Consider the following 60,948-nt stretch of genomic DNA (forward strand, 5'->3'; position numbering starts at 1 on the left):
AACAAGCCGGAAGACGCGAGGATGCCGCAGCCTTCATTAACAGGCTGTCAGGACGTTTCCTTTCCAGGCGCGACTGTAAGGACACGCCGGGGTTCGCCGAGGCGCTGAAAGGAAAAAAAAAAAAAAAAAAGGAATGAAAATGAGATTAACCTTAACAGGATCAGCAATGTATGTAAATATTCATCATGTTATAGGCTAATTGTACGGCTCCTTGATGGACGGCTGAATGTGTGTGTGTGTGTGTGTGTGTGTGGAGAGAGGCCTTTCATTCGGTGAAAGGAGTGTGGGCACAATGGGGGCAGTTGCTGGCATGTTTCCAGAGAGAGAGTGTGCGAGGAGCACAACACAATGAGGCGGCAGCACAGAGGTCTGCATGTGTGTTCATGTGCACACACACACATACAGTATATATATATATATTTATATATATGCATGCACAAAATATGAAAAGAAAAAAATACATAATCTGTCTTTACACATGCAAAATACTGACGCCGGTGTCAGCGAGTCAGGGTAGTGACATGACATGACATAACAGCACTGACATATAATGGATTCCTCCTCTGGGAATGGAGGGGTGGTGGTGGGGTGGGGGGGTGTAGGCACTGTCCTGCAGCAGCAGCAACACCACTGCTGCTGCTGGCTTCTTTATCTGCAGCCGTGCACACACCTGCACAAGGATACACACTCATTCATGTGTCGCCGCACGCCCACAAACCGAAGCACACACAACCGCACACGGGTTCAAATGCGACACAAAGTACAAAGGAGCTCATTTTCCGGAGGTATTTTTCAGTCAGACGGCGACTGAGAACAAATACAGCACTTCTTCTTCATCTTCTCTTGATTTACATCTCATGAGCACCCCCCCACCCCCACTAATAGAAAAATAAAGCTCAAGAAAACCGACTCAAACTCCACAGGTCTAAAAAGTTCCTACACTGCAAACTGAAGGCGTATTAATTAAGTACGCATAAATAAAAGGCAATTAAAGTGTTCACAGTTGAAACACACAGAAAGGAAAAGGAAAATTAAAATCTAACCGAGATAAAGATAGACTGGTAACCTCTGTCTCCGCCTTAATTAAAAGGAATTTGGAGCGCCGCAACACACACATGCGCGCCGCACACCTTTGGAAGTGTCTTAATTGGGAAGTGATTAAACTCCTCTTTTATTCCCTGTTTATTCTTTAGTTGACAATTAGCAGCTCATAATCTGCAGCGTCGAGGACTGGTACGTCTGGTACGTCTGGTACGACTGCCTCGTGTGGCAGCGCTCGCACGGTTTTACTTCCAGGGAGTAAAGGCGCCTTTAGAGCGCCGCGGGACGGAGACGCCGTAACCTACGTACGTAGCCTACGACGGTGTGAGTCATTTATACTTGTGCTTTGTCAGTCTGGCTCGCGCTGTAAAAGCTCCCAAACGTTAGTCGGCGCAGTGTCCTTTTGTGCCAGTCCGGTTAATTGTTGTTTCTACTTCCTGCTTCGCTTTCAACAATCGCTACTGAAACTTTTGCTGAAATTTTGCCGAAATAAAACTGAAAAGCTATCGTTTAGACGCCGTAACCTACGTATGTAACCCACGTATGTAGCCTACGCTGGTGTGAGTCAGTTATACTTGTGCGCTCGTCAGTCTGTCTCGCTCTGTAACGACGCCACCCAAACACTAGTCGGCGCTGTGTCTTTTTTGCCAGTCGGGTTAATTTCTGTTTCCACTTCCTGCTTCACTTTCAACAATGGCGACTGAAACTTAAGATTTCACAGAAAATTTCAGCAAAGACGAGTCGTACAAATGTTTGTAGATGTGCTTGAGACTATGGCCCAGGCCGTAGTAACGCTGAGGTCACGAGAAACGCAAGAGGATCCGAAAGCTGTGAACTGACCAAGGAGAAGATGTTAATGGCAGCGTCAACGTCACTCATACTCTCTCAATTCATGCATTAAATGTGTAGTCTGGGGGAAAAAAATTAAGAAAATAGTGCATTTAGATCTTTTATTTAATAAATTAAAGTAGAAATAAGAACTGCAATAAGAACAGTACTATTATTATACTGTTGCTGGCCTCCCCCACAAATCCCTCCATAAGCTCCAAATGGTCCAGAACTCAGCCGCTCGCATCATCACCAAAACCCCCTCATTTCACCACATTACCCCTGTGCTTCAGCATCTCCACTGGCTCCCAGTCAAATCCCGCATCAACTTCAAGATCCTTCTCCACACCTTCAAGGCCATCCATAACCTCGCCCCCCCTTATCTCTCGGATCTCCTCCATATTGTCACCCCCTCCCGCTCCCTCAGATCCTCCTCCTCTATCCACCTCTCTGTCCCCTCGGCCCACCTCAGTACCATGGGGAGCAGAGCCTTCAGCTGCTCATCAGAAACATTGACTCCTTCCCTCTCTTTAAATCCAGACTCAAAACCCACCTGTTCCAGATAGCCTATCCACCTTGATTGCACTGTTCCATTTGTTTATTCTGTCTTGTTTTGTGTCTTTATGTTTTGTACAGTGACCTTGCGAGTCTTGAAAGGCGCTTATAAATAAAATGTATTTAATGTAAAACTTAAGCTACATATAAAAGCAGTGCTAAGTATATTTACTCAAGTACTGTACTTAGTGTAAGTACAATTTAAAGGTAAAGGAGAATGGGGAATAACTCAAGAGACTATTAGATGTAAGAAACATAAACAGATTAGCCACAACATTAAAAGCACTGACAGGAGAACTAAATAACATTGACCATCTTGTGACAATTCAATGTTCTGCTGGGAAACTTCTGGACCTGGCATTCATTGGTGTGGATGTTACTTAGACATGTAGCACCCACCTAGACCAGACCAGGCACCCCCACCCCATAGCAATGACACTCCTTGATGGCAGCAGCCATCCCCAGCAGGATGCAGCCTGACACAGACACACACACAAAAACACTTTGGGAACAACTAAAAAAAAAACACATGAAGAACAGCACAAGGTGTTGACCTGGCCTCCAAATTCACTAGATCCCAAACTGATCAACTATCTGTGGGATGATCCACAGAGGAGGCCCCTCCCCTCAAAGGCCCCCCCACTAACATTCTGTTGCCAGACACCACAGGACACCCTCAGAAGGCCCATGTCCATTCTCTGATGAGTCACCACAAGGGAGACCTGCACAATATTAGGAAGGTGGTCATAATGTTATGCATGATCGGTGTATGTCCACTTTTTTGTTTTGCGTAAAGCTGATCTGGAGTCTCTCCGTTGGGAACTGACTACGCTGCAGCAGATATCTCCTCGGCCAATCAAATCGTTAGGTCGTATTCTGATAAGGATTGAGTTTGGCCAGCACAACATGTGACCTTTGCAGCAAGATCTAAAAAAGTGTTGCAATTAAAACATTCCACTAATGTTTTGAGCATTCTTACCTTTCGGCCTCCAGTGGACTCGAGACCAATGACATTTTGTCAAAACATTAAAAAGTGACGACTCCAACAATTAGATTTCGCTCCTTATAATAATCCTGTTGACGAGCGCCGCCTGACTATTTAATGAAACTGTCAGTTTGTGTGAAATTAATTCCGTTTCCACTTTTCTAAAGGGATAGAAGAAGCATCTTTCACTCAAGTAAAAGGTTAAAGTCAAAAGTCCTACATCCAAAACTTAAATATAAATGTCTGCCAAATATACGTTAAGTATAAAAGTGACAACATTTACACTCAGAACTGTCTGTGTCAGTGTTATATTTTTCTATGTTGTGCCGATGGATCTTTATCACCGATGCATTAACGAGCACGCAGCAATTAAATATTGTAGTTGACGAGGTAGAGCTGATGTTACACCTCCCTGTATACTGCCAGGTGGCTTAATTAATTTACCGTATAGCAACGTAATAATTATTTCACGTCATTCATTATGTCATGATGGATTTTTAAAGGCCTGATCGGCTGTAAAGCAAAGCTTTAGGAACAATTTTTAGTTGTTCCTAAAGTGTTTTTGTGTGTGTGTCTGTGTCAGGCTGCATCCTGCTGGGAATGGCTGCTGCCATCAAGGAGTGTCATTGCTATGGGGTGGGGGTGCCTGGTCTGGTCTAGGTGGGTGCTACATGTCTGAGTAACATCCACACCAATGAATGCCAGGTCCAGAAGTTTCCCAGCAGAACATTGAATCGTCACAAGATGGTCAATGTTATTCACGTCTCCTGTCCGTGGTCATAATGTTGTGGCTGATTGGTTTCTGAAACAGTCTGCAGAGTCACCCGATTAATTAACAAACATGCAACACCTTATATATCCTTAACAAGATCAGCCTGTTGACACGGCTCAGGGACACATCTCTCTACAGTAAGACTGAACTAAACAATTAATCTAGAACACAACAGCTGTGCAGAGTGTCTCTACTTTTGTGTGTGTGTGTGTGTGTGTGTGTGTGTAACCTCACAGCCTGCCACACAATAGGGGTCCAAGTGAGTGTGAACCCTCTTCGTTCCCACAGCTGCCATTAACAGACGGAACAAACAGCCTCTTGCTAATAAAGTGAATAAATAAATAAAGCTTAAGAGGCCTTGTTTACCTCCTCGGTCTCTGTCGATTAGTGCTACTTAACAAAAACCAAGGCTTCTCTATGTGTGTGTGTGTGTGTGTGTGTGTGTGTGTGTGTGTGTGTGTGCGTGAGGATTAACTCCACAGTTAGGGTTCATACGTTTACCTTGGTAATCTGACAGTCATGATTAGCTCTGGTACTGTATCTGTACTGGAGAAATGAAGATCACAGAGACTGTATCTGCAGAAAGTTGCATGCATAAGCACATTTTTTTTGTAATATTTTATTGGTAGTAAAACTACCAATAGAATATGACCAGAGTAGCGTCTTAATTTACTGGAATAAGCTAATACTTTTTCAGTATATTAACAAAGCATAACATTTTCAGTCGGACACCACATTTGAACGACTCCATGAGAGTTCCCTCGTCTCCATTTAAAGACGTCTCAGGAAACATGATGAGCAGATTAAAGAGCAAGAGAGTGTTTGTCTTTAATAAGACATACGTAATACTGCACATGTTGAGATGAATCATGCCTAAACAGTGCTAACGCCCGATGAATGTCAACTCCCCGTACCTATATACAAATATACGAACATCTGGAACAGCTTTGCATGCTGCGTTTACTGCGTTTAAAACCGCAAGGACTCTTCGAATCACAAATAAAAATGAAAACTAAACTATAGTTCGCAACTGAAACGGATTCCTCAAGTTCAGTTAACTTTACTCACATGGTTTGAATAATAATAAATTAGCTCTTCTGCAGGACGTAGATGCCGTAACCTTCATACGTAGCCTACGTCAGTGTGAGTATAAATGGCTCACATTGGCATACGTAGCCTACGTATGCCAATGTGAGCCATTTATACTTGTGGCGCTATGTCTTTTTTGCCAGTCGGATTCTTTTTTGTTTCTACTTCCTGCTTCACTTTCAAAAAATGGCGACTGAAACTTTGGCCGAAATTTCGCCAAAATCGAGTCGTACAAATGTTCCGAATCTTCCGAACCTCCTCAGTTAATAATAAATTAATTCCTCTGCAGGACATAGATGCTGTAACCTACATACGTAGCCTGCGTCAGTGTGAGTAGAAATGGCTCACATTGGCATACGTAGGCCATACATAGCCTACGTATGCCAATGTGAGCCATTTATACTTGCGGCGCTGTGTCTTTTTTGCCAGTCGGATTCTTTTTTGTTTCTACATCCTGCTTCACTTTCAAAAATGGCGACTGATACTTTGGCTGAAATTTCGCCAAAATCGAGTCGTACAAATGTTCCGAATCTTCCGAACCTCCTCAGTTAACCTTTCTTCCATGTGTTCCATCTAAATTTATCCGAAACAATCAATTAAAAAATTGCAGAGATGGAGAAGCAGCTGGAAATACTAAAGCGGCAACACGCTGCTACCAAGCGGACCAATCACAGCTCTTCTGCGTCACCGCAACGCATAGTCACATTTCTGGGGAGGTGCACGTCCGGCTATGGCGTTAGGCGGTTTATACTTCTACGTTAAGTTGACGATAATGTCGTAGCTGGACATCCACCTCCCCAGAAATGTAACTATGCACCGTGGCGACGCAGCGCATAAGAGCTGTGATTGGTCCGCTTGGTAGTAGCATCTTTCCACTGTAGTATTTCCGGCTGCTTCTCCATCTCTGCAATTTTCAAATTGCTTGTTTTGGATCAACAGAGAAACAGTAAGGTTAACTGAGGAGGTTTGGAGATACAGACATTTCGCCGAAAGTTTCAGCCTCTATTGTTGAAAGTGAAGCGGGAAGTAGAAACAAACAGCCGACATACCCGACTGGCAAAAAAGACACAACGCCAACTAGTGTTTGCGTGGCGTTTCATGGCATGGCTTGCACCAACGTAGGCTACGTACGTAGGTCACGGCGTCTACGTCCTTGTGAGGGAGCTGTACTCACTCCCTCACTTGTCAGGTCAGCCCTTTCTTTTTGCATATTTACTTTTATTTAGTATGTCTTTATTTGGTTGATATTTGTTGGCTAGATATGGAGATGTTTGGTGCATTGACTTGGTTGCTGTATTTTCTCCAGGGTTTGTTGTATTGGTGTTGGTGTTTTTTCTTGACCATTTTCTCTTTTGGAGGTGTTCCGGTCGAGGTGCTGTTCAGGAAGTGCACTTGAACGCCACACAGACACCAGGTGCCTTCAATACAGACCGGACCATCTAGGATTAAGAGGGGGAGAAACTGGGGTTGCTCTCTTTTGTATTTTCTTTGTTAAGTCCAATATTAATTTAAGATTAAAATATTTGTTTTGAAGTTAATGTATTTTAAAAGGGTTTAATTTAAAAACTAGTTTACATTTGTAGTTTCTAGGTTGGTTGTTTTCATTTTTACCTTTGTTCTTTTTTTAAAATGGTTTAGTCTACACTTAAGAGGGGGGTTTAAGTTAGCCGGGGTTTTTCTTGGGGGGCTGGGCCTGGAACTGGATGGCTTCTGCTGCCAGGTTATATTTTTTTGTATTTGTTTGTTAATAAAGGGTTCAGAGCTCTGAGTTCGGTGGCTTGGTCATCATTTTGGAACACTTTATGCTTCTTCTGAAGGCTCCTCTCATTCTGGGTGGGGGGGTGAAAATATCAATCCCCAACAGTCCTGCAGTACTATATAAGCACCTTTAGGGTCTGTGTACAGTCTGTAACTACTCAAACTGACGCTGAAGTATAAACCGGTTCAGTTAAGTCCCATTTTAAGGAAGAAAGTTTCTGAGTTGAATTTTGCAACAGAGATCTTTAAGACAGATTTCCACCGAACCACAGAGGAACATATTTTCTAGCTTAGTAGCCACGCGGGCCTTTTTTGTGCTCGTGTTAACCTTCACCAAGAGTCAACCCTTCATCCAAAACAATGGCGCTGTGGTTTTGCTTGTTTGTGCTCATGTTCAGGGCCGGAGCGCCGATCGACAACACCGAGGCCGCCGTCCTTGGATTCTTCTTCTGGGGATTTTCAGGGGGGTTTCAGTGCCGCCCTCCTCCCACCAAAGTTTATATTCACCGCGGATGAAACTCTGAATTCTTCCTTTTAGAGCGCATTTCATACGATGGCGCTCAAGGTCCACTTACTACCAGTTATGAAGCTGCAGTTTGTTCCATTGTGTTCTGAATACGGGACTCAGTATGGACTCTACTAATTACTCTACTTACAGAGGAAATAAAGACAAAGCTATTTCACTGAATGTATTTAAGCCTTTTAGGCACTGTCTGTGATCACTCATGACCTCAGCTTTGTTGCAGTACCTGCTATTACACACCGACCAGCCACAACATTATGTCCACTGACTGGAGAAGTTAATAACGTTGACCATCTTGTGACGATTCAATGTTCTGTTGGGAAACTTTTGGAACTGGCATTCATTGGTGTGGATGTTGCTTAGACATGTAGCACCCACCTAGACCAGACCAGGCACCCCCACCCCATAGCAATGACACTCCTTGATGGCAGCAGCTTCACAAACACAAAACACTTTAGGAACAACTCAAAAAAACATGAAGAACAGCACAAGGTGTTGACCTGGCCTCCAAATTCACTAGATCCCAAACTGATCAAGTATCTGTGGGATGCACTGGAACAAGCCTGATCCATAGGACACCCTCAGAAGGCCCATGTCCATACCCTGATGAACTGTTTTGGAGGCACAAGGGAGACCTGCGCAATATTAAGGGATTCAAGGATTCAAGGATTCTTTATTGTCATTTCAACACATGTTGGTACATGGGATGGAACAAAATTAGTTTCTCTGGTCCCAATTCAAGCCATAGCAGAAATAATAAAAAGTATAAATATATAATAAAATTAGCTAAGTATGGTACAAAAACAGCAAGAAGTGTATAAGTATAGGCAGTAAAAAATGGAAAAAACTGGAAATTAACTGCTATGAATGACACAGTAATATCCAGTCCTGTACCACTGAGATAGTGTGCAAGTGGAGATAAAGTGACGTTGTGCAAAAACAACTGCAATCTGTGCAGATGTGTCTATGGGTGGTTGTTTTGGGGGGGGGGGGCTACAGAGGTCCTCCAGCGTTCAACAGTCTCACAGCCTCCAGGAAGAAGCTGTTCCTCAGTCTGGTGGTCTGGTGGTTAGGAAGGTGGTCATAATCTTATGCCTGATCAGTGTAGCTTACAGCATTAAATGATCATGCCTTGACTAGTCTGTCTGAATAATCCAACAGTCCCTACAGAGAACTAAACCGGTTTAAGGTTATTTGTGGACGGTGCAGCTGCACAACTTTTAATTCCACTTGGAGCAGAAGTCTCAGGAGATGGAGCCAAAAAACACTAGCATGGCTTGATTCCACTAAAGGTAAGTGGGGGGGGGGAAAGAAAAAAAAAATATAGGTTGTTTTGAAAGTGGTGCGAGCCGAGCCTCGAGCGTTAACGCTAATACTGCTTTCGGAGGAAATGGCAAACAAGGGCTAAAGTGACGTTTAACGGTCGTCAAGTGCTGATCCGGCTACGAGAGGAAAACGGTGATGGAGGAGGAGGAGGAGGAGGAGGAGGAGGAGGAGGATCAGCGGGGAAACCGTTCAGCTGGTGGTTCAAAGACTTCAGCGCGGACGGAGATAGAGACGGGAGGATGGAGGATGGATGGATGGAGGGAGGGAGGGAGGGGGGGCGGAGGGAAAGGCGGTGGGAGGGTGCAACAAGATGGAGAGAGACTGCCTGCACATACTGTCAGGGCAGTTAATATAAGGCGTGGAGATAAGGCCCCACAGACAAACATTGACCAAATCAGGCATTTCAGCAGCGCAGCCCCAACTGTCAGTCAGCCTGAGAGACAGACCAACAATCAGCACTCTACCTCTGATAAGGGCTCTACTGGGCGCGTGCAGGAAATAGCCAATCTGCAGCCGGGCCTGGCAAGGAGGGTGACGGCGGGGGGAGTTAGAGGATGGAGGGAGGGAGGGATGATGGAGAGTGAAGGGGTTAGAGGAGGAGGTGAATGTAGAGAGACAACAAGTGAGAGAAAGTGGCCTATAAATTTAGACAGAAACGTGGAGCAGGAAGGAGTTCACAGGAGAAGGGATGATACCCGAAGAGAAGGAGGGAAAGGAGGAGGTAGGAGAGGAGGATGATGTTCCTCCACACCCCACCCAGATGCTCAAGGAGAGGAAGAAGAATCAGGAGGGAATAGAAGTGATGGGGGTAAAGGGAAAAAAGAGAGAGAGAAAGGGAGGTGTGATGTCGGCTCTTAAAATAGTATCTCCCCCCCTCCAGTTTTTTTGTCACCTGGGAACAGCTCGCACGGAGAGAGTGTGAGAACTTGGTTTAGACCAACACCTTACATTAATGATTTGCCAACAGCTTTGACTGGCTCATTCTTCAACGCGCCGCTCGCCTTGCCTCGCGCACAATAGCATCGTTTCATCCTCTCTATTGATTAATGGCGCATGTAGTGTGCACAACTTCACATGCATGAGCGTGTGTGTGTGTGTGCAGCGCCGGGCGCCTGAGTGAGGGATAACACTTCCCGGTTAATGGAAGACTCTGCGCCCGGCTATGAAATTCCCTCATAAGAAAATAAACACATCCAAAAAATAAAAATAAAAAAAACAACTGGGATGGGATGCCTATGGAAATCCGAGGTGGCGGAAGCTTGGATCCACACTGGCCCCTGTGGGTCACGTCGGGGACTGCGGCCCCCGCCGGCGAGTTTGGAGAGATAAATTCCCAGCCGTTTACCTTTGTCAAACACATTTAGGTTCCTCCAAGCAAAACAGCGGAGAGCACCAACAGCTGGCGCGTGTTTATTTTCGGAAGCGGAGTCAGAGGGGTGTCTGAGCTTCCTTGATCATGAACCAAGCCGCCATTACCATGACCACTGATAACAGTAGGAATCGTAAACAAAGCTAATCACCGAGGGCCCTATTTGTATTCTCATTTGTGTTTGCATGCACCGGTTGTGCTGTGCTGTGCTGTGCTGTGCGGGGCGGGGAGAGGCGGGGGGAAGCGGAAAACAGGCGAGGGCGGCAGGGGAGGGCCACGGAAAGGGTTAAGTTCCCTCCCTGGTTGCATGCTGCTTTCCCTTGCTCTGTCAAGCCCCATTAAACCTGCTACACCACAGCAATATGGTGCCATCAATTACAGGCACGCTGCCATCAATGCAGAGCGCAGAGGAGAGAGGAGAGGAGAGGCAGGAACACATAAACAGGACAAACGGCCACATAAAAGACCTGCAGCCACATAAAGCCCAGCAGCAGCAGCAGCAGCAGCAGCAGCAGCAGCAGCAGCAGCAGCAGCAGCATCTCTCATCTCTGCCTCCTCCCTGCAGCTCTCACCTCGGAGGCATCGTTGCCGTTTGTGAATGAGTGGATGTTTACTTCAAATACGCACGGGAGGAAAATACAAAACGCACGCATTTCACATTCACTTTCATTCATGAGAGCAGGCCGACTCATGGAAAGGCTGTGACAAAAAAATAAATAAAAATAAATATGTGTGTATGCAAGCTGGGTGACGACGGTGATAGCTGTGTGCTTATATTGCCCCCATGTGGCGGGTGTGAAACCGTCCTGAACGACTACAGAGACAAGATTCAAATGCAAACTTTTTAAAGGTACCTACACCGATCAGGCATAACATTATGACCACCTTCCTAAACCACCTAAAGCGTTTCTGTGTTGGGATGTCTGCTGTCATCAAGGGGTGTCATTGCTATGGGGTGGGGGTGCCTGGTCTGGTCTAGGTGGGTGCTACATGTCTAAGTAACATCCACACCAATGAATGCCAGGTCCTAAAGTTTCCCCAGCAGAACACTGAATTGTCCCAATTTGGTTTAAATGTTATTCACTTCTCCTGTCAGTGGTTTTAATGTTGTGGCTGATCTGCACTCCTCCTCACTGTCTCAAGACGGAAAACCAATTACACTGAGATGTGCAGGAGGCCGTCGTCAGCTGCCTTCGTCATAAAACAACAGAAAATCTAACTTTGTTTCATAAGCAGATGGAACTGCAGCGTCCCGTCTTTCTCTTTACTCACCATAAATCTATTTAACGCACAATCTTTGTGGCGCAAACACTTTGGAAGAGCAGTATTCAACTTTAGATTTCCCCTGTGTAACAGCAAAAACAAATAAACTTTTAATTTAAGATTTTAAGATTTTAAGATTCTAAGATTTTAAGATTTTAAAGTCTCTTTTAAGGTTTAAAAGAGACTTTTAAGGTAAAAATAGTTTATAAGATTAATGAAAATGTGTGCTGAAAGAAGAGAGAGCAAATATGTTAGGTATATTCTGACTGAATTTATTAACGATAAATCATAATAATATAAAGATGAATGGCATTTAAATTGAGAAGAAGTAGAAAATATTTTTTTATTTTTTATATATTGTTAGCACTTTAAAGGGACCGGCTCGTCTAAATTATATATATAAAAAAACAAAATGTACTTTCTCACTTAACATCAGTGGAATCTATCCAGTTATTTCATTTTCTAAGACTATATTTATGAATCAGGTGAAGCCAGTCCTTTCAAAAACAGTCAAACAAAGACATAAATAAAGTGTAAAGGAAGCTACATATTTACAGACGGTGTCTCATTGGACCTGAGTCTTATGTGGAGTTTATCTGCGATGAAGAGCTACTGCTGCCGGAGCTCTTGGCCTTCTGCCCTCTAGTGGCGCTGGGCTGCCTCTGCACTCTCTGGCTGGAGGCCTCCCTGCTCTTCTCGGAGTGGCCCGCCGAAGCTTTACTGCGAACTGTTGAAAGAAAACAAAGAAACACAGCGATCAGGGAGGAGACGGATGTGATAGATTCACACGTTCCGGTGCAAGATGATGCTTTCAAACGAGGAAACGACGGATGACGACGACCAGGGACAGGGAATGAATGAGATACAGAGGAGCGCGTGTTTCTTACATCAACACTGCACACGTGACCTGGAAGCAATAAAGTGGCAAGAAAGCAGCTATGAAATGTGACACAGTTCAGCTCTAGTTGTGCCTTCAGTGACAAAAAACTAAATGCACCGTTATCAGGGGGTTTCGCTACTAGCTGCACCCCAACTTCTACAGCATTTAGCTTATTGTAGCTACTTGCTAATGTTAGCTATTGCTACATGCCTGTGCTACGGCTAGATTATATTTTGCACATATAATAACACTAAATAACACTAAAATAACCAAAATCAAACCCACCCACCATAGCCACTATCTATAGCGTCACTTCTGCAGCCTTTAGCTTGTGGGGGCTATGAGCTAATGTTAGCAAGCTATAGCTACAGACCCGCTTTATGACTGTTCTCTGCTTATACTACTGTTACACTATATTTTTGCACAGTAACCATTAACCTCTAGCTGTGTCTTAATAGAAAAAACACGCTTATATTCAGTACTTTGAGCAGTTTGGCTACTAGCTATAGTCTGACTTGGTCTCACATTGTGGTTAATATTAGCTGGTGTTTAGTTATTGCAGAATACTTGATGTTAAACTGAGAAGACAGATTATTTTCCACTGTATTTTATAAACTAGTATGAAAGTAGTTGTCAAACACTGCAAACTGCTTTAGCCATTTTAAGATCTTTGCTGTGTTCTGTTAGCACAGCATTTATAGTTTAAAGGGACACCGTAACATTGGTGCATGAGAAATTATTGTTTGAATTTCAAAGGGGATTCATAATCTGAAGTCCAAACCTGAACATGTTTTAAGGTTTGTTACCAGCAACACATGTCTGGGCCTAAAAGTTGCACCTGAACACACCACAAAGACTTGAGACAACCGACAGTCAGCCTTCCCACCAGCAGGTGGCAGTAGTCTTTGTTCAGGAAACAGGAAGAGGTTCTATTATTACATCTACTACTATTATATCTACATCTCATTTTGAGATTTAACCTGCAGAATCGGCTAAAAACTGGGCCATCAGAGACATCACTGACAGCTGATCACATGATTGGTGTGTAACGATGCTTAGGATTCAGTTTTGAACTTTCTAGCCACTTTAAAAACAAACCAAATTTGAGCAGTGAGTATGACCACGTAAAAGAGAAAACGTTTCTAGTCTACATGCACCTACACACACACATGCATACACACACACACACACAATTCCACCTACATGTCACTGTGTAAATGATTCAATTAATTTGCAGCGCTCATTAATTCTCTGCACACACATGCTTTTATGAGTCTGACAAGTCGACATGTCAGCTGTGGAAGGGGCCGATGGGTGACTGGAGGAAGGCGTGTAGTTATTACTGAGATTCTGGATCATCTCAAACATAAACAACACTTATATCGATTTAAAAAATAAAACAAAAGGCAAACAAGTGGACAGATGGAGGCGCAGGACACATAGCAGCAGAAGGGGACCTTGAGAGTGAGGAGAGCTAGCGTCTTGGGGGCCGTAGACCACAATCTTAGTGTTGACCCTTGTGGCCCTGGGGCCTGACGCTGAGGGGGGAGCTGCAGGAGGCTTGGGGCTCTTTCCAGAGACCAAAGAGTCCTCTTCTTCAGGAAACAGAAAGAATTCATAGGGGGATAGAAAAGAAATTAGAAAGCACCGTGACATGCACACAGTGAAGATCAACTTCTTTTTTTTTTTTTTTACGACTATCCTTGGTCTTCAGTTCACCTCTACTTAAGTGGAAAACCTCAGTATGGGGTGAAGTGAAGAGGGACTTTAGATAGAAAGAGGGATTAGTCAGAGTGCAGTACAGGAGGCGAGCCTCTTCAACAGTGTGTACAGACGCTAAGTGGAGGAATGTGAATAGTTGTCATGCTTGAAGGGAGGCGTGAGGAACAAAGGAAGAAGAGAGGAGGCCGACAGAAGAAAGCATCAAATATTTCTGACTTGATATGGTGATACATTCTAAACGTTTGTTGAAAAAAATCTGGGTGCAGAAGGTCAGGTCTGTTTTAAACAGCTTATGACTCAGTTTTAGTTTTTTGTTTTGCTCAGATCTTTTAAAAAGTGAGACACCGCCTTAAAAACATACTTAATCTCTGGTTTATTTTCTACAGCGGCGTCTTTGACTTGAAAAGTTCCACAAGGCTCCATCCTTGGACCCTTCTTCTTCTTCTCAATTTACATGTTTTCATTTCAGAAATCAAGAGTTATGGGTCCTGAAATGTCCTAAAGTGAATTAAAAATTCCAGCATAATTCTGTTTCACAGAACAAAACCGCCTCCATCTACAAACAAACCAAAAGCCAGGGTTGATATCAGTTCAGTCTTTGTGTGCAGATCAGTCTGGGGTAAAAGATTGAGATTGAGGATGAGGCAAGGGATGGGCCGTAGCCTCAACCAGAACAGGAGCGATGTGACTGTTTAGAAAGAGCTGTGTCACACACTTCTGAGGTTATAGCTTCTAGAAAGGTATGGGTGAGTGGGTTACAGGTTGGTAAGCTTGGAATGTGGACCATCTGCTTCTTGTGCTGCATTTCTGTTTCTCCATAACTCAAACACTAAAGGTGCAACGTGTTAGTTTAGGGGATTTGGAGCTGCGTAAAAGCACCTCAGACAGAGCCAAGTAGTAACACATTACACCTGAAATGTGCTTCCAGTGAACGGGTTTTCAAGTAAATTTCACCAACAATGTTAAAACACAGTTAAAAAAGTGGATAGTGTGGATTAGTAATACAGCTATTTTTAAAAGTAGCTGCGTTAAAAGTGCAAAACACAGTAAATAAGAATTGATTTCAGTTAGTTTTGCCACTTCTTGGAAACTGCTATTGTGCTTATCATCAGGAAACGTTGTCTGGACCGTGCAATCATTTACGTTATCAGTTCCCTTCTGCTCTGACAAGTGAAAATGTCCATTGCAGAAAAGATGTTCACAGACGTATAGAGTTTAATGACATTCAAATACATCCAGGGGCCTCTGTTTTCTGTTTCAACGGAAACATGGCAGAGAACTTCTGCAGCAGTTCGTATATCCCTACTGATGTTTTCACCTATTTTGCACGATTAGCTAAAATGCAATTTTAGCTATCTGCTGTAAGTGAGGAAGAAGACTATGGTCTTTACTTTGTTCCAGAATAAACCATAGCTCCATGAGAAAATGATTTCACAATTAAAGATGGCTAAAAAATGTTTGTTTTTCATCATTCAACCTTTTATAAATGAGCAGATCCATCAATACCACGTCCAAATCCTGGGAAATATTCATGCATGACTGTGCTACGTGGTTTCCTGTTTCCCCCCCAAGCATAAAGTCCACCCACCTTGAACCTGAGCTGAGGTCTAATCAGCTGCAGTAAGTGTAAAGCCCTGTGGCAGAGTGTGCAGTCTTCATGTTAAAACCGGTTACAGTTCAAACACTGCGTCTTCAGACACTAACCTCTGGGCTCTGTGGGCGCCGTGGTCACGCTAGTCGTGTGGGAGGCGGTTGAAGTGTCTCCTCCGCAGCTTTCTGCTACTCTCTGGCCTGCACACATCGCCTTCAGGGTCTGGAACACGGCCTGAGGGGCCACGTTCATCTTCAGCAGGTCCACCATGATCCTGAAATCAAAGATACATCTTATTTTAATCCTTCATTTCATATACACTTCCTTCCGTCAGGTTCCTGCTGATTTATCACAACACTTACTTAAAGACCTCCTGGTCCACGACGATTCCCGCAGCCTGTGTCAGTTCAAACAGCTCCGTTTCTTCAGCACTCAGCACTTTCTTCTTCTTTATTGCATATTTCTGCACATTAGACGTGACCACCAGCGCCGGGGAGTCAGGGGCGGTGGGCACAGTTTGTTGTGGCTGTTGAGACATCGCTAATGTATACCTGTGGTCAGAATAAATCATTTTACATTAAAAAAAAAACATAAACTCGATAATTCAGTCTCAATAATAACCGTGTGTGTCACCAGCCCACAATAAACCTGATAAAATTCGGCTTCCTCTTCAAATATTAACAAACATATAACCCCTAGACCTTAAAATGACAAATATAACAGACGTATGTTTCATTAAAATAAGAAATGCCTACCGTTAAGGGGGTAAAGATGAGAATTTTGGGTATCGTCGTCAACCACAACACACTCTTCTGCAGCAGCCAAGAGAGACGCGCCAACAATACGTCATCATCATGCGACGTTCCCTTAGACTGTAAATAAAACAGGACGTTCCGCACCATAGACAGTATAAAGAATTAAATACATTTATAGAGTCACTAAATAATATAATTTGCAGTGAACGCAACCAAATAGTTCGTGTAAATAAAATTACGTTTTAACTTTTTAATTTTTTTTTTATTATTATTATTATTTATTCCAGGCAACCGTTTGAGTTGTATACGTGTGCTGTTAAAGCTTATACTTTTTTTTTTATAGCTGTGTATTTTCGTATTTTTTTAATCATTTATAGCTTCTAAATGCACTGGTATGGCTTGGAAAAATATAATATTAAATCTGGTCTGTAATTTACCGGCGTTTTCTGAATCATAATTTACTATCATGCCAGAATATTAAAAAATGAAGGCGGTAAAGTTAAATAAAATAATAAATTAATAACAATTAGTAATATTTTGATTTGTCATTAATCACCTTAAACGTTATTACAAGTTATTTTTGTCTTTCACGTATATTTTCTGTCGACAAAGTTTGTATTTTAAATAAAGTTTTTACACAGATAAGTTATATATATAAAACATTTTTATTTTTTATTTTAAATACATATTATTCTACATTATTAAAGGGATAATTTCAATCATAACAAATTATTACATAAATAAACCGACGTCGAATTTGGCTGAAATAGCTGTTTTGTTGTACTGCGCACGCGCAACAAAGCAGGAAGTAGACGAAACAGCCAATGTTTCTCGCTAACTGCGAAAGTCTCAAATGTATGTTGCACTCGCACTAATGTTACTGCGTCAGTACATTACAACACGTGACTCTGACAAGACGAAAACGTCCAACAAGTCGAAAGAACGGCGTTGTTTGCTAATACGAGTCGCAGGACGAAACCGGAAGTACTTCGGGAGGGGGATTGTGCTCTCGCTCCTGCTGATCAGCGCTGTCGTCCGAGAATGGCCGCTGCTGCAGCAGGAATAAACAAGCAGGGCGCCGTAGCGACGATGGAGCCCTGTATCCGACACGGGAGGGGAGCCAGTGGAAACGCAGTTAAGGTTGTTATATTAAAAAAATAAAAATCCACAGCTAGGTCTCGTTCGCGGGGATTCTGTTCGGTTTGTTTGCACGAAGGATCGACAGCGGGGAGGCTTGCCTTCGTGGCTTCTGATTTGGGGCGAATAATGCTGCTGCTGCTGCTGCTGCGTTGGCGTTGTATGCAGAGGATGCCAAACATGATTCTAGATCCGATAAGAGCTGCGTGTCAGCGCTGTAACATTCGGGAAGTTTACTGTCCGCAGAGCTTAGTAATAACTCAGACAGATTGAGACATGGCTGGTATTTGTGCCTGCAGCATGCTAACAGAACTGGATGGTCCACTGTGGCTAGCTGGTGTTAGCTTTCAGTGCAGCCTCATCTGTGTGGTAGCAAAAGCTTAATATTAATGTCATTTAAAAGAAGCTGCTGCTCTTGAATTAGTGTTTGCATTGCATTTATTCAACCTCAAGATATATAATAAGTATTAAAAGATGACTGCACCTCACACTTTCAACCTGAGACTTTTGTGATCATGCATTAGTCTCATGTAAGTGTGTTGTTTTTATAAATATGGTGTATTTTTTATTATATTGTTTCTTCCACATCACGCTGCTCACATGTTCCTTTAAATTCCCCCAAGGAAGGAATAAAGCTTTCTGAATCTGGCCAACCAAGTTGAACAAGTTAAATTTGTCCAGGTTCTCGAGTGCGGTGTGTGCGAGGACGTCTTCTCGCTCCAGGGGGACAAGGTCCCTCGCCTGCTGCTCTGCGGTCACACGGTGTGCCACGACTGTCTGACCCGGTTGCCCCTCAACGGCCGGGCGGTCCGGTGCCCCTTCGACAGACAGCTCACCGAGCTGGGTGAGTAGCGAGGCCGTCTGTGACCTCTGTGACTCACCTTTCCAGCATTTAGAGGCCTCAATAAAACCTTGCCACGAGAGAAAAGAAAGGAAACGAAATACAGAACCACAGGACGTCGTCTAAGGTTCTGCAGGACGAAGTTGCAGAGCAGAAATCAACACGAAAAAATACAAATTAAAGTCAACTGAGGCGAAATGATTCTATCAAAGTTAAAGGAGATTCACTGAGGGATATACGACGATAGCAGTCCTCTAAAGGAGAGGGATTATCAAGTAATCAGTGCACGGGGTTGATCTTATAATCAGTTTTGATGGTGCTCTAGTGCAGAAATCTGTGTCCAGTTCAGTTTTCATCATTTATTCTTCTCATCTGCACAGGCGACTCTGGAGTTTGGGGTCTAAAGAAGAACTTTGCTCTGCTCGAGCTCCTGGAGCGGCTCCAGAATGGGGCGTCCAACCAGTCGGGAATGGCGGAGGACGCCCTGAAAGGCATGGGAGAAGTAAGGCGGCCCTTACGTTCTTATTAAAGTTTCAAAGACCGTTTGCTCCTGCTCTACCCTCTCCGCTCACGGCTCCTCCTTTTTCCGCCCAGTGTATAATCCGCTGCGACGAGGACGAGAGCCACACGGCCTCCATGTACTGCACCGTGTGCGCCACCCACCTGTGCGCCGAGTGCTCCCAGCTCACCCACTCCACCCGGACGCTGGCCAAGCACCGCCGGGTGCCGCTGGCCGACAAGCCTCACGAGAAGACGCTGTGCCTGCAGCATCAGGTCCACGCCATCGAGTTCGTCTGCCTGGAGGAAGCCTGTCAGTCCGGGCCCCTCATGTGCTGTGTGTGTAAGGAGTACGGCAAGCACCAGGGACACAAGGTATGGTCAATATTTGCAGTATTTTTTACATTTCTGCATAAAAAAAAGACTCAAAAGTTGAGCAGTTTTCAGGTTATGCATTCCTCAACTTTCTTTCCAGCACGCCGTCCTTGAGACTGAAGCTAACCAGATACGTGCGTCCATCCTGGACATGGCCCACTGCATCCGCACCTTCACAGACGAGGTGTCCGAGTACTCCAGGAAGCTGGTGGGCATCGTGCAGCAAATAGAAGGCGGGGAGCAGATGGTGGAGGACGGCGTGGGCATGGCGCACACCGAGCACGTAAGCCGCCGCCGCCACACGCAGGGCTTCTTCCTGAAACGTTTCGACGCTCCGCCTGGGGCACTGACGTCTTTTCCGTGCGTCCGGCAGGTGCCCGGCACGGCGGAGAGCGCACGCTCCTGCGTCCGAGCCTACTTCGCGGACCTCCACGAGACGCTGTGTCGGCAGGAGGAGATGGCGCTGAGCGTGGTGGACGCCCACGTGCGCGAGAGGCTCATCTGGCTGAGGCAGCAGCAGGAGGACATGACCATCCTGCTGTCTCAGGTGTCCACGGCCTGCCTGCACTGCGAGAAGACGCTTCAGCAGGTAGGACAGAGAAGAGAATACATCTGCACACAACTGAATAACCCTCAGATTCCTCTTTTGTCCGTCAACACATAAAGTCCCGCGCAGACACTTTGAAATCTTTGCAGGAGCATAATCGGTTCCAAACTCCAGACCAAGCTTTGTCACGAAAGAAATTGAAAGTGGGGAAGTTTGTCTTTGGCTTCCAGGATACTGCTGACTGACCGTCAACCCGGAGAGATCTTATCCTTCATCGAGTCCTGTTACTGTTCCTGGGTTAGGCAAAGAATACCCATACAGGGGTCAGGGGTCAATACAGCCCCAAATGGAGTCTGTCTTTTGGAGAACAAAAGACGGATGGAAGGAAGGAGAGAAGTAAGACAGGAAAGATGGAAGGAAGGAACAAAGGAGGAAGTACTGAAGAAAGAAAGACAAGGAAGGATGAGGAAATATGGAAGGAAGAAAGAAAGAGACGGAAGGAAGGAAGGAAATAGAGAAGAAAGGAAAGATTGACGAAAGAAAGAAATAAAGGAAGAAAGGAGGACGTATGGATGAAAGAAAGAAAGACAGACGGAAGGAGAGAAGGAAGAAAAGAAAGATGGAAGGAAGGAAGGAAGGAGGAAGTACAGAAGACAGAAAGAAAGAAAGACGGAAGGATTGAAGGAGGAAGTATTGAAGAAAGAAAGAAAGACAAGGAAGGAAGGAAGGAACAGAAGGAGGAAGTATGGAAAAAAGGAAGGAAGGAAATAGAGATGAAAGAAAGTAAGAAAGGAGGACGTATGGATGAAAGAAAGAAAGAAAGACGGAAGGAGAGAAGGAAGAAAGGAGGAAGTACAGAAGAAAGAAAGAAAGATGAAAGAATTAAAGGAACAAAGGAGGAAGTATTGAAGGAAGGAAGAAAGGAAAGACGGAAGGAAGCATGGAAGAACTGGAAGAAAGAAAAAGGAAAGAGTCCAGCGCAGACATTTTGAAATCTGTACAGGAGCATAATCGGTCCCAAACTCCAGACCAAGCTTTGCCATGAAAGAAATTGAAAGTGGGGAAGTTTGTCTTTGGCTTCCAGGATACTGCTGACTGACCGTCAACCAGAGTCCAGGGTTAGACCCATACAGGGGTCAGGGGTCAATACAGTCCCAAACGGAGAGAGTCCAGACCAACTTGTGTTGCAGGAACGTTTGACTGTCTTCCAGGCTAGATTAAAACTACAGTGTTAAGCTAATGCACATGTAATCGTGTTATAGGCAGTTTAGACTTCTGCGTTAAGTTGACGCAGAGGCTACGGTGACAACGCAGAGCCCTACGCAGAGCCGTGATTGGTCCGTTTGGTAGTAGCGTGTTTCTGCTTTAGTGTTTCCGGCTGTTTCTTCCGGCTGAATTGATAGTTTTGGATCAATTAAGAACTTCTCCACATCAACACACCCAGCCGGACTCTTAGACCATCAGCCTCACCATCCCTCCTGCCCGCATGACCACCATGGGGTCCAGAGCCTTCAGCTGTTCCGCCCCCCCCCCCGCCTCTGGAATTCCCTTCCACCCATCATCCGCGACATTGACACTTTGGCCATTTTCAAATCCCATCTCAAAACCCACCTTTTTCTGCAAGCCTACCCTCCCTGACTGTCACTCTCTCCAGATTTTTATTTTTTATTTTTAAACCAAATCTTTTATCTTTTTATCGTATCTTTTAGTGTCTTATAGTTGTAGTTTGGTAAATGCTTTTGATGTCTGTTATGTATTTTAAACCCTGTTTTAATTGTACGGTGACCTTGGGTGCTTTGAAAGGCGCCTATAAATAAAATGTATTATTATTATTATTATTAAGATGGAACACATGGAGGAAAGGCCTGCAAAACTCTAAAGAGCCTGTGTACCCCCTCCTTCTTCCTGCAGGACGACTGCAGAGTTGTGTTGGCAAAGCAGGAGATCAACTGTTTACTGGAGACGCTTCAGAAGCAGCAGCACCAGTTCACTGAGCTGGCGGATCACATTCAGCTGGATGCTGGCATCCCCGTCACCTTCACCAAGGTAAACACACACACACACACACACACACACACACACACACACACACACACACAGATCCAGCTCAGAGCCATTGCTGCAGTATTTGCATGTCGCATGCAAATCCTGTCCCGGAAGAGGGCGAGGGCGAGGGCGTGGGTCGGCCTCCGATGTGGGGTAATCTTTTGCGAATGTGTTTCCAGGACAACCGGGTCCACATCGGTCCGAAGATGGAGATCCGCGTGGTGACGCTCGGGCTGGACGGCGCCGGAAAGACGACCATCCTCTTCAAGCTGAAGCAGGATGAGTTCATGCAGCCCATCCCGACCATTGGTGAGCGCCGCCGCTCCGTGACGGTAACTTTGTTTTCGAGTCCGAAGACTACGAGTAAAGCTTGGTTTTAAATCTCTCGTCCAGGTTTCAACGTGGAGACGGTGGAATATAAAAACTTAAAGTTCACTATCTGGGACGTCGGTGGCAAACATAAGCTCAGACCCCTCTGGAAACACTACTATCTCAACACTCAAGGTACGTCCTCTGCTTTACATACGCTGGATGTTGTTAGTGTGGCACGGTCAACATAATCTGCAGCTTCATATATATATATATATATATATATATATATATATAAAAAGACAATATATTTGCAAATGAGCTACTGAGCAAACATGGTCTATAATAAAATACAGTCTGAGACTGAATTGTCGCAGGTTTCACAGTAAACACAACTCACTGTGTAAATACAGTAGGTTCCTGTTGGCAGGTTCTCCTTTTGAATGTGTATTTAAATAGACTGACGTGAGCCGTGTCTTCACCTTCTCTGGTTTCCAAGCAAATCCATCCCCAGCAGACCTTATGCACCGATCAGCCACAACATTATGACCACTGAAGGGAGGAGTAGATAGCTTTGACCGTCTTGGGACGATTCAGGGTTCTGCTGGGAAACTTGAGGACCTTAGACCTGGACCAGACCAGGGGTTGTCTGGTGTTGACCTGGCCTCCAAAGTCACTAGATCCCAAACTGATCAAGTGTCTGTGGGATGATCCACAATAGAGGCCCCTCCCCTCAAAGTCTCCCCCAAGACACCACAGGGCACCCTCAGAAGAACCACGTCCATTCTCTGATGAGTCGCAACTGTTTTAGAGGCCGACACGGTATTAGGAAGGTGGTCATAATGTTGTGGCTGATTGTTCTAACTGGGCTATTATCCAATTAGCATCATAAAATAGTGGCTGGTGTCATAACCCCATAGAAAACCATTGTTAGAGGACTGATTCTAGCTAGAAATGAACACCGTCCTCCCGTTTTAAAGCCTAAACGTTGACCCATCCATCCGCCCCGACCTCCTCCTCCTCCCTGCTTGGACGTTGTGGTTCTTCTACTACACCCCTTCACCTCCTCTTTTGCCCACAACACAACTACTGGGGTCGTTATTTGGTAATTTAACTGCACCTGTGCAACTCATGTCACTTTCTTTCCTCCGTCTCTTTGTGCAGCGGTGGTGTTTGTGATTGACAGCTGCCACCGGGACAGGCTGATGGAGGCCCACAGTGAACTGGCCAAACTACTGACGGAGAAGGAGCTGAGAGACGCCTTGCTGCTCATCTTTGCAAACAAGCAGGTATTTAAATTAAATTATTCCATAAAGACTCATTTTGTTGTTGTTTTTATAATAGTTGACCATCACTGCGTTTCCCTCTGCAGGACGTCCCAGGCGCCGTGTCCGTGGAGGAGATGACGGAGCTGCTGAGCCTACACAAGCTGTGCTGTGGGAGGAGCTGGCACATTCAGGGCTGCGACGCCCGCAGCGGGATGGGCCTCCACGAGGGGCTGGACTGGCTGTCCCGGCAGCTGGTGGCTGCCGGCGTCCTGGACGTGGCCTGAGCTGAACGTACGGACTCTCCCCCCCCCCCCCCCCCCCCACCTCTCCCCTGTTAACACCCTCTGAGGGTCACCCACGAAACCTCCCAATCGTCACCTCCTCCTCCTCCTCCTCATCTTTCCTTCTTTGTGCATCAGTGTGGGCAAAGGAAACAAAGATGTAAATACGTTCTCCAGCTTCACTAGAAATACTCTCACCTGCTTCAAAGCCTCATTCAAAGATTTTTGTCTGGACGGCAGCCCCCGCCCCAACTACAGACCCCGCCCCAGCTACAGCCTACAGCCCCCATCCCAGCTACAGCCCCCGCCCCAGCTACAGCCTACAGCCCCCATCCCAGCTCCAGCCCCCGTCCCAGCTCCAGCCCCCGTCCCAGCTCCAGCCCCCGCCCCAACTCCAGCTCTTCCTCTTCTTCAGGTGACACCAATAGTTAGCCATGTTAGACCTGCTGCTGAGTGGACCCTCTCCCTCGTCTCCCCCTTTCTCACCCTCCGTCTCCTCTCCCCTCACCCTTTCTCTTCGCCTCCCCCTGTCCCTTCTCTTCCCCTCAATCTCTCTTCCCCTCACCCTTTCTAACCCCTCTCCTTCTCCCTCTCTTCCACTCAAACTTTCTCTCCCCCTTTCTCTCCCCTCACCCCCTCTCTCTCCCCTCACCCTCTCTTCCCCCCCGCCCTCATTTCCCCTCACCCTTTCCCTCAACCTCTCTTCCCCTTCCCCCTTTCTCTCCCCCTCAAACTTTCTCTCTCCTCTCCCTCACCCTTTTCCCCTCTCCCCTCACCCACCCTTTCCCTCAACCTCTCTGCCCCTTTCCCCTTCCTTCCCCCTCACCCCTTCTCTGCCCCTCACTTTCTGTACCCGTCCCCCTCTGCCTCTCTCCCCCTCCCCCTTTCTCTCGCCCTCTCCGTCCCAATTTGTCTTCTCCTCTCCCTCTCATCCCCTTTTCTCTCCTCCCTCCCTCTTTTTCTTGCCCTCTCTCCAATTTTCTAACATAAACCTAACCCCCTTACCCTCTCTCCCCCACTCTCCCCCTCTGTATCTCTATCATCTCTCATCATAACCAGCTCCATGTGGCAGTAATCTCAGCTAAGCGGTCCACGTTGTAACGGCACTTTCCTTCAAATAATCCTGAGAAATAAATAATAATACTAAAGAGTTTTAATATTTGCAAGAGGGACGAGAGACGTGACTTCTGACCGGTGGCCAAAAAAAATACAAGAAAAAAACAAAACAAACGTTCAGATCTCGCTCCGTAAACAGCAGCGGCGTCTGATATTTCACCGACGTCTCCTGAGTTTAAAGCGAGTGAAGCTATTTAATGCTGCAGATGATCTTGGAGTCTGAATGTAGTGTCGTCTGTTACGGAACAAACTGTTTACTGAACTGTTTCTTATTTATGAGGCCGTGGAGGAGGAGGTTCTGTTTTCGGTCGGATGCACTTGGTCTGCTGCCTCACTACACGTTCTGGAAGCATCTGCTGTTTCTGAGTAGACTTGAGTATTAACCTCATCACTGCTAGAAAGAAAACTAAAAGAAAAAAAAAAAAAAAAAAAAGAGTCTGGTGAAGCTTCTTCCTGTTTAAACATCTTCATCCACGACGGTACGCCTCTAACCAGCCTCCAGTCATAGTGTCATGTGAAACTTTAGTGAGACATTTAACGCCGACGCTCGACTCGTTATCGAGGAACCATCGTTTGAGTTGATCTTTATTCATTGCTATGTAATGTTTAATATTTGTATCTATGTATAAAAAAAAAAAGAAAGAAAAAAAAAACCAGGCTGCACGTGTGAAAAGCCTTCTCTTCCCGCGTAGTTTGTGAAAACATTTGTTCCTCCTTTTTGAAAACGTAGAAGCACAGTGCGCATTAAAACCCCCCCCCCCTTTGTTACTGGTGGACTTGATATTGGCTTTTTGTAAATTATATATAATGTGATGCTGTATAATAAACTAATTGACCTAAGTTGTCTCTGTGCTGCCAACAAATCATTCTTCCCACCACGTTCTGGATATTCTTTAATAACAACTGGGTAGAAAAAGTAAAACTGTACAGGACCAGGGGGGGACCAGAGGGATCACTTTATGGTGATGTTGATGATGCTGATGTCTTCGTACGGTTTGTCCGTCTTGGGGTTGACCTTCATGTTGGAGATCCTCTGGACGACCTCCATGCCTTTAGTGCACCTCCCGAACACGGTGTGCTTGTTGTCGAGCCACGGCTGCAGAGAGACGGATGGATTGTTTTTAAAGTAAAGTGTCAAGGAGACGCACAACATTAACACAGACAGGAAATAATAATAATAATCATAATTAATCGTGACATCACTAATCTCTATCTACCACTGGATCAGAACCATACGGGAGATGATCCATGTTTTAGAACAAGTTGTAAAGACTCAACGTTAAGTTCTTCTTTAGAAGGAAGGAGGAAGTGTTGAAAAACAACGAAAAAAAGACAAGGTAGGAAGGAAAGAAAGACAGGAGGAAGCATGGAAGAAAGAAAAAGGAGAAGGGAGGAAATAGAGAAGGAAGAAAGGAAACCAAATAAGAAAGAAAGACGAAGGAAGGAGGAAGTATTGAAGAAAGGATTAAGTATTGATGAAAGAAAGAAAGCATGAAGGATTAAAGGAACAAAGGAGGAAGTATTGAAAAAAGAAAGATGGAAGGAAGGAAAGAAAGACAGGAGGAAGAAAGGAGGAAGCATGGAAGAAAAGAGATGGGAAATAGAGATGGAAGAAAGGAAAGATTGAAGAAAGAAAGACAGAAGGAAGGAAGGAAGGAGGAAGTATTGAAGAGAAAGAACAAAAAAGTGTGGATGAAAGAGAAAGACGGAAGGAATGAGAGAAGGAAGAAAGGATTAAGTATTGGTGAATGAAAGAAAAAAGTGAAGGAAGGATTAAAGGAACAAAGGAGGAAGTATTGAAGAAAGAAAGACAGAAGGAAGGAAAGAAGGAAGTGTTGAAAAATAGAACGAAAGAAGGAAAGAAGGAAAAAGACAGGAGGAAGGAAGGAGGAAGCATGGAAGAAAGAAACGAAAAGAGAAGGGAGGAAATAGAGAAGGAGGAAAGGAAAGATTGAAGAAAGAAAGGAAACCAAGGAAGAAAGAAAGAGGAAGTATTGAAGAAAGAAAGAAGGAAGAAAGGATTAAAGGAACAAAGGAGGAAGTATTGAGGAAAGAAAGACGGAAGGAAGGAGAGAAGGAAGAAAGTAAAGATGAAGGAAGAAAGATTACGGAAGGAAGGAAGGAAGGACGGAAGGAAAGGGGAGATGAGGAAGTATCGAACTATGGAAGACAGAATAAGACAAGACGGGAAAAAAGAAAGAAATATAGAACGATAGAACGATGGACAGATGGACAGACAGATAAATGAAGGTCTAGTGAGTAAACTTACAGTGGGGACCACAGTGATGAAGAACTGGGAGCCGTTGGTCCCAGGACCTCCGTTGGCCATACTCAGCGTGTACGGGCGGTCGTGTCTCAGCGTGGCGTGGAACTCGTCCTCAAACTCCCCGCCCCAGATGCTCTCCCCTCCCATCCCAGTGCCGGTGGGGTCTCCCGTCTGGATCATGAAACCCTGGACACCAGACCAACGAGGACTTCAGAGGACACATCAACGATCACTGACGTCTTCATCATCAGCTGTTCAGGCACTCACCTTAATGACTCTGTGGAATATGTGACTGTTGTAGTAACTGTTCCTGCTGTGGACGCAGAAGTTCTCCACGGTCTTTGGACATCTAAAAAAACAAAAACAAAGAGAGTGTAAAGTGAATATAAAGAAGACGTCTGAACGAAGCCACGGTGTCCACGCTGGAGGACGTACTCCACAGGGAAGAGCTTGATGTGGATGTCTCCCATGGTGGTGTGGATGATGGCGCTGTCGGACACTCTCTTGGGACCCTCGGCCTGCGTGGCGGCCATCACCTCCTCCTTGGACGGCTTCTCGTTGAAGATGTCTCTGTCCGAGTCGGCGCTCTTTGTGTCCTCTGGTTCTCTCTTTGAGAACTTCACAAAGAAAGAAAGATTAAAAAGAAATAAAGAAATAAATGAATAAATAAAAAGAACTGAACGCTGCAGAGACGTCCTCTCACCATGTAGAAGCGGTTCTTCTTGAACGCCGTGCAGAAGATGGTCGGGTCGGGCTCCACGTTGTCCAGGGCGGGGTTGTCGGACGCCTTCATCTCCACGGTGGGGGCCGCCACCTGCATGGCCTTAGCGATGCCCTGGAACAGACTCAGCTGGACCACACGGATGTTCTCCAGTTTACCCAGGATACGGACACATCTGGAGACGGACAGGAGACAGAGGACAGATGTTTGACCTCAGGGACTGAAAACGAATGTCTGCTCTGAACTAGAAAACACAATGATGGTGGTTCATGTGACGTGTGGGAGAGAGAAAGGGGGAGGGGGAGAGAAGGGGGGGGCGAGGCGGTTAGAGAGAGAGAGAGAGAGACACACACACACACACACACACACACACACACAGAGAAAGGACAGAAACCAAGGGGAGAGAGAGAGGGGGAGAGAAAGGGGAGGGGGAAAACAACAGAGGAGGGAGGTGGGAGAGAGAGAAGGGGGAGAAAAGAGAGAGAAAGAGTGAGAGGGGAGAAGGGGGGCAGAGGGGGATGAGAGAGAGGGAGGCGGGAGAAAGGGGGAGAGGAGGAAAGAGAGAGAGAAAAAGGGGAGAAAGAGCAAGAGGGGGAGAGAAATAGGCAGTGAAATTGGAGAAAGAAGGGGGAGAGAGAGAGGCGGAGATAAAAGGGGAGAGAAAGGGGGAGGGTGGGGAGTGGGTGAGACAGAGATGGAGAGGAGGAGAGGGAGGAGGGAGACAGAGAGGGGGAGACAGCGAGTGAGGCGAGAGAAAGGGAGAGGAGCAGAGAGAGAGAGAAAGGGGGGAAAAGCGAGAGAGAGAGAGAGCGAGAGGGAAGAGAAGAGGGATGCAGAGGGGGTGAGAGAGAGGAAGGTGGGAGAAAGGGGGAGAGGAGGAGAGAGGGAGAAAGGGGCGAGAGAAAGGGGGAGTAAGAGCAAGAGGGGGAGAGAAAGAGGCAGAGAAATTGGAGAAAGAAGGGGGAGGGAGGGAGGGGAGTGGGCGAGACAGAGATGGAGAGGGAGAAAGAGGGGGAAGAGAGGGGAAAGAAAGAGGGACGGAAAGGGGAGAGAGAGGAAGGTGGGAGAAAGGGGGAGACGGGGGAGAGAATAGATGTTCTGCCCACAGATGTTCCTGGTAAAACCTAAACTAAACCAGTTCATTTAGAGATGATGAAGACACTTGGAGGACATGTCTGGGACGGACATGTCTGGGACGTACCTGTTGGTCTCCACGTTGATGACCTTGATGCCCAGCATGGTCCCGTACAGGACGAAGTGTCCCGTCTCGTCAAAGATGATGTTGGTGAGTCTGATCCCGTCCACCTTCTCCAGCTCCCTCTCCACCGCCATCCTCCTCCCGAACTCCATGTCAGGAAGCTGCTGCCTCATCTGCTGCAGCTCTGTGAACATCTAAGGCAGACAGGCAGGCGGCGGGACGTCACCAACAGAGAAGAGCCGCGAGGCCGGGGGTCAAAGGTGAAACGTGTGTGAGAAAAGTTACCGTCAGCGACTCGTCGAACACCCTCATCAGCTTCCCCGTCAGGAAACGGAAGATCCTGACTTTCCTGTCGGAGGCGATCGTGGCCATTTTCTTGCCGTCGGGCGAGAAGGCGAGGCTGGTGGGGTAGGTTTTGTGTTTGGCGAACTCGTACAGGTCCGTGTCCGTTTTGAACTCCCAGTCCACGTGTCGGGGGAACTTGAACTCGTTGGGCAGGCCCATCCAGTATTCCAGCATCCCCGCTTTGTCGGCGGACACGATGACCCTGAATTTGGGGTTGAGGCGGATCTGGGACAGCGGCGAGGAGTGCATTTTGTCGAAGACGTGCAGCGGCTCGTTGCTCCCCCTGCCGTCGTACACGAAGATCTTCCCCGTGGATTTCTCCGAACAGGCCACGGTGGAGATGGCGTCGCCGGGGTTGTAGATCCACTCGCTCTGACCCGGATGAAAGCTGCAGAAGAAGAACCGCCTCGTGTCACATTTAATTAACTGTCACGTTTGTAGATAGAGGAAGCGATTGCGACGTCTCGGCGCCGTTCAGACTCACCCCAGCTTCAGCATGTTGATCATGTCAAAGTTGACCACGTCGAACACTTTCATGGCCCGATCGTCGCCGACGGAGCAGAGGAGGGCTCCTTCAGCACTGACCGCTATGCTTTCTATCACACCTGCACACAAACACAAGAGCAAATCAGCCATAACATTAAAACCAGAAGAAGAAGTGGATGTTCGAATTCAAATCGCTTTATTTTTCTGATGCTCATCTGCGGACGTGAGCTCTAAAACATACCGCCGCCCTCTGACAGGGGTCACTTGACTCGGTCAGTCATAATGTTATGGCCAATTGTGTGCTGCGCGTTGATGCCCGTGCTGAAAACAAACGCGATAAATTCAGCTCCTACCGAGGTGACTTCGAAAGTGTTTCACGAACTCGATCCCCTCGTCCTCCTTCTTCTTCCAAAATTTGACGTGGCCGTCCTGGCTGGCTGTGATGATGAAGTCTGTCCTGAAAGACGAGGTGAATAAAACAGAGGCGGGTTAACCTTTTACATACGGCCCAATCAAGCATAACATTATGACCGGGCGGCTTCCTAATATTGTGCAGGTCTCCCTCGTGGTGACTCATCAGAGAATAGACATGGGCCTTCTGAGGGTGTCCTGTTGTTAGTGGGGGGGGGGGGGGGGGGGGGGCTTTGAGGGGAGGGGCCTCTGTGGATCATCCCACAGATACTTGATCAGTTTGGGATCGAGTGAATTTGGAGGCCAGGTCAACACCTTGTGCTGTTCCTAAAGTGTTTTTGTGTGTGTGTCTGTGTCAAGCTGCTGCCGTCAAGGAGTGTCATTGCTATGGGGTGGAGTGGGGGGGGGATGAGGGGGGCCTGGTCTGGTCTAGGTGGGTGCTACATCTCCTGCAGGATAATTCATGATCTCTGGGTGAGATCAGATGCATGAAAGCTGCGACTTCACACTTACTTGGAGCAAACTATGTGAGATATAACGTCTCTGTGCATGTAGCTGCGCTCATACATTGCAGCCGACGGGAGGTTGTCCAGATAGACTCGCTCGTACTCGAGTACTGAGAAAAAAAGATTTAAAAAAAAAAAGACACAAACAAAAACATGAAATATCAACAGATGTATGGTTAGCATTAGTTAGCTCTTATTAGCAGGAGTTGTAGATGTGCGACAGTATGGAGAATTCACAGCCAGAAACCTCACCTCTTCTCTTCTTCGTCGTCGTGGCTTCGCTTGGCATGGGTCCGACCCATTCTTCCTCCTCTCCGTCCCCGTCGCCATCCTGACTGTCGTCTGCTTTGCGTTTTAGGTCCACATTGTTTTCAGACGCCGCCATTGCTGCCGATCTTCCGTCTGGTCCCTTTCTTAGCAACGGTACTTCCGTTTGGCGCCAGACCTCCTCTCTCGCTGGTTTTTAAGTTTAACTTGTAAACAGCCTTCCACAAATAGTTAGAAAATACACTTATTTCATTTGATAATTTATTTATTAGTTAGGATGCCAATTTAGGTTTAAATTAAATCAAATCGTGTACTTTTAACCGAGTTAGCTGTAGTGGAACAAATGTACGCTTTTGTTTCTGGGAGTTTATTATCGTAGAACACTTGGATCAAACCAAGCAGCATATTTAAAGGGGGGACATAAAATTGTTTGGTATTTTCCTAACACAAGCTCTCACATATGCTTATATGTTTGCGAATACATTATCATTAACATTATTAATAACATAAATAAAATGAAATACGTAGTCATTTTCGGGAAACAAACAAAAAATAAATGCTATTCTTATTAGGATCCCCCCCATGTATGTGAAAGTAAACATTGAGCTCATATGCACGCTCAATATGGCTGAGAAGAGATGATTATTTCTTACTTTTAAAAGAAGCTACCAAAACAAACATTAACTGTAAACTGTGTGTCTTTTCAAGGAATTCCAAACAGTGAAATAATATTTTTTTTCTCAGGTTAGCAAAAATTAAAAACGCTAAGCCAGCGGCAGAATGAGTAATATTTACATCCAAGAACCACCAACAAATGGAAAGGTGAGTGCGGATGTGCAGCTTTGATTTCCACTTCATCCATTTATGTGGTTTAATGAACAAAACATTATTTACTAGTGTAGTTTATAACGTTGAGGACGGTTAGCTATACTGACAGCTAGTCAATGGTACTTCCATAACACGCGGAGCTAACGTCATTTAGAGTTGAATGATTTAAATGTTCCTCTTTAATATTTTCCCTTAGGTCCTGTTGAAGACCACTGCTGGTGACATTGACATCGAGCTGTGGTCCAAGGAGGCTCCCAAGGCATGCAGGAACTTTGTGCAACTGTGCATGGAAGGTGAGAATTCAGTGACACATAGAAAAGACACTGTGTTATTAAAATTATAATCTGTAACATGCAGCTTTAGTGTCAGAGTACTGGTCTAATACGGTGCAGGAACGTTTCTGTGCACATTTATTGCTCTTTGTGTATTTATGGAAACCTACCCGAGTGTTAACACCAACAAAAACATGTTTAAATTAAGTCAAAGGTCCCATGTTTGCAGAAATATCCTTAGAATTATGTAGTCATTATTATGTAGTTTATTTTTTATTGTGCTATGCTCCTTGAAAATAATTAGGAGCTGTTTGCAAAGACGGCACTGCAAAGTAAAGTGTCTCCTTATTTGTTTCCATCTGCGTCCCTCTGTCCTCTAGGTTACTACGATGGCACGATTTTCCACAGAGTGGTGCCGGAGTTCATTATCCAAGGCGGGGATCCTACCGGGACGGGGGAAGGCGGAGAGTCCATCTACGGCCGGCCGTTCAAGGTCAGACTGCTTCTGGTCCTGGGGCGTATTTGCTTCTCGTCCCGGGGGCAAAGAGTAAACCGTGTCCTTTCCAAACGTTTTAGGATGAGTTTCACTCCAGACTGCGCTTCAACCGGAGAGGCTTGGTGGCCATGGCCAACGCCGGCCCGCACGACAACGGCAGTCAGTTTTTCTTCACCTTGGCACGTGCCGACGAGCTCAACAATAAACACACCATATTTGGGAAGGTAGCTGTCGAAATTCAATAAATATTTCTCATCTTCTTGTTAAATGCCTCCTTCATGAGTGTGCTTTTTCAACGATCCCCTCTACAGGTCACTGGAGATACGGTTTATAACATACTCCGATTAGCTGAGGTGGAATGTGATGGTGATGAGAGACCTCTGAACCCCCACAAGATAAAAATAGCTGAGGTATTTTACTGTTTTTCTTTTTTCTTTTTAGCGTTTACTGTCTTCTGGTTTATCCACTGATCTCTCCCTTTGTCTCTTGCAGGTGCTCCATTCTCCCTTTGATGACATCGTACCTCGTGAAACAAGGAAAGCTAAGAAGGAAAAGGACAAAGAGGAGGGAAAGAAGTCTCAGTCTAAAGCCACCAAGTGAGTTTTCAGACAGTGTTTCTAATCGTAACTGCAGGTGCATCGATCACTGGTTGATTCATTAGTCACAACAGATTAAAGCAGCAGTTTCAGGATCACTGAACGTCATAATATCTTCTATCTTCTTTTCCTTCTTCTCTTCAGTCTAATTGGATTTCTTCATCTCTAGTAGCTACGAGGCTAAATGTATTTTCAGTGTCAGTAAAGTTCTCGGTGCTTCAGTTCCAACAGTCTCTTGTTTTTGTGTTTGTAGGAACTTCAGCCTTTTATCATTTGGAGAGGAAGCTGAAGAAGAGGAGGAGATGGTGAACCAAGTCAGCCAGGTATGGAACTGGAAAACTATAATTTCTTCTTCTTCTTCTACTTCTCCTTTTCTTTCTTCTTCTTCTCACTTTCTTCTTCTTCTTTATCTCCATTTTCTTCTCCCCCCTTCTCTTCTTCTCCTTCTCTTTTTTTTCTTCTTCTACCTCTCCCTTTTCTTCTCCTTCTCCTTCTTTTTCTCCTTTACTTCTTCTTCTCACTTTCTTCTTCTTCTTTCTCTCCCTTCCTTCTTTGTCTTCTTGTTCTTCTCCTCCTCCTCCTTTTCTTTCTTCTTCTCCTTCTCTTTCTACTCCTTCTTCCCCTTCTCTTCATCTTCCTGTCCCTTTTGACACTACATATTTTTTCGTCCTCCACAGAGCAAAATCCTTTACTACATCCGCATGTAAACAGCATGACTATTGAGTTTCTACAGACAGAAGATGTTTCTTTTGTAACAGAGATATGAAAATCATTGAAATCACTGGTGTAGACGTCTCACTGTCAAGGTCAGCTACAACAAATGCTGGTTTCTGTTTCCTCAGACATTAAAGGGAAAAAGCAAAAGCAGCCACGACCTCCTGAAAGACGATCCCAGACTGAGCTCTGTTCCAGCAGTCAATAAGTATGTACAGTTATTAATTAATTAATAGTTATATTAATAGTTATTTGTCTTCTCTTAAACATTAACCTAAATTTATTCTACTTTAAAAGGAAAAAAAAGACGGGGGCATCTGGAGACGCGGCGGACGTAAGTCGGACACAAATAAAACTCATCTCTTCTGTTTCCGAGTCACATTTCTAAGTTTCCGCGTCTTCTTCCAGTCTGACGACGACATTGAAGAAGACGAGGATGCTGATGAGGCGTATGACTCGGATCAGAGGGAGAAGATGAGAGAACTCGTCAGCCAAAAGTTGAAGAAGTTAAAGGCTGCAGAGAAGGCGGCGGAGCCCAGTGAGGAAGAGCGAGGGAAGAAGGCCAGCCGCAGGTATGAACGCACGATTCCACGTGATGGTTCGAGCTTAAATAATAATCCAACAGAGGGCAGGTTTATTAAACAGATACTCAACATGGTCTTTTTGGTGCTTTAGCTCCATCGTGAAGTTGTTAGGGATGGCACAGTGGAATGGTGGTTAGCACTGGTGCCTCACAGAAAGAAGGTTCTGGGTTCTAATCCATCGGCCGATTGAGGCCTTGAGTGTGAATGGTTGTCTGTCTCTCTGTGTTAGCCCTGTGATGGACTAGAGTTAGCCCCCATGACCCTCCAGAGGACAAGCTGTTACAGAACATGAATGAATGAATGTTGTTGTTATTCCACTTGTAATGTAGTGTAACCACCAGATGGGGGCGCTGTTGGACCACGTAATATAAAGAAATATTTGTTGAAACCTTTAGAGATATACCAAAGTTTTTTTTTTTTTATCTGACCAGCAAAGCAATTAGCAAAGAAATGTCCTGAAAACCTTTTAAAGTTAGCGCTGCAGCAAATTATTACTTGTATCATTTAATAATCAGTTAATTAACTTAACATTTCCAGCATTCAAGGAGACGTCTAAAAGTATATTTTGTTGCACCAACACTCTGAAACCTCTGTTGAATATAAATAAAACATTATTTGTGACTAATAACAAGCTGCGAACTCAAACAAAAACAAACTTGAAAAGCTAAACCCAGGAAATGTTTGGATTATTTCTTTCACCATGAGCTAATGTTGAAAATTCCCCAAGAATGTGTCTGGAAGAGATTGATTTGTATAATGTTTGAACGGCCCTGGAGTCTAGAAGGCTACAAACAATCATTAACATGTATTAATTACTGCACCCCCCCACTGTCATGTTGTGTCTGGTGGTTTCTCTGAGGAGGTTGTGGTTGGATTACCAGGAGGACTTTGATGTGCACACTGACGGATATGCACTTGAAGGAGTTATTTAAAACTCGTATAATGCATATTTTTTTGTTCATAAACTGTCTCTTTTGTTTGTCATATCATTCATTTACGTCAAATAGGAACACGCAAAAAGTCAGAGCATATTTAGGAACACAAAAGTCAAATGCATTATGTCTAAAATATACTTATTTATACTCTTAATTTAGGGGGATTCATTGCCAGAAGTGGAATGTAACTTTTATACTTGCCGTTTAATCACTTGAAAATAATAATTGTTCTTGTTTCTTTTGGGATGAGTCCTCAATATCTAAGTAGGGTATGAGTCTTTGCCCACAGAGTCCAATGTGTCTTTACATTGGGCCAGAAACAAAGGACACTCAAAAATTAGAGGGGAATTTGATGTTGAGGCGTGGATGCAGTCTACAGCTCCACCACTAGATGGCACTAAATCCCACAGAGTGGTCCTTTAAAAAATAAAAATAAAAAAAAAGTGACGGCTTGATTTTTATCCTGCATTTGAAGTTGGAAACTTCAGACGTCCTTCTGGGAAAAAAGTATGATGGGATGGCTCTTGATGTTGGAGCTCTGACTGGGAAAGCTTGGGCTGATTACATTCACCCCAAGTTCTGACGTCACATAATATGGCACCGCCCCTCAGAAAGTGGACATTACTTCGCCTGTATATGAAATATATTTATGTACACAGTTAAACTTGTTGCAAATATACGTTATGTGTCCTGTGCTTGCCATGTTGAGCACCTTAAGCACTCAGAATAGTGTAATTTCCAACCTCTGATGTGACTTGAACCTCTGTCCTCAACTCAACTGGATATTTAATTTAGATTCATAAACATTATTTCAAATCTCAAATCTTTGTAGGCCGCCTGTTAAAAATTGAATCCGGGTGACAAAATCGGTGAGGTGTGTCTTCATCCACCTTTGCTCCAGCTCTGTTTCTACCTACATCCACTCACTTTCACACAGTGGACCTAGTGCTATTTGGAAACAGGAATGTTGGCACCCGACGCGAAATTACCTACCGCGCTGAAATCGAAGCAAACAGAAGCGCCTGTCTGCGCCGACGGGTTGCGGGCGCAAAACGAAGGCGACGGCGTGTGAGGTGGCATTAGTACGAAAATGAGCCGAGGAGAATTGAGAGAGAGAGAGAGTGATTTATCTTTCATCTCTCTTTGATGCAGCGGGCCGGCCAGTTATCGCCTCTTAACAGGTAGCCCTCAACACACGTAATCAACATACCCTTCTCTCATTAGTGCTAATGGGATAAGGAGCAAGTGCCCCCACCCTGACTGACAGCCAGCCCGATGCAGGCCGACTCTAGTATATTAAACACAAGCGCAGATTGTTTTGCTACAAGAACTGTAACCCAACACAGTGGTTTGTCTTGGCAGGGAATCAAAGAGCAGGCTGGTAGGTACAGTGTTGGTCCGGGACAAAGGGGGCATTGTTGCAGGGTGAGCTCTGCTCTCCCAGTGTTGCTCTGCTTCGGGCTTTCAGCCACTCTGTGCACAAGAGCAACGGGTATCCAGTCACGTGGGAAAAATTTAATTCCTTCGCACTTTGACGTACGCAGATCGGGCATAACATTATGACCACCTTCCTAATACAGTGTAGGTCTCCCTTGTGCCTCCAAAACAGTTCTGACTCATCAGATAATGGACATGGGCCTTCTGAGGGTGTCCTGTGGTGTCTGGTAACACAATGTTGTTAATGGGGGGGGTCTTTGAGGGGAGGAGCCTCTGTGGATCATCCCACAGATACTTGATCAGTTTGGGATCTAGTGAATTTGGAGGCCAGGTCAACACCTTGTGCTGTTCTTCATGTTTTTTTTTAGTTGTTCCTAAAGCGTTTTTGTGGCTGCATCCTGCTGGGGATGGCTGCTGAACATCAAGGAGTGGCATTGCTATGGGGTGGGGGTGTCTGGTCTGGTCTAGGTGGGTGCTACATGTCTAAGTAACATCCACACCAATGAATGCCAGGTCCAGAAGTTTCCCAGCAGAACATTGAACTGTCACAAGATGGTTTAAATGTTATTTACTTCTCCTGTCAGTGGTTTTAATGTTGTGGCTGATCGGTGTATGTGATGTTTGCTTGTGTGTGTAGTGCAAAAAAGAAAGAAAATAGTGAAATCTCCCCGGATCCAAAATAGTTTTTACATCAGGTCAGAACTATCTTCTGTTGCTCCCTCCAGCAGCAGCCAGATGATATTCCACTGCCGTATGCCATGACTGCAAAAATGCTTGGACTTGTTCACATTCACAGAACCACTTGCCAAATAATGGTGTATTGTACCTGGACGGGAACCGGCTTTAAAAACTCAAGGACGGGTCACGATAGATGAGAAGAGACAGAGTTTAGAAGGATTTTGTCTCAACTTGCTGCTGTGATGTCCACTTTTATTTTAGATCAAGTCTGGTTCTGCTGTGTTTTGATGCAGGCCTCTTAATTTCGGGGAGGGGTTGCTGCTTTATAGAAGACACTACCGAATGAAGTCCCAAAAGCAGCGTATGTGGTAGTCGCCACTTTTGTTCAACCCGACGGGGCATTGACTGGGGAAGCAAAACGCTTCCATATGGCCGTGGGACACAGTGTGAGCGGCGGCGTCTGCCAGCAGTCGGCCTGGCTCCCTCTGCTGTTCTGGTAATCGCTTTTCAGTTACTGCTGCCGACCGAACGGCACATCCTGTTATTTCCATCACATGTTATCACATACGTGTATTTGGAGACGGTGGAATGACTCTAATAGAGTCTGTAAAAACTCAAAGGTATATCCAGATTTTCCTCTTCTTCCAAATGCCCTTTAAATTTAGAAGACTTTGGGTGAAAGGCTTTTGTTCTAAATTGATTAATTATCAGACAAATGTTTAGTCCAAAACAGAAAGAGACTCCGGTTAACTTCATAAAAACAGAGAAAACTGGCGAATATTCTTATTTGAGAACGTGGAACCAATGAGTTTGTGGCATATTGGTCGAGATACTCATTATTTCAGCTGCGTGCCCGTGCTCTGAATCATTATTTTATGCACAAATCATGGTTTAACAACATGGAGAAATAGGAAGTTATCATTCAAGGCTGTCAGACTCATTTTAGTTCATGAGCTTGATCTCAAGTGGTCCAGACCAGTAACATAACAGGATAATAACCTATAAAAAAACGACATCTACAGAGTTTTCTCTTTGTTTTAGTGCAAAGAAGTACATTATGAAAATATTTACATCTTATAACTGTGCTTTTACCAAACATTTTATGAACAACCTTAAATTTTTTAAGAGAAATAGGCGCAATTTCCACGCATTGCTGCCATTAGTTGTATAATTATGGGTCTGAGCATCATGTTATGTCCGTCACTTCAACTAAAACAGCTTGAAACATTGGAAATAGGCGCAAATTTTATTGAACTTTAATTGCAGTTAACGTCTTCTGTGTAATTTTCACAATTTGCAAAGATCTGATCCTCTGGCGGGCCAGTTTTGGCCCACGAACCAGTGGTTTGAAACCCCTGATTTAGACAAACCCAATAATCTTTGCAGTCATCTTACTGTTTCTGGATTTAGCCTCCGCCGCGCTGAGCGTATATTTCCACATCTCAGACACATCTTCGGCGTTCTTTTAGCCTTGCGGTGACTTAAATGGGACGTCAGACGCTAATTACCCCGCCATCGAGGCCGTACCCCAGACGGCGTGTCACTGTGTATTAATTGGCTGCACCTGTGTCTTGTCATCGGTTACAACCAGACGCCTTCTCAGGGAGAGGTTGCAGGGATCAAGAAAGCATTCGGCGCTGCGTTTGTGCAGAAAGCTGCTAGAGATAATCCAGTTCTTGGCAGAGGGATTGTGTATGTTTTGGAACTGCCAGGTTTAGACATCTCTGGCCCAGTGTAGCATGTCTGCCCCATATGGGGCACTTGCTTACTGGAAACAGTCCCAGACTGCAACGCATATCTAGGATGTGAGGCTTACACTTGAAAGTAAATTAAAAAAAAAATACAGCACAAGGCTACTTGGACTGAGATCAATGTCCACATTTGACAGAGTGCACATTTTCTGTGTCTAGTGCTGTCAAACAAGCAAAGTATTTAAATAGAAAAGAAAATCCACAAATAAACAGAATTTATATAAATGTCAAGAAAAGATGCAGCTGGTATTCGACAAGATTAATGACCGCGTTCCCTCGTGAGCAGAGCAGAAGGCTAAATGATCCGTGAGTAATTGTGAGGCAGATGAAGCGCTCTGGAAGATGAAGCTCAGTCCGCTGCGTGGTTAATGTGTTAGTCCAGATCACTCTGCAAAGTCATGCAAATTCCTGTGTTGAGGTTGGATTCCTCCACTCCACAGCTCACAGCTCTCCTTGGCTTTTGACCAAGCCATGGAGTGCCCCCCGAGGGGAGTTCATCCAGCCATCTTGTTATTCTAGCACATTCATCCACATCACTTGTTCAGTCGTTAGCCCGGTTTGAATCCACCATAGCGGAGAGAAGCTGCCGCTGCCATTCTTGTGGTCTACTTACCAAACAAGACTTAGGTGTTAAATTTTCCTTTTAACTCGTTGCTTTTCAGGCTGCGGTCGCATTCTAGCTGATGCATTTCTCAAAGTCGCTGCAAGGCTGAATGAGAATACAAAGAAACCCAAAAAAGGCAAATACCCGCCGGCTTGTAAGTTTTGGAAAAACTATTGAATCTTTGATGAACCATACAGTCATCACCGTACTATTTTTAAGGCTGTCGAATTCCTGTGTCAGCCTCAGACTCCTGCCAGACACTGGAGTATTAAAGGCAAGGTTCTGATCATGAAAGACTTCTTGGTCTACAGCCAATCACTTCATATGCTTTCTTTATGAAAAGTTAATCATCCACAGCTCTCTGGTTTTCACATAGTTTGAATTTTGTGAAGGAGTGACCGTAGCTGGCAGCCCCCAACCACTCTCTAGACGGGAGTCACAAAAAAAATAAAAAATAAAAAGGATTCATGATGTGTCTAGCTTTGCCAGGATGGGTGTGTTTATTTGGCAACAAATTACAACAGATGAGTGGCTCTCTGATCTCTGATTGGACTCTCCGAGCCTCCTCTCCTGCTGCCACATTGAGAACCCTTTTGTATGAAGGGATCGGTGGTGGTGGGCAGATGGAGGGTCTATTCTCTTTGGTTGTTGCAGTAAAGGGACAGATTTAAAGTTACAAGCAGATGGCCATCTCCATAAACCTCCATTTAAACCTCAGTGGTCAATTAAGTGTTATATTTTTAACTGAACCCAGACATAGTCATTCCTAAGTTTCCTAAATTATTAACTTACTTCAAACCTTTCTAAATAAGGTTGCATTTCCATTAAAAGTTGAGGCATGGCTTGGCAAGTGAAGGCCTTGGTTGCTAGGACGCATCGGTTGTACCATCCAGTCAGACCAGTGTAAACAGGAAGCGGCTACAGCACCACAAGCTGCAATCAACTGGTTTCTCTTCTAAACTCATCTGTTATCGCCGGGCCAAAGCTGGAAACCTCTGAGTAGTTGGTGCAACCAGCAATAAAAGTCACATTAGTCAAGCTTTGGCATTTGAAAATGCGATTGAACTTGGCGTCAATATTTGCGGTCGACAAATCTGTCCAAAAACTCGGGAATGATTCTGTCTGCACTACTATAAAATGGAGTATCCAAAAATAAACAAGGCTGAAACAAGGGTAGAGTTTCTTGAAGACATTGCGCCACTCATCTAAGTTTGAACGAGGAGTAAAGGAATTTGGAAATTCCTTCTCTGAACAGGGGAGGTTGGACTGAGATGTAATCTGCCATCAATTTACAACACAGTCTGAACATCTGTCCCCAAGAAGTTTCACCCCCGTTCACACCTTCTCTGGCTGATAATGGGTCGTTAGAGAGCCTTTCGTTGCTGAAAGAGGATGGGTTAAAACTGTTTCCTCCAACTACAGGTAAGTATCTAGTCGTTAACAGACTCTAATCACTTGAGATTCTATTGGGTAACACCCACAGATGTTCCTATTTAAACCCCAACTCCCCACTAGTCCTTTTGAACTGAAAAAGCTATTAGCTACTTGGATGAAACATCTTTAAGGAACTCTGCAAGTCCAGTTGCCCTTGTTTCAGCTTGTGTTTTGGATATACCATGACCTGGTTGATTGAGAACTTTCACTGGTACAATGAAATAAATCCAGACTTTTGAAAAGCTTGGGCCAAACATCTCAAAAGTCAACATTTTTTCTGCCAATCCTCGACTCATTGAATAACTGATTATCATTTCAGAGACCAAGAGAACACTTGGTCCACTAGTCACAGCTCTGTACATACAGTATCTTGGTCACAATATGTAAATATCTAAATCTAATCCTATAAAAATGTTTATGTCATAAAGGATTATGACCACTATGTCGGTGTCCGTCCTAAAAGTCCAACTTGATTGAGACAGTACTTAGAAATGTGGTTAAAATACTCTTATTATCGTCAAAAGTGCGTAGAAACAGAATAACTTGCAGTGTTGTGATGTGAGGGTCTCGGGGAGGAATTTGCGGAGCCCCAAGGTGTGTCTGAACAGGTGTTGTTGGGGGCTTTTCCTCCTTTCTGGCCCCCTTCACTTTATTGGCACCGGGGCTTTGGGGCTGATTGTTCGGCTGTTGCCTTGGTTACGTCTCTTGTTTTCCAAAATGGCAACGGCATGTCAAGGCAGGCAGAAAGTGATCACTGAGTGTTAAAGCGTAAAACTTCACCTGTCGGTCTCAGAGTAGAAGACGAAGAGTCCAAGAGGCTGTTAGTCATTTGTACAAAATCACATTTCTCTTTGTGAGCAAATAATACAATCCAATATCTGCTTGTGACCACTGGTTTTCTTCATTAATGGTCTATCTTTGATGTTTACTAGTAAATGGCCTTTGTTACCATGGCTTTTTAAGAGTTTTCCCACTTTATATCACATGCTTCTGCAGATTTTGCTGTAAAATTGTAATAGCAGGTATTTGACCTTAGAGCAAACTGCTTTCTGCTGCTTTGTAAAGTCCACTTATAGGGAATCCCACAGACTTTTGCACATAAAGATCAGTTTACCAATGCAAAGTTCCCAAAACTGCAGTTACTCAAATGTCCAAAGCTCATTTTGATGTAACTGGTGGCTTGCTGTCTACCTTTACCCTTATCACCTTCTCGCCTAAGCTCCACTAAAACCACCTCTTTGACCATTTTTAAATTATACAGTTAGGCATCACCAAAATGGCAAAGGCCTGTGTCACCACTCTTGAGCTTCAAAACCTGTGATGTCCATCTTTATAAACTGTTTGTTGACATGAGGGACGCTAAACTGTCCGTGAACACAGATCCATCAATGGACACTACAAATCTTTAGGAGAAAGTTGCATGCAATGAAGATGCAATGCTAAATAGAGTGGTAAAAAAATAAAATTTGCATATTCATTGGTAAAGCTGACAAATGCTGACTACTAGTTGTATAAAACTGCATTTAGATTTTAACATATTTAGTAGAGAAAGGTCATTGTAACTCAAATAAATGGTGGCATATTCCAGAGAGAGATAAAACGGCACTTAAATGTGCACAGTCATTGATTTACAGACTTAATATTCATTGTTATTCTGCCCACCTACAAACCTCACATAGTCCAACTCAATTCTTATCAGAATGAGTCTGGTAAAATGCTATCTAGATGTCCTAATGGGGCATGTTTTAACCAATGCTGAGGAAAATATCTCTGCATGCAAGAGGATAGTAGTCTAACAAATCAGAGCCATTTTGTTGTAAACACATTCAACTCCACGGCGCTGACATGACCTGTAAAACTGCTTCCGTCATCTATTTGATTGACGTCGTAGATCTTTGGAGCATAATCAGTTCCCAACAGCGAGACTCCAGACTTTCCTTTCCAAATAAAATCCGAGCTCCATGTGGCTGCCCTCCTTCTGGTTCTACATTTAAAATAGATAAAGTAGTTGTGTTTGCTTTATATGCGTGTCTATCTTGTGTTTTGAATTTACTAGCAGACAAAACCATTTCATCGTATTTATCAGGCTTTACCCTTTTATCATGTCAAACTGTCAAAGGCAGCTGTGGCCTTTAAGTTATTACGCTGTTTTGGCCACCTATTGTTTCTCACATCTGTTTTACATTATAATAGTGTATGTAAAACGTGTCTCCAAAAAAAAAAAAAAAAAGGGGGGGTTTGTTGTCATTGCTTCGAGACAGAGCTGAGCAGGCAACTTCCTCACACAGACAGAGTCTGACTCTGCCAACCAGTTCTGCCCTTGGCAACTCGGTCTGGATTCAGCTGCAACATTTTTTTCTGCAGGAAAATAGAGGACTAACAACTGTACGTCTGACTGATTCCTCATGTGTATCCTCAGAAGAACCAGGGAAGCTAACGAGGAAGAGACATGACATCAAGTCAGACACAGCTGTTAATATTTGCCAAGGCACTTATAGTTAAAATATCACACAGTTTGATGCCTCGGTGCTGTCAGAGAATTAAACAAATGCAACATGAGCTACAAGCGGAAGAATCAAAGCTCCAGATAAAAGGAAAGAAAAGTATATAAATGACTGTCAGTCCGGAGAAGCAGATGTAAGAAACAAAAGCAGCCATTGTTTGGTCTGGAGATGCCTCACATGTTTCTAGGCCAGGGGCCCAGACTGTGCAGCTTACCTGTGCTTTGTGGATTCGCAAGTGAATGGGATGAAAACAGAGCTGTCAAGCAGTACGAAAATATTATCATTTCCTAGCATAACATATCTGCTGTGTAACTGGCTGTAGCCTCGGTCATATGAAAGGGAACAATAATCAGTGTTGCTGGCCTTGTATGAGCTGGGCTTTGGGCCACCTGCCAAAAGGGACACTACCTTGAGACAAGAAAGCAAGGATGTGCCTTGGCCTGCCGCGGTCTGGCTCCGTCATCCAGTTTAGGTTTTTATTTGGGTGGCTGGTCATGAGCAGGGCCTGTAATACTTCACTCCACTCAAGCAAAGGAAGTATAAAGTTTTATATTACGTCTTCCACACACAGAGCATTTATGTAGTTAACTGCACACAAACAAGTAGTATTAGGATTGCGTTTTGTAGACATGGCTGGGACTTGAGTCTCAAACTTGACTTGACAAAATCAAAAAAAGATCTTTTAGAAGGGCCCTTTAGTCTTGACATGAGACTCACTAGGTTTTACTTGATCCTTGTTGGTCCTGACCCATGACTTCACTGAGAATTTGTCTGTATCCACCTTGGATTTTAATTTAGAGTGGTTGCTCTTCACCTGTGACCTGATTTGACACGTGCCACTCTTGATTTTGGAATACTTTGTCCTGCCACAGGACTGGGGATTTGCTTCTCTTGACATGGGACATGATTTGGTACTTTTTGATCTTGACTGGGGACTTGTTAGCCTTGACTTAGGCCTTAATCTTTGACTTGTTGGTGTTGGCTTGGGACCTGTTGCACTTATTCCAACCATGTCAGAATGAGGTGGTCTTGACATGGGACTGGATGGTCATACCTGGAAACTTAACTTAAAACTTGTTGGTTTTAACTTGGGACTTTTTCTGTCTTGGAACATGCTGGTCTTGACTAGGCGCTTAACTTGGGGCTTGTTTGTATTAACTTGGGACTTTATGTTGCTGCCTTGGGACATGGGACATTGTGGGCCTTGACATGGTCTTAACTTGGGACTTGTTGGTGACACCATGGGACATGTCGGTCTTGACTTGGGCCTTAATGATTTTGACTTGAAAGGTAACTCAGGATTTATTGGTACCATCTCGGAACAAGTTGGTCTTATCGTGTGACTGGATGGTCATACCTAGGAACTTAATGTAGGACTTGTTGGCCTCGACCTGGCACTTGGGACTTGTTGTTTTTAACTTGGGACTTGGTGGCGCTATTTTGGAATGTGTTAGTTTTGACCTGGAACTTACCTTAGGACTTGTTGGGCTAAACTTGGAATCCCATTAGGTCATGTTGGTCTCAGACTTAGACTTAATAATCTTGACTTTGAACTTAACATGGGATTTGTTGGTCTTCACTTGTGGGCCTTGACATGGTCCTGACTTGAGACTTTTTGATCTTAACCTGGGACTTGTTAGTGTCATCTTGGGACATGTTGGTCTTGACAATTATCAAGTTGGGGCTTGATAATCTTAACTTGAAAGGTAACTCTGGACTTATTTGTACCACCATTGGTCTTAACTTGGGACTTTTAGGTCCTTACCTGGGACAAGTGGGCCATGACATGGTCCTGACTTTGTACCATTTTAGAACAAGGTGGTCTTGTTCTACAACTGGATGGTCTTACCTGTGAACTTAACTTAGGACTCGTTGGCCTCGACTTGACACTTATCTTGGGAGTTGCTGTTGCTATCTTGGGATGTGTTGGTTTTGACTTAGAACTTCTTGATCTTGACTTGGCACTAGTTGCTGACTTGATTGCTTTTACTTGCATCTAATTAGTTTTAAAATACAATAAACTACATTATATGTTAAATACGTTTTGGTTATCTTTTCCTAACAACTCTTTGAAACTCTAGAAATATGTTTATCACTTGAGCTCTCTCAATCTCGACAGCCCCTTCTAGTTTTTTCCAAACGCCCTGAGGAGGTTGCAATTATTTTATTACACCCCCATTAAATTTATTGGAGTTACACAAGCTTTTAATGTACATTCTTCAGTCTAACACTTTCACATTGTGGTTTAATGTTTGGTTTATATGCCCGCATGATTAACTGTGAACATTACGTTTTGAGAAGCCATGAATTTTCGGGACAGTTAAAAGTTTTTGTTTGCGAAGACGAGCAACAGTCAAGGTACTTTTTAAAATGATGTATTTGGTGAACGTCTCTTGCAGCAGGAGCCAGTGGAAAGTTTAAACTCTTCTTTATCATTTTTCTAAATATTATTTTCTTAAAGCCCGTTTCTCTGCTCACAGTGAGGAATTGCGAAAAGAGGCCCGACAGCTGAAGAAGGATCTGCTGGCCATAAAGCAGAGGAAAGAAGAAAGTTTGAAACCTCCAGCAGCAGAGGAAGTCAAAGAGGGTACGTGTGCAGCTTTTATTCCCCCTGCATGTACTCGTGAGTGTGTACCCATTATACTACAAATTAATTGGTGGTTTATAATATACTGTACACCACAACTAGGTGCCTTTTTTAATGATGTTTTAAAAAATAAAGTATTCTTTCACCACTCCAGCTGTAAGTGTGAACAAAGCCTCAAAGAGGGTGGTCCGTGCTACATTCTCTGCTAATGGACACTAAGAGAGGCAACCCTCTGATTTAGTCAATTAGTTGCAGACGTCTATTTCTTTCCCCCTAGGGTCTGCATTTTTGTGTTAAAGCTTTCTGAAAATTGCATGGGTAAAAATTGTTGAGTGGCCGCCATAGTTGCACATCAAACCCTTTGTGTGTTTGTTAGTTTGGCTCATGTGAAATAAAAATAAATAAATAAATAAATACAAAAATATTCTGCCGCCAAATCTCCTCGGGTCCTCACCACACTGCAGTCTGTCATAACGCCGTCAATCTTTGGATTTTTGCTGATGCTGGAACACATTTTTGAAAAATTACAAAACCCACTTAGGCACAGAGGTTAGTCTGAGGTTGTGTGTGTGTATTGTTGTGCAACAAAACAAAATAGTTTTGCAGGAGAGGGGGGTTCTTGCAGGAAACAGCCTGACTGTGGGATTACCACCAGCCAAGATTTACAGAACACCAGGATGGGGTTTTGTTGCTCAAACATTGTTTTTGTCTCCACAAACATTGATGGTTTTATGTTTTTGAGCGCAAACACTGAGCCCACTCTGCAGACTGGTTTGAGACTTTAGGTGAAAGAGCACAAAATACAATCCCTGCATTGAAATATAGGCTTCGACGGCGTCTCCGACTTAATGCGTTGCTCTTGGGGATATCTGCATAGAGCTAAGCTGTGTCTACCAACATCCTGAAAGAGGCCTTGTCTAAAAGATGCACTCATATGCTCAAGTTTAGAGGCAGTAACAGCTCTGTGTTATTATACCAAAGTGGCAACTAGCCTAAGCTCCTCTATTATCTTACAAGGTATTTAAACCCAGCCAGGGACCTTTTGTTTTTTGCTCCTCTGGCGACGTAGCCAGAGGCAGGAGTTTCTTTTAAGAGTTCCTCATTACGTTTCTGTGTTGGAAGCAAAAGTTAATTCCATGAGATGGAATCTGTAGATGTCAGGGGCCGTCGGCCACGGCAGGGGGAGACGGATGTCTGCTCGAACGCTGTTAATCTTAAAACCGTGCTCGGCCACAGACGAACACTGTGGCGAGGGTTTCGTTTTATCTCATCCCGGCCGGAGAAGCTGCACGGCAGTTAGAGCTGCACACACACACACACACAGCGAGGCTCACTCTGATACCACCATCCCTGAAAGCTTAAACCATTCTCCTGATTCTGGTTCTTCTTGGTGAAGGTCAGCCTCTGGTCCCGTTCCACTAACACGCCTCTTAAACTGGTCAGTGTGGGTTCACTAGGAGTGCACCGCACATGATGTGGGTTTGAAATATCTCACAGCTGCAACAAATGTTTATGAAGATCACTGCTGGCAGCTTCAAATAGTTTTTCTTTAAACCAGGATTCATGCTCATTGTAAATGGACTTTACAGAGCATGCACTCAAAGACTGAATAAAGCTCTGGGCACAGGGAAAACAACTAATCTATTCTATTTACTGCCATTTTACCCTGCATGTGTCTGCATATACACCAAACAGGCATAACATTATGACCACCGTGCTAATATTGTGTACGTCTCCCTTGTGGTGACTCATCAGAGAATGGACATGGGCCTTCTGAGGGTGTCCTGTGGTGTCTGGAAACAGATTGTTGTTAGTTGGGGGGGCCTTTGAGAGGAGGAGCCTCTGCGGTTCATCCCACAGATACTTGATCATTATGGGATCTAGTGAATGTGAGGCCAGGTCAACACCTTGTGCTGTTCTTCATGTTTTTGTTTTTTTAGTTGTTCCTAAAGTGTTTTTGTGGCTGCATCCTGCTGGGGTTGGCTGCTGCCATCAAGGAGTGTCATTGCTATGGGGTGTTGGGGTGTCTGGTCTGGTCTAGGTGGGTGCTACATGTCTAATAGGAGGTTTAGACTTGATGCAGAAGCTATGGCGACAGCGCAGACCCTAGCTCCGTAACTGACGCCCACTACGCATCGTGGCGACACAGGGCGCAAGAGCTGTGGCCATCAACGTAGGCCACGTACGTAGGTTGCGGCGTCTATGTCCCACGGTAAAATCCACACCAATGAATGCCAGGTCCAATAGTTTCCCAGCAGAACAATGAATTGTCACAAGACGGTCAATGTTATTTACTTCTTCTGTCCCTCAGTAACCACCTCAGATTGAGAAAGGTGGTGTAAACCTTTGATGTAAACTCTTGATGTGCTGGTTTCTCTCTGGTTCTTGGAATAAATCCATTCTCTCTGAGCATATCTGCTCCACGTGGGGTAAAACATCAGGTGAGGAGTTTCCAGGAGGGACAGAAACATGGAGGTTAGAAAAAACAACCAGTTGTTGAAACAAGAAGTGCTTGAAAAGAGGCTGGAATTCATGTGGACAGCAACGATTGAGACATCTTGGTCCATCATCTTCTTTATTTTATATTATTTCTGGCAGATTTGACGCTCCACTGCAGGCAGAACCAAAAAATAAATAAAATATCTGATCAGATCATTTAATTTAGCCTCCATGTTAACAGTCAAGTTGGAATCTCTTTCTTCATCCTTGAATATTGTGACGCTGTTTATTGCACCCGGTCTAAATTACGTCTAAAATAATCTCACAGATGGTCTACTTGTGTTTTAAGTGTGATTCAGACCGGTCCCATTCCTCATCCTCTTTTTGGCCAGCAGGCGACCATATGCCATGTCATGTGACTTGAGAGAAAAAAGAAAAAAAAAAGCTAAATTTAAGACTTTTAAGCAAACATCCAAAATGACAGCAGTCGTCGCCTCGGTTGTCATCACATAAATTAAGTTTCTGAAGTCTGGATTTGTCTTTTCTTGGCATCGCCACGTCGCGCCAGAGCCAAAGACAAGAGAGCCACCCTGAAGCCCCCGTCCCGTCCCGTCAGTACCTGCTCAGAAATGACGTAGCCGCAGTCTTTATCCCGTTTAGATATTACACGGCTTATTCCACTGGAGCCTTGGTGTTATTTGAAATGCCAGTTTCTGTGTTATTTTGCTCCTAGATCCATCATCCTGGGGTTTTTGACGAGCTTAGTGGTTTTCACGGGACAACTCCTGGAGTCTTTTCAAGTGTAAACTGTCTCTGCCGTTGCGTAATCGTTAATAGATAGTTGGTGGTGACCTTGATGCCCCGAGAGACAAAATCATTTCTCGCTGCTTTTGATTGACGATCAGCAGCGGTGTTTCCTTACAGCTCGGCGCCGAAGCTGCTGCTGCTGCTGCTGCTGCAACCTTTCTGTAAAAGCCTGGTGACTGTTTAAGAGGGATGGGGAAGCTTTTAGCTTATGGAGGAGGGGGCGCGTTTGTCGTCCACAACAGCCTTCGGTTGCTACAACACCGGCGGCTTGATTTGTAGCTCCGGGGAGCCCAGGTGACTGGGAAAAAAAAGGGGGAGGAATGTAGTTAGAAAGGCCATCAAATTCAAAAGATAGTAGTTAGTGACAACAGCTGGAAAAGGGTGATGTGTGTTCCTGGTGTGGGACCTCAGGGCGTCATCAGTCAGCATCCAGGACGCCCCGGGCTGCAGCAGAGGTGACTGAGGGAGCGATGCAAGGAGATCCCCTTATTGGTCTCGTAAATCAAAAAAGGAGAAATGGTAGCCTCCCCCCGCCTCCCTCCCGGAGCAGACCTCCTTGTTGACACCGGCCGAGGGGAAGCTGGTAAAAAGTTTGGCTCTGTGTTTTGGCAATCCCAGTATTTGGATTTTTTTTAGCAGCCCAAAAAGCCCCAAAAGAAACAAGAGTAATTGCACGGTTTTCTTAAATAACAGTGAAGTTTTGCTCTCTAGATTAAATCCAGACCAAAACACTGTTTATTCCACATGACAGCAAGAAATGTGACTTCTGAAATTCACTCATTCCTAAGTTTCTTCTCTCTCCTTTACGTCGTTGCATTAGCTGATCTTATTAAGCATCCTCCAGACTCCCATACCCAAACAAACACACATTAACTGCAGCTCTTCCTGAAACGACGTGCAGCGGGCCGCCGGTGTGTTTTCTCTGTTACATCATTTATTTGCTGCGGCCGTTATGTGTCAGAGCGCCCAGTCGGGAGCGGCCGCCGCTGCATTTCTGTCGTGGAAAGAAAGCAGACTGTGATCACCGTCTGCCGCTCCGTGACTTCACAGGCTGCAAGTCTGAGCCGCCGGGAGGTTTACAGAAGCGACGTTTCTGTAAACGCTGAGACACCATTGTCTCTCCTTCTCATTTCACGATGAGAGAATATTTCACACGTACCGGAGGAGGACGGTCGGATGGAAAAAATGTGTTCCCATCGTTGCAGTCACTTTAAACCCACAGCCCGACTACGCTGCTCTTGTTTACTTCACTCTAGTTGCTGCCCCTTGTGTTCCTGTTAGAATAATAGAATAATTATTGTTATAATTTACTAATTCTGCTGATTATTTACACACATAGGTCTGTGAAGGATCACAAAGACACTCTAAAAAGCGCAGCAATGTTCAGTTTTCTGTCATAGGAGATTGAGAATTAATCAAGTTTGAAGTGTTTCTTAACATTTCATGTCAAATTTTGTCTGGCCACAAAAACGAAACAAAATTTTACATTAAATAAGCTGGAATCTGAAAGTTTCTGGTGTTTTTAGTTCAAAAAATGACTTAAATAAATGAGCATTTATCAAAATATTTGATAAATTAGGCTAATCTGTATTCCCTCTAAGACTGGAGACCTGTCCAGGGTGTACCCCGATAGGCTCTAGGCCCCCCGCGACCCTGCAGAGGACAAGTAGTTACAGAAAATGAATGAATCAATAAATTCGACTTTTCAAAAACTTATAAAATCATTGTCTATGTTCGATAAACAGCAGTTTAGGACCGTTTCCTGCTCTCAGATCAGAATCATGAATGCATTGCACTCATTTGCTAGGCCTTAAAAAGGCTTTCTCCTCGGAGCGACGGGTTACGTAAGGTTTGCGTGTGACTGAGCGGCCATAATGTGGGTCATCCGTGACTAAGATTAAATGAGGGGTCACTGGGTCGGGGCCTCGGTCCACTTCATCTTTTGTGGACGGTGGGTATCGATTCACGCCGAGCACGTCGCTCTGAGACGAGAGGACCGGCTCATCTTTTCACTTTTCTCCTCCAGATCGTGAAGGGTATAGCGACAGTCACAGCTTGACGAGCTCTGCTTCCTTTTATCTTTTTCTCTCAGATCATGTTCTGCCTATTTGTTAACTCATCTGTCAAAGTGCAAGAAGTGAGTAAAAACAGGAGTAAAAAAAAAAGGCACATTTACGATCAGTTCGGTAAAGAAAAGTTGGCATTTTAACAGAGTTTACGTATGCGTGTATATTTTTAGGTTTTATTAAAAACAAAATTTAGTTTTAATGTAATTAAAACAAGAAATAAGACTGTATTTTAATCTTTTTTTCTTGACCCTTTTATCTCGGTTAGATTTAGGTGTAGCAGAAAATTGGGCCAAAGTTTTGTTGAAGTCAAGACTTAAATAATCAGAAATTATTTAATACACTCAATAGTATACCTCTTAAAGGGGAACTACTGTTTTTTACAACCTGTACCTTATTTCTGGCATAAAATACGATCGTTTACTCACCCATATAACTTTTATGTAATTTGTAGATATTTAGATCTGCATATATCCATGTAGTGGGAGTGAATGGGGCACCGAAATGCAGCCTCTAAATAACGTATTGTCTGCCGCAAAACTCGTTCATTTCACCAATATTTTGTTATGATATGCTAGTACTATTCCCCGTTGAGTGCAGAGTTACCTGTTATCATCATCCGGGGTCTGTAGATTGACCTACAGACCCCGGATGATGTCTTCTGACCTGGATGATGTCATCTCTAAGCGCCGCGCGCACCCACGACCGTCGGCCTGTTAGCCTGTAATTTGCTACTGCTGTGGTTCATCCACAACCTTTAGCCATGTTGTAAAAAACAACGGGGAAAAGCACTAGCATTATTTAGAGGCTGCGTCTCGGTGCCCCAGTCATTCACACTATATGGATATAGGCTGATCTAATTATCTCCCGAAGGAATACAAATTACACAAAAGTTTTATGGGTGAGTAAACGATCGTATTTTATTCCAGAAATAAGGTACAGGTTGTAAAAAACAGTAGTTCCCCTTTAATGGATTAAAATATTTAATTGACACTATAGGGCGTATTACTGCCATCCGTAGAGTATAATTATTTACCATGCACTTTAGACTCTGCTTGCTTTCCACTGCTACTATAATCACTTTCTGATTTCCTAAACTGGGGTAAAAAATGTGCGGTATTTTAAAAAATATTTGGGGAAGTAGTCTGATTTCTACCCCTGTATTTATCTGTGATTTGACTAGAGTAAATAAAGAGCAGTGGCGTTTGTTTTGTCTCTCCACAGAAGATGAAAAGCCGGCCAATGAGGCCGTGGCCGAGTACCTGGAGGGAAGAAAGAAGTACGAAGAGCTCAAGAAACAAAAACACAAGAAAGGCTCCACCAGAGAAGAGCAGGTAAGAGATCCGCGCTTTACTGTAAAATGCAAATCTAATTAGCAGATAGAAATTAGTTAACATGCATGTATCTTCACGTCAGACTCTGGCCCTGCTCAATCGCTTTAAGTCCAAACTGTCGTCGGCCATCACTGACGCCCCGGAGGAGGATGTGGAGGAGTTGGCGGAGGATGACGACAAAGGATGGTCAGTGAGCTTAACATTGTTTAAGATGAATCGATGAAATGTTTTCGATGATTTTGTGGTTTTATCATAGTACAGTCATAAGATTGTTAAGATTACTTGACTTTATTGGCTGTCTGATAAACAACTAAGGATAAGTCACGACATCCAGACTTCAAACTGATCTATTTTGTGGTTCAGTTCTGGGAAGTAATGGGAAGATGTCATGACTCAAACGCATATATATTTTGTAGAAGACTAATGTGTCTGTGTCTAAAGTAAATATTCAGACATTATACCGAGACTATGAATCAGGACAAGAACCAAATACCAAAATAATCTTTAATTTGCACGTTGTTTTTCACCCTTCATACGTCAACGTCTTTGCTTTTCTTTACAAGTTCAGCAAGTCCTACTCTATCTTCATTTAAAGTCATTTCACGCCAGATTATTTATTAACCTATTAACCAGTTTATTAAGGTGCTTTTATGCTGAGTTTACAGTGTATAACAATGGCCACTAGCGTATTAATCACTGAAACGATTCACTGGTGAGTTCAAGAAGCAGTTTGGCAAACACAGTATTTTGTGGTCGTTGGGATTTGAAGCATTACGAAAAGGCCAGTCTTTATTAGCCTGAACTGGGTTTACGTTGTGTCATTTCTATTGGTATTTTCATGATAAGCACTAAAAGAAAACATTTATTATAACAGATAAATAAATAAAATACAAAAAAATAATCTCTCTTTGTTCTGGGAACGATGATCCTGACCTCCGTCAAATCCGAAGCTGGCTTCAGGTTCCAATAGATGTGTGTGAAAGTTCAAGTTGCATGCATGCATGCGTGTGTGTGTGAGAGTGTGTCAAGTTGGGATTTCAACCCGCAGCCACCAGATTGGCCATCAGGAAATCAGCCCTGACGCTGTGTTTTCCTCTCATATTCTGTTTTTCGCCAAAGATCTCAAAGCCCGACGACACCAAGCGAGGGTTTTTTGAAATGAATACCATGTGTTTGAATTTGAGCAAAGTGTCCGTGTGTGTGTGTGTGTGTGTATGTGTGTGTGTGTGAGAGAGAGAGAGAGAGAGAGAGAGAAAGAGAGGGAGATTTAGAATAACAAAATCTGTAGTTGCTATTAGTCTCCAGAAGCCTGCCCTTGATGTGTAGCCTGTCTGTGTGTGAGGGCCCTAATGAATTTGAGAGAGGCCCTGGCTGGCGTTTGGAGCCTCTCCCGGCTGCAGACACCTCACTGTGCCGCCCCCGCCAGGTATGGCGAGAAGGGAGGGGACGGGGCAGTAGCATAGCAGTCCTAGAAAAACACCAGTGGGAAGTCTGTGCCACTCTAGGAGCACTGTGAACAGAATGTGGGTTACAACAGGTCAGACATTGGAAGTCAAGTCTGGGCCAGAGGAGGTAAACTATTCCATCTGTGTCTGTGTCTACAAACTCTTCATCCCCCCAACCCCTCCTCCCTCTCGACGCAAAGCCGCCGCTTTCACCGTCCCTCCTGTACTCCCTAATTCCCACCCCCAGCTTGAGTGAAGAAATGCAAGAAAAATAAACGGAGGAAAGGCTTCTGTGGGCTCGCATCACGGCAGCGCGGGGCAGGTTTTGATAACGCCGGGTTTCCACATACCGCCTCGGAGCTTTACGACTCCGAGGCCGTACGGCCGGCGGGCTGTCATCACCGAGACTGCTAGACAAATTATCAGAGGCGGCCCGCTCGCACAGCAGGAGTCCTCAGGGTCTGCCAGAGTCTAGCCATGACATTCTAGATGAGCTGTCACAACTCCTGCCGATTTCAAATGAACACATGAGAGAGAGAGAGAGAGAGAGAGGGAGTGGGCGCACACTCAACAAGAGAAAGGAGCACACACATACCACAGGGTAGACACAGTCGGCAAGCCATCAAAATATGTTAAAGTGTACAGTAGAAAATGTGCAGGGTCTTGGGTACTTCTGCTATATCTCACCGGTTGTGGAGTTTGTAAATCGCTGTGGTGCATCAGAATACAAAGGTTTCTTTAACTTTACTGATAGTCTGCACAGGTTTACACTTGGTGGCTAAGTGTGTGTGGTTTCTGGAACAAGGAACCAGCCATCCAGGTCATGGTATATCCAAAAAGCGTTTAAAAAAGGCAACTGGAGTTTTTTTGAGAAGACGTTTCACCACTCATCCATAGCTTCTTCAGTTCTTGGGTTAGGGTTAGGCTTCCTTTACTCCTCTTTCAAACCATCTGTCTTCTCTGGCTAAGATCTGGCCGTTGTTATCTTTAAAGGAGTGCCCTTTGTCCCTCAGGTGTAGGTGGACGCCTGAATCGTTTCCTGATGAGCTAGCTCTCCTGTGTTGGTACATGTGTTAATGGATGGGTTGTTTGGTTTCCCCAGTGTACAAGTCTGTACAATCCTCACAGCGTACACCACATTACTCTGTTTTTGCCTGGGTGTTTTATCGATAGGGTGGACCAGTTCTTGCCTACGTGTATTACCGGGTTTGAAATAAATTGAATTTCTCTCCCAAGTTTCTCTGACACCCCAGCCACATAGGGGATGGCGATGTTCTTCCTCTTGTTATACTCCTCCTCTCTGTCCTTTCTTGAGCCTTTGACAAAGGCCCTGTTGGGATATCCACATGTCTTGAGTGTTTGTTTGGTTTGGAACAAGGAATACAAACTTAATACCAGTATAGGTCAGGGTTTGAACAGGCTACCTGACTTCACCGCTTTAGTTGCAGACCACGTGACAGTAACAACATGGCCACCTCCTAGAAGACAGGTGAGGACTCCAGTGGGTCGTTGCAGCAAACTAGCAGCGGTTCATCAAGTGTGTGGAAATACTTCACTAAAGGTGAAGCCCATACTACTGTGACATGTCAGTCCTGAAATACAACTAAAGTACTACTGCAGTGCATCTGAAAAGGCTAATGCTAGCAGAGGAACGGTCCAAATCCTCTGGACAGCAGTCAGTTAACAACTTCAGCAAACGTCCTGTGGTAACCGAGAGAAGGAGGCTGCACATCAGCTGTTTGATAAAGTTGTTAGACCTTTAGCTGCTACACTATCCCATCTAAAAAAAACGCTGTAGAATACTATTAAATGATACTGACAGTTCTGATGTGCTGCATGTTTTTATACAGACTATACATGTCTGCAGCTCACAGTATGTTGCACATGAGCTGTCTGTTCTCGGCATATGTATTCAGGTCAAGAATATAGATTAATTCAGTTTACAGAGTGTCTATCAAACGTAGATTTTGACAAGATGTTGGCGACCGGTGCTGACCACATTGAGCTCTTCACTGAAGGTTCATCCATCGCCGCCATAACGTTTTGTTTTTTTGCTCAAGATCATTCGACAAATGGTGTTCTTAGAGGACTAGCTGAGTTGTATGCTACAGGACTTTCAAAACATTGTTAGAATGACTTTCAAGATTGTGTTGAATTCTAACAGACATAATGTGTTTTGGCCAGACCGCAGGTGTAAATATTAACCGTGTTTTGTTCAGTGTGTTAGCATGCTAGCATCTGGCATGTTGACAGATCCGATTGAAGAAAATGTCAAATCTGTTCTGTAACTTTTTATTTATAGACGTTTTCATTTTTGCATGAAACAATACAAACGTGCAACAGAACAAACCAAACAGACCAGAGGTCACGGGATGATCCATCGATCAGAACTGAAACTTCCAAAGAAAGCAAAGGACATTCAAGACAACATGTGTCTTATTGGCTAAATGAACTATTCATTCCAACGGTTTTCCCCAGTTTCTTTTTGTAAGCATATGGATTTGGTCATTTGTTCCAGAGACCGTGTTTAAATGACAATATTCATAAAGAGATCAGTAGTGGGGCAATTGTTTCTGAAGCCAGGTTTTTGTGACGTATCAGTATCCTCTGTATTTAACCTGTCAGGTATTTGTCCAAGATAGAGAGACGAAAGATAAAAATGATTGTGGACACCTCTTCCCAAACAATCTGAGTAGATTCTGATTAATCCACAGGAGTACTTTATAAGCCATCCTTTATTTTTAAAGTAAGTTAACCAAGAATGTCTGTATGAAATGTTACGGTAACCATTTTACTAAAAAACCACCTCGTGGATGCACATGGAGAAATGTTGGGGGACCTCCAACGCCATTGGGATTCGTCCTGTCGCTACCAAAACAATTCATGACAGTCCTTCCAGTAGTGGTTGAGATATTTCAGTGGTTGACCGAGAGACATTTCCTTCCTTAGAGCCATGCTGCTATTATGGTCAACAGTTTTTTTTCCTGTCCACAGCTGAATCCAACATCTTCGGTTATTTCTGATCCTTGGAGGAGGTCGTAGCGTGCTGACTGAATGGGAGGATTTATAGTTTTTTAGACTCCCTGATTGACGTCCTGAAGCCATTTCATCAGTGAATCTCCTGAGATTGATATCTTTATTCTGTGGTGAGAGAAACTGAAGAGGGGTTTTCTTTCAGGAGTTTAAAACTGCAGAGATGTCTCCAAACTAACGTCACAGACGGTGGCACTTTGATTTGAACATCAGTGTTAATGTAGTCGTATATCCGCAAACTAGACTTACAATTGACGTTTTTGTCTGGGTCTTTAAATTCCACTCAGGTTTAAAAGTCTATGAACAAAAACAGGTGAAGCGTGGCTGGATATTGGCCTCCCACAGGCAACAATATAGAATATTTTAGAAATTAAAGGGCTGCTAATCACTTATTGGTTGTTTCTTACATAGAATATGAATTTAAAGTTGCACGAATCTGTGTTTTTGTATTGACTGTAAAGATAAAGAGGTTAATCCTACAGTGTTACACACTCTTCTTCTCATATCCACAGAGAATTGTAAACTATTTTTAATAGTAATAGTTTTGGTTCAGCTCTTTTTAAGGAAAACAATTCTGCGACTATTTGGCAAATCTAGATGCTAACGAACGTGAATGTTTAGAATATTAGCTATTCTTCGACACCATTTTTGGCGCAACAAGCTATCAAGTAATAAAATATGTTAGATGTTGTGTTTTCACTTTGATTTTGCTGCCCCCAAGTGGCCGAAAGAAGAATCCAACTTTCCCAATTGACCAATAAACAATAGAAATTAGTGTCCGCATCACATCGTCTTCTCTGCTTATAGAGAATAAGTAAACTTTCAAGAAATACTGTAGTGCAAAAAGTGCTTTACAGTAATCAGATCATTATTTACAAATTAAGGCCAGTTTTTTCTCTGTTATAATCATTACAAATCATTATGTTTTGGTTACCTTAGAACAAGGGAGCTTGTAATTGGAAGCCATAATTGGAAAAAGAGGGGTGGAGGATGGTGCGTTCAGTTGGCTGCAGTCTACAACCTCACCACTAGGTGGCACTAAATTGCACAAATTGGTCCTTTAAAGCTTTAAAAAACTTTAAATTCTTTGTTGCAGTACTTGCTTAACCTTACAAATCCCCGATGTCCCCACTAACCTTGGCAGTCCTTTCACTCCCCTCGGAGGCTTTAAAGTTTTTATGAGTCCCGTAACTGCTTCTGTTTATTTGGTAAAATATTTGATTACTGTGTTTGTTTAATTCCTGTGGTTGTCTGGTTTTGGTTGTGGTGTGTGTGTGTGTGTGCGCACGCGCTCATTGTGGCGCTGATTATGAATGTAAAGTATGAACAGGAATTACATACAAAACTTAATTAATGAACTGTCAGATTATTCAGGTTTTCCTCATTTTCTGACCATATTATTGTTATGAAACTGCTCAAAGCAAAGAGAGAAACTGACATTAAGCTTTACGATCTACACAGCGGTGATTTAGTGGAGTTGCCGGTCTTTGAACTCTCCCCTCCTCTCTCTCTCTCTCTCCATCTGATTTAGGTTGGGCCATGTTCTGCAGTTTGATGAGCAAAGCAGAAAAGTCAAGGATGCCAACATGCAGGACGAGGACACTTTCGAGATCTACGACCCAAGGAACCCCGTCAATAAACGCAGGAGAGAGGAGAGCAAGAAGATCATGAAGGAGAAGAAGGCCAAGAGGTGAGGTCACGGGGTCAAAGGTCCGGTCCTAGCCACGCCATGTGGCTAAAAGGCTGGTCACACGGCATCCCGCCTGTCCACTCCTTCCTCCACCACTTCAAACCCCGCTTCGTCGAACAGTCTCCTGGCTTGAACATCTGGATCGAGGATGCCGGCCTGAGAGCGCACCGTCCCTGTAATCTGCGATGGGACGGCTTCTTCACTCGGGACAGCTAGCTGCAGCCGGAGAACGCCTCGGTTACTCGTCAGGAGTAAGACTGTGTTCATAGAAAAGATTAGCTGATTTCATGTAATGGTAACGTTTATTTTGGGACTTTTTACCTCCAGTTTATGTTGTCTGCAGCTTAAATGTGAATGTTAAACTTTGCCAGAAAAATAAACTTCATTAATAAAAAGGTCTGCAGTTGGTTCTGCTTCATTAGTTTTAAATAAAGGCTTCACTCTTCTTTATTAGATACATCTGATAAATGTAATGCTGTCCAATGCAGCATCACTGCACCAACTACTGTACATATAGATGTGGAATGCTTGTGGCCATTGAAAATTTTAGAAAATACCAGACATTTACGTTTCTTCTGGATGTTTTCATGAATGAGTTGCACAAAAAGCAACAGAAAATAACATTTTGGAGAATTTATCTTAACCTAACAAAGCCAGTTTTTAGTTGGGGAGACAGGGAGGTGGTTAACTTTCTTGTTCAAGAGGCTTAAAGGTACCAGTCAGAGGGTTTTGTTAACTAGGAGCTCTTTTCTGCTAGTAGTCTTTACGCTAAGCTAAGCTAGGCTAAGCTTCCCCTGGCTATAGTGCATAATTATCAGTCATACTTCCTTTATGTTTTTCAATATATATTAATTTATTATGTTTTCAGTATATACAGTATTAGTAGATGTTGTTAGCACTGGACATAGCTGTGCTAACTGTTTTCCTCTGCTCCTCGTCTTTATGTTAAGCTAAGCTAAGTGTCTCTTGGCTCTAGCTTTTAGCTCTCTCAGTCCTGTTTAATTAAGCAGTTTCTTTGTTTCTAGGCTTTATGCTAAGCTAAGCTAAGTTTCTCAGGACTTTAGCTTTTAGCACATGTCTATCAGTCATGCTGCCTTTACGTTTTTCATATTTTGGCTTTGATTTATTCATAATTTCTGTCTCAGTTGCCATCTTCTTCTAGTCTTTTATGCTAAGCTAAGTGTCTCCTAAGTTTAGCTTTTAGCACTGTCAATCATTGCTCCTTCAGGGTTTTTATTATTTTTGTTTTCAACTCACATTTTATTCACAGTACGAGGGGTTTTGTTAAAAGTAGTCCTTGCTGTACTAGCTGCTCCTAGCCTTTATGCTAAGCTAAGAAAACTCAGCCATCTCCTGTTGTAGCAAATATGAAACTACTGGTTAGCCTAGCTTAGCTTTGCCTGAAGACCTGGAAACGCAGCCTCTGTCCAAAGGAAGCAAGCACAGAAACGTCAAATAATGAAATTCGTATTTAACTGACAGATACGAGTTGTATTGACTTTCAAATGAAACTCTGCAGCAGAACTCGATTTAGTGAACTCCAGTAAAATCCTGAGGCAAATACCAGAAATGCTGAACGATATCTGCCTCTCTGTTCTGCTCAGGTCAACACCGGAGCAGTCAGACCTTGTAAAAAGGA

The 60,948-nt window shown here is 44.1% G+C and overlaps 4 protein-coding genes across 7 annotated transcripts; 2 read left to right on the forward strand and 2 right to left on the reverse strand.

Moving 5' to 3' along the window:
* Positions 1–11,771: 11,771 nt before the first annotated feature.
* On the reverse strand, positions 11,772–16,879 carry mzt2b (mitotic spindle organizing protein 2B). The gene is made up of 4 exons (XM_084571687.1): positions 16,458–16,879; positions 16,065–16,253; positions 15,816–15,976; positions 11,772–12,236 (listed from the first exon to the last, which is right to left on the reverse strand). Exons 2-4 carry the CDS (start codon positions 16,238–16,240, stop codon positions 12,091–12,093), a joined length of 483 nt encoding a protein of 160 aa, XP_084427813.1. The 5' UTR covers positions 16,241–16,253; positions 16,458–16,879; the 3' UTR covers positions 11,772–12,090.
* Positions 16,880–17,062: 183 nt separating this feature from the next.
* Positions 17,063–25,602, forward strand: trim23 (tripartite motif containing 23). 3 transcript variants are annotated; one of them, XM_084572712.1, is made up of 11 exons: positions 17,067–17,591; positions 18,276–18,438; positions 18,816–18,937; positions 19,030–19,308; positions 19,409–19,591; positions 19,682–19,897; positions 21,767–21,901; positions 22,081–22,210; positions 22,295–22,405; positions 23,375–23,499; positions 23,583–25,602. In XM_084572712.1, the coding sequence occupies exons 1-11, from the start codon at positions 17,499–17,501 to the stop codon at positions 23,760–23,762; spliced, it is 1,737 nt and encodes a 578-aa protein (XP_084428838.1). In that variant the 5' UTR covers positions 17,067–17,498; the 3' UTR covers positions 23,763–25,602. The 3 variants fall into 3 exon arrangements, with proteins under 3 accessions (XP_084428836.1, XP_084428838.1, XP_084428837.1); XM_084572711.1 differs by having other exon boundaries at positions 17,068–17,597; XM_084572710.1 differs by having other exon boundaries at positions 17,063–17,597; positions 19,409–19,897.
* A 153-nt stretch (positions 25,603–25,755) lies between these two features.
* Positions 25,756–31,202, reverse strand: ppwd1 (peptidylprolyl isomerase domain and WD repeat containing 1). The gene is made up of 11 exons (XM_084572709.1): positions 31,061–31,202; positions 30,816–30,918; positions 30,245–30,348; positions 29,890–30,010; positions 29,346–29,793; positions 29,064–29,254; positions 27,845–28,037; positions 27,577–27,758; positions 27,409–27,490; positions 27,145–27,327; positions 25,756–25,971 (listed from the first exon to the last, which is right to left on the reverse strand). Exons 1-11 carry the CDS (start codon positions 31,191–31,193, stop codon positions 25,828–25,830), a joined length of 1,884 nt encoding a protein of 627 aa, XP_084428835.1. The 5' UTR covers positions 31,194–31,202; the 3' UTR covers positions 25,756–25,827.
* Positions 31,203–31,694: 492 nt separating this feature from the next.
* cwc27 (CWC27 spliceosome associated cyclophilin) lies at positions 31,695–59,899 on the forward strand. 2 transcript variants are annotated; one of them, XM_084572769.1, is made up of 14 exons: positions 31,695–31,897; positions 32,100–32,196; positions 32,556–32,668; positions 32,752–32,895; positions 32,983–33,081; positions 33,164–33,267; positions 33,521–33,590; positions 34,110–34,189; positions 34,279–34,315; positions 34,390–34,553; positions 46,389–46,495; positions 53,032–53,141; positions 53,224–53,327; positions 59,151–59,899. In XM_084572769.1, the coding sequence occupies exons 1-14, from the start codon at positions 31,856–31,858 to the stop codon at positions 59,311–59,313; spliced, it is 1,434 nt and encodes a 477-aa protein (XP_084428895.1). In that variant the 5' UTR covers positions 31,695–31,855; the 3' UTR covers positions 59,314–59,899. The 2 variants fall into 2 exon arrangements, with proteins under 2 accessions (XP_084428895.1, XP_084428896.1); XM_084572770.1 differs by lacking the exon at positions 59,151–59,899 and adding an exon at positions 57,581–57,774.
* The last annotated feature ends 1,049 nt before the right edge of the window (positions 59,900–60,948 follow it).

This window comes from Chelon labrosus (assembly GCF_963514085.1).
Source record: "Chelon labrosus genome assembly, chromosome: 22".
Lineage (NCBI taxonomy): Eukaryota > Metazoa > Chordata > Actinopteri > Mugiliformes > Mugilidae > Chelon > Chelon labrosus.

Coding starts and splice junctions, on each gene's coding strand:
- mzt2b (XM_084571687.1), bottom strand. CDS start 16,240: ATGTCTCAACAGCCACAACAAACTGTGCCCACCGCCCCTGACTCCCCG. Junction 15,977..16,064: donor GTGGACCAGGAGGTCTTTAA/GTAAGTGTTGTG, acceptor CTTTGATTTCAG/GATCATGGTGGACCTGCTGA. Junction 12,237..15,815: donor GGCGCCCACAGAGCCCAGAG/GTTAGTGTCTGA, acceptor TTCTTTCAACAG/TTCGCAGTAAAGCTTCGGCG.
- trim23 (XM_084572710.1), top strand. CDS start 17,499: ATGGCCGCTGCTGCAGCAGGAATAAACAAGCAGGGCGCCGTAGCGACG. Junction 18,938..19,029: donor CCCTGAAAGGCATGGGAGAA/GTAAGGCGGCCC, acceptor TTTTCCGCCCAG/TGTATAATCCGCTGCGACGA. Junction 21,902..22,080: donor TCCCCGTCACCTTCACCAAG/GTAAACACACAC, acceptor ATGTGTTTCCAG/GACAACCGGGTCCACATCGG.
- ppwd1 (XM_084572709.1), bottom strand. CDS start 31,193: ATGGCGGCGTCTGAAAACAATGTGGACCTAAAACGCAAAGCAGACGAC. Junction 29,794..29,889: donor ATCAACATGCTGAAGCTGGG/GTGAGTCTGAAC, acceptor CTTCTTCTGCAG/CTTTCATCCGGGTCAGAGCG. Junction 27,491..27,576: donor ATCAAGCTCTTCCCTGTGGA/GTACGTCCTCCA, acceptor TTGTTTTTTTAG/ATGTCCAAAGACCGTGGAGA.
- cwc27 (XM_084572769.1), top strand. CDS start 31,856: ATGAGTAATATTTACATCCAAGAACCACCAACAAATGGAAAG. Junction 33,591..34,109: donor TGGTGAACCAAGTCAGCCAG/GTATGGAACTGG, acceptor CTGTTTCCTCAG/ACATTAAAGGGAAAAAGCAA. Junction 34,190..34,278: donor TCTGTTCCAGCAGTCAATAA/GTATGTACAGTT, acceptor CTACTTTAAAAG/GAAAAAAAAGACGGGGGCAT.